This window comes from Protopterus annectens, chromosome 4.part1, assembly GCF_019279795.1.
Source record: "Protopterus annectens isolate FY-2018-M chromosome 4.part1, PAN1.0, whole genome shotgun sequence".
In the NCBI taxonomy this organism is placed as follows: domain Eukaryota; kingdom Metazoa; phylum Chordata; order Ceratodontiformes; family Protopteridae; genus Protopterus; species Protopterus annectens.
The window spans coordinates 938,727,400-938,799,488 of record NC_056734.1 but is presented as its reverse complement, the minus strand read 5'-3'; positions in this window follow the sequence as shown (position 1 = coordinate 938,799,488).

Here is a 72,089-nt window from a genome sequence, read left to right as displayed (position 1 = left end):
ATGTAATTCACAAATGAGAAAACTAGATGTTCTGTGGTATTGTCAGTTTACTGAGGGTGTTTTGCTTTGAGCAGTATGCAGTGTTTTCAGAAATTATTTCCTTCAGTCCAGCACCATGGCATGATGGATTGAATCCTTGACTCTATCCCATTCTGCCTATGTTTGATTAGCAGCATTGGGAGTGGATGGACCACACACACACACACACACACACACACACACACACACACACACACACACACACACACACACACACACACACATGCACACACACGCACACGCACATGCAAACACACACACACACACACACACACACACACACACGCACGCACACACACACACACACACACACACACACACACACAAAGGGAGGGAGTGGCTGATGCGAGTCCACCCATCCTGGGAGGGGGGTGAAGGTGTAGCTCATTGCTCTGGCTGTATATAATGGAGTTCAAGAGTATCACTCACAAAGATGAGCCTAGCAAGTATATGTTGCAACAGTATGCTGTTTACAAGTGGATTGGCATGTGTGGTATAAAGTGGAATGGTGTCATGCATGGTATCATAAAGTGGAATGGTGGCATGTGTGGTATCATAAAGTGGAATGGTGGCATGTGTGGTAGCATACATTGGAATGCCATGTGTGGTAGCATGCATGTATCCTCTGGCAGAATCAGTTGTAGAGCTTGCAAACCACCATCAGAAAAATCGGGTAATGTTTAGTAGGAGGGATCTGATTCCTGAAGGATGGATGGCAGCTCATGCTCTTTGCCTGTTTGGCTTTCAACCAAAACAAATTAAAGTGCCATAGGTCTCTTACCACTGGGTATTATATGGGTCAAATGATTATCTGGAAGGGTAGGATTAAATTATCAGTGGAAAATCAGGAGCAAAAAATTAGAATCATCATGAATTAACATTACTACAAATATGGACATTTTATTGGTTCATGTAGGGTTTATCACAACAGCTAAATTAGTTCAACAGCTAAATTAGATGATCTCAGAAAGACTGTTTAGTGTAACTGAAAATTGAATTTTTCTTTATCTTCTTCTTTTTTTTGTCTATTCTTGCATCAGTTGAGCCAATCCATCTGTTTTCTGGACTGGCTGATTCAATACCTGACAGGTGAGAGCCCTACTTATTCTTTATTCCTCTCATTCCTTATTTCCACTGTGAATCTACAGTAAAATACCCATTGTTTGCTCTGCAACAAGCATCAACAAGGGAATGTCACTTACTTCTGCAAGTAATATAATGCCTCAACAATGCCCTTTCCCCATCAAGCCAGTGCTCACTTGTTGTCTATGGTCTCCATTGGGGATCTTATGCCTGGACTGAGAGGTCTGAACCTGTATCCCACACCATCACCCTGAAGAGATACAAGTTAGATAAACCATATCACTTCTCCTTTCCCCCTGCCAGCTCTAACTGGCACCAGAAGTGTTTACCAAACTTGTATCTCAGGTTGTCTTTTTCATAGTCACAGTGTTATCCATCTATAGAGCTGGAAATGCATAGGATTTTATTACAGGTTTGAAGTTTTGTTTCTGTCCTATATACTTCAACTTGTAGAAAGGTTTATTCCAGAATTTGCAAACATCGAGAAACTAATGAGCTTCAAAATTTGTTCCTAGTTTTAGGAAAACTAGCTAGCCTGCAACACAAGACTTGAGTGAATGATGTCATTCCTAGCAGGTGATAATAACTGATGAGGCTGAACAATCAGTCAAGGACAGAAGTTTGTTTACCAATTTCAGCTTGAGAAGAGACAACTGATTAGAATGCTCTAACCTTTGTAGAATGTACAAAGGTGAACAATGGTGTGTTCTGCCATGATAACTGGCAAGCAAACCTATGTTTTTTTTCCTATAAGCCTGGCCTAGTTTGTGAAAAAGAATAGGTTATAGCCAAGAGAATATGTGGGCAGAGTGAAGGAGTGTTGGTAGTAGCCATGTGACAGTTGTAGTTTGTCTGATACTGAAAATAAGGAATGAACTAGCTCTGCAAAACCTGAGATTTTTTTTTCAAATAAAACTTGATTTTCACATGTTGGAACAACAATAGAGATCATCTAGGCATGGAGGAACATTGGATATCCATAGACACAAATGTAAATAAATGACAAAGTAACGTTGTGATGCCCATGTGGTACTTCGATACCTATATACAAAACTTAACAGTGCTAATAGACTAGATCTTTGTTTTTTATACAAAGCAGACATTGACATATGCCTTACTGGACTATCAATAGCTATTACACAGTTTATACCTATAAATTTACTCAACCTAACTATATACACTATTTACACACTGGTATCATCTTAGTTTAAAATTTAACTTCATACACGAAACCTTACCAGGTGGTGCAGTGATTGTGAGTCTAGTATGTAGGGTCTATATTAAATTAGCGAATGCTTAAAAAATTGAACGCTGATTTATCAACCCCAAGTAAGCAAAAGCTTACAATCCCAAACACTTGGAACAACGATTTTGTTTCCCAGGGAAAAAAAAATCACTTTTCCACAAAAAAAAAAAAAAAAACTTCAAAACATTACATAAAGTAGGGGGCTGTGCCCCCCCACTTAAATATACCAACTCCGAGATCGCACTACAATGATGAAAATGGCAAAGTAATGGAGGCGGCCAAGCAATTTCTTTCCCAGGGCAAGAAATCGCTTATATGCTGTTTCACTATTTTGCTGTTTCGTAGTTTCAAGTTTGATCAAGATGCATTTAAAGGATTGTGCCTTCGATTATATAATAGGAACCTTAGTATGTAGAGGTGAAAGCAATCCAAGGTAGTTATACCTCAGGCCTTCTTGATGGATTAAATGCGTTTATTTATTGTGACAAAGTATTCAGTAGTAAATTCCAATAATTCTGATAGGAAGAGAGTTTCTTTTGACTTTTTGAAATAAATTTGCTTGTTAGTATGTATTTTATAGCCATACATTTGTAGTCTTCCCATGAGATTTTGGATCTGTCAAGCGGCAAGCCAGTTATTAGCTATGTATGATTTCATAAGGGCACACAGTGTTATGATGCGCTTGTTTATGTAAGCGAGATTATCCAAAATTATATGCAGTACTGCAATTTCCCATGACAAGATGGTGTTTGTGTAAAATTTTTTCTCCAGTTTGGTTTTTAGTGAACACCACAATTTATATACATTTTTGCAGTTCCAAAAGACATGGAGCATGTCAGCAATGGTATTTGGACAAAAAGGGTGGAAAGGGAAAGGAGTAGGGTCAAATTTATTTAAAAGGACAGGAGAATAGTAAGCATTATTATTGATCATGATTTGCATGTATATTAACTTTTTAAATAGGGTTAATTTCAAGGTGAGATCTACTGCAGATGATTTTTGTTTTGAGGTAATCGTGTTATTCTTTTTGTCCCAGTATTTAGAGTATAGGAGTGAATCCTGGTACTTAATTTTTGTTATCAATCTATAGGTATTTGATAACATTTTTGACTTGAGAAGTAACGCTTTCTGAAATAGTTAATGTAATGAGATATCCTGTTCATTAATTGTAGTATTAGAGGTTAGTAAGTTAACTAAAAACATTATTTGTCTAATTATTATAATGTAACTTTTACTAACTCCTAGGGTATTCCTAATATTGACCATCAAAAGGTTTTTAAATTGATAAACATTACAAACTGTACATTTTTTATTTATAGGGTATTGCTCTAGATTGAGTATAATGTTATTTATCTGATATTTGGATTAAAGTGGATTGGTTGTAGGAGGATCAGTGTGTCTTTGAGCTGTAGACATGTTATTAATTTCTGAAAATTTTAACTTTTATTTATAATTATTGGATGAATTTTAAGTGCCTTAAGGTCCTAGTGATTCAAAAAAGGTATAGCTCTAGGATTTATTTTGTTGAGGTTAAATGTTGATGGTATAATTTTATCCACAATGGATACCATTCTTTGATAGCCAGGTCATAGTTTGTTATTTGAATAATGCAACTAGTATTTATGATTTCATAATATAATTGAAACTCTGGTCATCTGAGTCCTCCTTTCTCTTTAGGTAAGATTAATTTACAATAACTTCTTCTTGTACTTTTAGGGTGCCAAATGAATTTTGCTAGGAACGTTTTCATTTTAACAAACAAGTTTTTAGGTATGGTAGTGCTAATAGCATTCAAATGATATAGGATTTTTGGGAGTATATTCATTTTATTAATTTCTGCTTTAGATAAAGGAGACAGCTTTAAGTTTTTCCATCTATTGATATCTTCAGTGATGTTTGCCCATGTTTTGTAAAGATTGTTTTTAGTTATGTCCAAATTTGAGTGACTGAAGTTAATACCCAGGTATTTAAGGGAGTAGTTTACTTGGATTTTTGTCTCAAGAAAGTAAAATTCTTTGTGACCAAGGGGATTCAGAGGAAAAATAACTGATTTATTAGGATTGATTGCATAGTTTGATATCATAGAGAACTTATGAATAGAGTTTAGAATCTTCTTTAAGTCAGTATTTGGTAGTTCAAAATATATATTAAGGTTGTCCGCGAATGCTACGTACTTTATTTGGGCTTTGGATATTTGCATGGAGTGGTGATATGTTCTTTGACTTATTTGAAGTAGAAGTGTTTCAGTGTAAATGTTGAACAGGTAGGTGGAGAGTGGGCAACCTTGTCTTGTTCTGTTGATAATTTTAATTGGTTTTGAATATTTTTGTTTATAAAGAGAATCGTAGTAGCATTACTATAGAAGGCCTTAACCATATTAATGTACTCCTGTGGAATACTAAACTGCTACAATATTTTAAAAAGGAAGTTTAGGTTAACTCTATCAAAAGCTTTGGATGCATCTACTGATAGAGCATATCTGGGGCATTGGTCCTTGGCTAAAAGGTGGTTTAAAGATTCATTGGCAAGCGTGTTATCCCAAACCTGTCTGTGGCTCATAAAGCCCAATTGCTCCGATGATATTACATAGGGTAATATTTTTTTGATTCTGTATGCTAATACTGTTGATAATATTTTAATATCAATATTTATGAGAGCTATTGGTCTATAATTGTTAGGATTTGAACTGTCTAAGTTAGATTTTGCAATAAAGATGGTCTTTGAGTTATTTATATACAAGTCTGAGACACCAAACTCTATTATATGATTCTATACTTTTAATAAAACAGCATGATTTGTTGCTTACATTTCTTATAAAACTCTGCCACAAACCCATCAGGACCTGGTGCCTTACCTGGTTTCAGCTTATCAATAGCTAAATTCATTTCTTCTGCTGTTAATGGGGATTTAAGATTATTGATTTGTACGGCATTTAAGAGTGGGAATTTTAACTCTTCAGTAAATTGGTGGAAAAGGAAGTCTTTGTTTTATCCTGGGGTCCATAAAGTTTTTGATATATTTCTTCAAATCCCCTGGATAATATCATTATCTGAGCATAATGTTTTATTATTATAATTAATTTGCTTTATTTTGGAGGGGGGGGGGGTTTAGGTTAATGATTCTTGCCAACATTTTTGAAGGGGTCTGGGCCCATTCTGCATATTTGTGTAATAGATTTAGTTCCATTATAGAGTATTGCTGTGTTTGTAATTCATACAACTGTTTCTGAAAATTTAACATTTGGTTCTTTAGATCTAAGGAGTGCTTCATTTGTAGTTCTAGCACTATTGCTCTTAGCTTATTTTCTATATTGGTCACTTTTTCCTTGTTTAATTTTTTATATATTTTAAATTAAAATTCCTCTGATAAAAGCTTTAAATGCTTCCCACTGAATGTCATAAGGAATTTCAGTTATTGTAAAGGTGTTACCAAGCTGAGTAAGAATATTGGTGATTTCTTGAATAATTCCTTTTTTATTAATTAAATTAGGATTTATAGTCCAATTAGATGAGGTGTGGGCCTGGTGTTTAGATGTAGCTTCCCTAATTGTAATATTGCTTTTTGAATGATCTGAGATGGTTGTGGTCTCAGAGTTGTAGGTAATTACATTATTTGCTATGACTTCAGAAATAGAAACATCTATTCTGGACCACGATTTATGATACAATGAGTAAAATGTAAAACTACTGACAAATGTGTCTTATCTATGCTTTTTAAAGGAATCTGGCAGGTTAAAGTCATCTATTCATTCTGTTAAAAGAGTGGTGAGTTGTGAAGGCTGTTTGTTATATTTATCTGTTCTATCTTTTTCAGGGTTATTTATCATATTCTAACCCCCCCCCCCCAAAATGTACAGATAGTCAGGAAATTTTATTAGTAAGTCATATATCTCATATATGAAGGCATGCTGATTTATGCATGGACCGTATACATTTAGAAATAGTAGTGGTTTTGTGACCAGAGGATGATTACAAGTAAAATAGCACCATCTACCATTAGGGTCAATACTCCTTTTTAGTATAGTGCCATTAAACGACTTTTTAATTATTATAACCACGCCTCTAGAAGCTGTGCTATCCCCTGCTGCTATTATTTGCTGTATCCATTTTCTCTTTCTATCATTATCCCATTGATCCCTTGTCATATGGGTTTCTTGTAGAAAAGTTATCCCTGCTTTAGTTTTATAAATCAAATGCATAACTAAGTTCCTCTTCTTCTTGTTTTGAAGGTCCCTGATATTTCATGAATCAAAAGCCACACCAAGCCCTTTACTATAATATTGTTTGAGACCACAACGTGGGATTGTTTTTTTTTTTTGGAGTTGCTAGTAAGGTTTCAAAATGTTAAGGTGACACCACACTCTTTTAGTACGCCTTCCCAGTGCCATGTATACAAAAGCATAATATAAGCAAGAAACAGCTGTGATACAAAGCTTCATTGCAATTCCAAGTCCCATCCAACTGACAGCAATATACCTACACCTGACAGCTTACCCTTGTATATCAGGATAACTTGAAAGTGTTTCTAACCCTATGTGCATATTAATTAACTAGATCCCAAAGAGTTGTGGACATGAATATTCCATTTGTCTTGGGTTATAATATTAATTCATACATGGTTAGGGTTTCCTTGCATAAAATTAATATAATATAAGCTTTTAGGAGTTGAAATAGGAGTTACTACTCTTTTAAATTAAGACTGTATTCCTTGCCCCCTTATAGTTTAAAGAATACTAATGAGTGAGAAGTGTTGTTACATAGGATGATTATACTACTGACCTAAAATGGTGTAGACAATTATCTGTTTTACACTTTTCCACCATTGCCTCACATTTTAACTCTCAGTTTAAGTATCACTCTGACATGTTGATTTCAAAGTAACATTTCTTACCATATGAGTTTGAAAATGAAAAAGAAAAGGCAGGATAAAGAATCACATTATGTACCATGCCTATAGAAGGGTTATACAGTTTTCATACAATCAAAAACAGAATAACTGTGCTACCAAATGCGCTTATTACAAGAATTAATGTACAGGTGACTTTTTTTTCACAAATTTAGCAGTTCAAGGTATACTAGACACTTATTACTTCTGAACAGTATAATAACTGCTTACTGAATATTATATCTATCTCACATTCTTCCATTGTATATACATTTTTTTAAATAATAATCCCCCCTTTCCCCCCTCACATCTTGACATGAGATTGACTGAGCAGCATAGCGAAACCCTAATACTTCAGATTGGAACGTGGTGAAATAAGTAATGCAACAAGGTTCCATGCAGAGAACAGATTTCAGCCTGTAGGAAGTCATATAGTTCTGCCGTTCTGCATTTCCCCCTCCCCCCTTTTTTACAAAACAAGGAAGAACAGTTCTACAGAAAGGTCATCCTCCAAATTCACAACAAGGCTGCATGAACCCAGAAGCAGAGTCTGGGTTTAAAAATGCAGCCAAATCTTCTGATTGTCACAATTCACCCAATAGAGACATTCCTTCCTTAATATTTAGAGTGGTGAGAGAGAAGAAGGACAAGCAAATGACTCAAATGCCTTAATTTTTTGTAGAATTGGCTTAAACCTTGAACAAATGGTATAACAAATCAAACAGTACATGACACCTACAGTGGTACCCGTGCCACTAAAATTATAGCATTAAAGTGCTCTGCATCATTACCTACTAAAGCCGTTGCTCTTAAGCAGAATTTAGCTATGTGAAACCTGCCAAGCCCAAGAGAAAAGAGCCATTGCTTAGCAATTCTCTGTTGAAAAGGCTCTTTTTTTTCCCTCTAAAAGTTAGTTATGAAGATTTTTCAAGAATTATACCTGCCATTCTGGTGTCTATATTATATATTCAAACTTTTTAAACTTTGAATCCCATATGTTTTACAACATGTGATCAATGTTTAAAAGTTTGAATATATAATAAAAAAAAAAAAAAAACTTACCTTAACAGAGCAGCTGTGCCCCCCACACCCCCTACTTAAATATACCAACTCCAAGATTGCACTTCAGAGAAGAAAAGGGAAATTCTCCCATTCTGCACTGAACAGCGCTGTTACATTTAACCTTCGAACTCTTGAAATGTCGATCATATGGTGTCGACCATATGACATTCGACATTTCAAGCATTTGGAGATCTAATAGGAACCCCCATTCTGCATATCCTTCATCTATTCTAGATTGTTTCATGACTGTGATGGAGTCACATTGGCATCTAACTTTATCAGGCGATGGATTATGTAGGATTCTGACCTATTTGTGGCCATATAGTTGGGAGTGGTTTAGCAATTTGAGTTGGAGACATCCAGTTTCCGTATTCGGTGCCTCTACCTTTAACCTCTCGTACTTCCTGTTCAATCAACGAACGTGATCCATAGAGGTCATAGCTGAAGTTAGGTTGTGTGACTTCCTATGCAGGCCAGGAAAATAATGTTAAGATGGAAAGGGAGCCTTTACAAAAAGAAAAGGTAATTAATTCCTTTGGTTTGACAGGATTATTCAGAGTATTTACATGACACTGACACTTTATAAATTTAGTTTCATTTATTTACTTGGTAGGTCATTATAGGCTTTAAGAAAGATGCTTTTTGCATCCTCGGCACTACTAATATGGAAGGAATTGACATTTTTTTGAAAAATGAGTGTGGCTGGGTATTTCATTTGGAATTTAATTTTGTGACTCGCCAAGTAGGTGCAAAAAGGAGACAGAGCGTATCTTTGTTGCTTAATGTCGAGTGGCAAGTCCTGAGCAATAGTGATCTTGTGACCTTTCCATGTAATGAATTTTTTGCTTTTAGATGCTTGTATGAGTGAATGGGCATGGGAGGGTTCATAATTCTTAAACATATTTGTCTAGGGACATCCAGGGTTTGTGATTTTCTCAATGCACGGTGTATTCTCTCTATAGAGATTAATTGAGCCGGTTCGTTGTTTTCAAGAAAGAGATAGATTATTTCTTTTGCAATGATTGGTAACTGTATTTGCTCAAACTTCTATGGAATGCCTCTAATTAGGACATTATTTCACCTTGATTGGGCTTCCAGATCAATAAGCTTTTGCTGTATTTCTTTAACTGAACTTTCTGTGATGCAGGCTGCTTTCTGAATATCCTCTATTTTTATTTAATTGCTCAAGATTCTTGCTTCGTTTTTGTTCAGTCTGGTCATAATTTCTTCCAGATTATTTCCAAATGATGTTAATTTTTGATGAAAATGTTTGTATTTCAGCTTGTAGAGGTAGCAAGGCTGCTTTGAGCTCATCCATAGTGAAGTGATGTTCTGGTTTAGATTTCTGTGCCTGCTTTGGTATGTTAGCTTGTTTCTTTGTAGTTTTTTGCCTTTTGGAGCATACCTCTTTTTCTAGTCATGCTATTAACAATAATTTTGTCTTTGAAGAGTGTGCTTCCATTTGTTCCATCTCTTTTTAGTTTAGAATGTTTCTTTTCTCCACTTCCTTTTAGATACCCTTTCTCCAAACTGGTAGGCCTGAGCACATGCACTGGATCCTCTGCATAGCAATCACCACAGTTTCAGAAGCAAGTAAGTAGTTTGTTTCTGGTCTTTAAAGTTGAAATATGCTCCCTTCTAGGTTTAGAGTTTGCTTATTTTAGTAGGATTTATTAATTGGAGGGTTTCTTTAATAGTGATGCCTCTTGATTAGGTTATATTAGTATTTGCTAATAGGAGCTGTCTGGAGTATGTGCTATCTAATTGCTGGCCATCTTAGAATCTGCAAAACCTGAGATTTTGATGATTTCTGATAATATTTTCCACAGTATGCTTAGTAGACTTTAACTACCTGTCCAGCAGGAAACCAAGGAGTTTTGAAGAGATAACATCTTCTCTAAGCAACTGGTTTAAACAACAAATATTAAAGCATTTACTATATTGCACAGAAGACTGAATGTTGTAAGCTTAATTTGGCATAATCTTAGCAACATGAAAAAATGCTTTGGTGAATGCAACTCTGATTTTAGCTTACTTGTACTAAGGTCCAATCTCATAGGCTTTAGCCAGAATTTTAATACATGGAAGTCTAATAACATTTTGTACTTAACAGTAAATGTTCCCGTCAGCTAGGACAATGGTCAAATTGTCAGCATGTTGTACAAATTGGTGCACATTTTGTGTAATTTCCAATGATGGAAGATATTAAAGGATGCAGCACAGATTCATGGAGAAACTTGCATTCATTGTATGGCAGGGGAGATTAGTTAATTCTGTATAATTGACTGGCATCTGCTGTTTTGGTAAAAAGTAGACCACTTTCCAGCACATGTAACACCATATCCAACTAAGATCTTAGGAGGGAGGCTTTGATTACATACAGTGTTAAATGCTTCAAAAAGATCTAAGTAGAGACAACAACTTAAACTGGTGTATATGGTTAATGATGTATATCTCAACTTAGGAAGGCCTGTACTGATTTAAGAATTAGGCCCAAGCCAACATTGTGTTTAAGATACAAGTGATTTTTTTAAGGTTCTGCAATAGCTGAGAATCATTGCATTCTTCTAGATTTAACAGACACTGTAGAGCAAAATGGTAGTACCATTTAGTGCAGCAGGGAGGTCATCTTTATGGAGTGTACTATGAGTGCCTTTTTGAGATTTCAGGAACATATCTTTCTTGACTAAATGATTAGAAGTGAGATTGGGTAAGTGTCAGAGCATGCTGAAATTTTTAGGAACTCTAACGAACTGCAGCTGCTAGCTTCATTTTTAGTAGAGGTTTATATACTGAAATGTTTTGAAACAGGTTGGTTAGGAAAGGCAGGAAGTTGCTATAAGAAGATTTGCAGATAGATGTCTGCTCATGAGATATGATTTCTGAAATGACACTATGAAAATGTATGACAGATAAGAAATGGCACTGATTTATACTCCTTTGAAAATTAAGTCACATGTTTATAAGCTAAAATCTGTGCATTACATACCTGATTTTAAGTTAAATTGTTGGTATTTATTGTGATTCCATTATAATTTTTCATGCATCCAAATATATTCAACATTTAAAAAAATGAGTATAAGTAGAACATGTAATAACTCTAGATGATGGTATTATAAAAGTAACTGTAAGAACAATTACAATTATGATGACTGACTGCTCTAGTGTAACATGTTCTCAAAATCTAATGTCTTTCTAAATTTCAAAATTGTGAACAAATGCTAATCTTACTGACCAAACCATAGATTACATGCGTGTAGAAGCAGATTATATACACCCCACGATATATCTTCCTATGTAGGATTCACATCCTTGCACCTCCCTAATGCATTAGCAATGCATGCCCACTACAACATGACATACCTGTTTTATAAAAGCAAATCATTGTGTCATTATGTATTCCTTTCTCAAAGCACCATTCAGCAGATAATTTTAGGTCCATTTGCAAACTTCTCATTCTGGAAAAAGTATTTGAGAATTTGGACTACTTTCAACTTAGTCAATATATCCAAAATGCAATGCTGTCTCATGAACAACATTGTTTCTGGTCAGCTGTTTAAGCGTAGGGCAGCAGCACACAAACGGGATTGGGCGAAAAATAAAAAAAATAATAACCTGAAATAAGCATTCTAACCAAAATCACTATTTTGCCATTATACTCAATGGCAGGCAGAAGACAACATTCCCTGTGAATAGTGGTTGCTAAGGGGGAGGCTCGTGTGGGACATGTAACTATGCATCAGCAGGCAATCCTATGTAAATGAGGGGAATGATACTGAATCCCAGATTTCCCCACAGTGCTAGTCAGCACCCAACAGTGTAAGTGCAGGAATAGCTTGGTGCAAGCCTAGGAGTTTGCTGACATCATAGGGGTGTGTGTCAGGCATACTATAAGCGGATTGGAGCCCTGTGGCTCGGGTTTGCCCTTAGCTTAGCAGAGCTAAGCAAGGGGGCGTGTCTGAGGCTGCCTAGTACTCTTTACATTGCCTAAGCAGGTGGGTACACTGTGCACCGTGTTTTAAAGGGAAAAAAAAAGTAAACCAGGAAATAGCAGCTCTGTGCACATTTGAGCAGTGTTTGTGTGGCTTAAACAGGAAGGCAATGGGAAGGGAAAACAGTAGTAGGAAAGTAATCTAGGAGAACTAGCATAGCTGGCAGGTAAAATGTATCAGAATCAGCCAATTACACAGGCAGCAGCCCAGCCCAGCCCAGAATACTACTATAAACTATGCAAACACCTTTCCCTCTGTTTTTTCCCACATACTCTACACCACCGGTGTATACAAGGGGGGAAATTTTAACAAACAAAAACAACAATATGATAGGGACTGCAGCAGCTATCATACATCAACATGTGGAAGAGGCTGAGGGTGGTGAGGATGAGAATGTTGTCAACCAACCCACAGTGAGGAGACGGAGAAGAGTGTCCAGACCCAGGATAGCCTACCAGGGGCTACATGAACTGGAGATAGTGGAGCGCTAAAGGGTGGACAGGGACCTTCTACAGCAAATTGTTGAGCTGTGACGGCCACGCCTGACACACAGAACTAACAGAGGTGAACCCATCCCAGTGGATACCAAGGTATGTGTAGGCCTAAAAATACTAGCCACAGGTACCTTCCAAAGGCCATCTGGGGATATCATGGGGATCTCACAGACATCAGCACCCCCCTCCAATCCTATGTAGAAATGTAGAAAACGTCAGGGATGCCCTCCCCAATCCTATGTAGAACTGTAGAAACAGTCAGGTGTGCCCTCCCAATCCTATGTAGAAATGTAGAAACAGTCAGGTGTGCCCCCCAATCCTATGTAGAAATGTAGAAACAGTTAGGTGTGCCCCCTAATCCTATGTAGAACTGTATAAACAGTCAGGTGTGTCCCCCAATCCTATGTAGAAATGTAGAAACAGTCAGGTGTGCCCCCCCAATCCTATGTAGAAATGTAGCAACACTCTGGTGTGCCCCCCAATCTGATGTAGACAAGTTGTAACAGTCAGGTGTGCCCCCAATCCTATGTAGAAATGTAGTAACAGTCAGGTGTGCCCCCCTCCAATCTGATGTAGAAATGTAATAACATGTACATGTAGGTATAATACCAGTGGAACACAGATGATCTGTGGTGGCCAAGGTGGCAAGGTAGATTGTAGAATTTGTACAATATGCAGGTATGAGTGTGTTAGGGTGGTGTGTGTTACATATTGTGTGAGAGTGGTCAGTATGTATGCATGGTGAGGTTTGCCTGGTGGCCATTCCTCAGTACTGCCGATGACAGGGCCAAGTCCTCCCAACTGCAGTGCCAAACACAATGCTCCCCAGTATAACACATTCTAGCAGTAAGCCATTGTAAATGTATGGGGGTAATATGTGTCACTATCTGAAAGATGGACATGACATGACTGTTGGGCCAGATATACAAGAAGTACACAGGGGAAGGTACCCCAGACAGACAGTGTATAATGTGTAACCATGAAATGGACACACCCTTGGAACTGTACATACAAGCTTTCATCACGTTATCTGGCCTTGAAGTAGGGAATACTGATGTCGTCTGGCCAAACACTCTCAGATCACAAAGGTTATAGGAATGATGTATTGAGAAACAGGTGATGTCCCCGCACAAGCCAACATAACTGGAATGCCACATGCATATCTGTGATCAGATGCAAGTAGTGTCCATAGCACACATGCACCCAGCTCACCCAACCACCATCCAAAGGTACCTCTCAGGTCTTATCCCTGCTGTTGGGAATGGGTACAATATGACCCTCACCTGTGTATGGCAATAGCGAAAGAATGCAGCATGCAGTTGTGCCCCTAGCTGTAAGCAGCACCCTGCCAGCATCCACACCACCTAATCAATACTGATAGAAAGTATTGGCATGAACACCTAGCACACCTGCCCTGTCACCCCAGGAGAATATACTGTATGGCAATCTGGTACTGTAGGACTGACAGAATGCAATGGCCTGCTACAGCTGTCCTGCATCAGTACAAAATGGTCTACAGTCCTCTGCCAAAGACCTGCATCTCACTTGTACTGCCAATGCATGTTATGTCATGGACTCCCAAATAACAACATAACACAGTCCACAGAGCCCATATGCAAGGCCATGTGGACAAACCACAGTAACATGTCCACCATGTCCCACTGCATGAACTGTGGACCAACACCAGTACACTGCTGTGATGAGGTGATAACTATAGGGAAAATATCAGAGAAATGTTTGCATAATGTATGGAAGAGGATAGAATAATGGGGGGGGGTGGGTGTATGGGCAGCATCGTATGTGTGATGTCTGAAACACAGCTGGGTGCACATACCATCCCTGGCTGCAAACACAAGAATGGGTGGCTACAAACCTGATTGTACTTCACAATAGGGGTAACGTCCTGACTTATGACCCCTGCCTCTGGGTAGCCTGTGTGAATCTGTACAGCTGTGAGGTATTGCCACATCAAGATAAGGCCATACCTTCACTTCAATGGAATGGCATTAGTTTGCAGGAACATATAGGTGTTTTTCCACAATACTGGACACAGCTACATTCACCCTGTGTTTCCCAGGACATAAATGCGAGCAAAAATGTCTACCTGACAGTACTTGAGGACATAAAACTTCAAAGTGTATAACACTACACATGTCTGAATATCTCTGCTAACACCAGTACCATGTACCAGAAGTAGCACAGACAAAATTACCTACAGTACCCACTATCCCTTGCCCGATTTGACCCCATATTGCCAACTGATCTACAGATATCCTGCAGAAACAGTTTGTTAGCTGTAGAACACAAAAGTCTGCACTGGAGTACAATCTACCTGGAATGGATCCACACATGTAATACAGGAGGGCATACTGGCCATGGTCCCACACTTAGATAAATAAAGGCAATGTCAGGCAGCAAAATACTGAAAGGTCATACTGGGCATGCTCACACACTTGAACAAATGAAGCCCATGTTTGGCAACAACAGTGAAGCATACATGTCTGACAGTTGCAGATGTTAGTGCATATACTCCTCAGTATGCACCAATCATGCTTTGCACACACATTGGACAGGAGTACGCACATATATCCAAGGACAACACACTATAATATGCCAAAAGTACACATACATAGATGTGTGGAAGAGAGTAACCATGACAAAGAGCCTTCCATCATGATGCCTGTCCCACCCAGCACACAGCCAAATGGCTGCAACCACATGATGTGTAAATGTCACTCATAAATTAGCCACTGGTATCCCCCAGCATTATAGACTCTGTGGTGCTAGTGCTGACTGTGCAACATGACTGTATAAGGCAGTAGTCATCTAGCAGTTATATACACGTACCTGCAGAATATAAACCTGTGTGTGCCTGAGTGTGGTGTGTCTACCTCTAGATGAATGGGTTATGGCCCATGCACACACAATGCCCTCCCCATAGCCCTACTATGGCAAGCCTGCTGATGTCATTCACTTTGAAATACACCTTTGGGGAAGAGGTAGCTCAGTCATCTCTGTGGCACATCCTGTAATTATGTAATGCTATAGTGTGATAAGCTAGTTAGGTAGGAGTTCTAATCCCAGACATGGGAAATGTGTGTGTGTGTGTGTGTGTGTGTGTGTGTGTGTGTGTGTGTGTGTGTGTGTGTGTGTGTGTGTGTGTGTGTGTATTTGTCTGTGTAGGAAGCAATGCCTTTTTAGGCTACTCACACCCTGTACAATTCAAATGCCCTACCTTGGCAAGCCTGCTGATGTCATTCACTTTGAAATACACCTTTGGGGAAAAAGTATCCCAATGATCTATGTGGCTCATCCTATAATTGTGTAATGCTGTAGTGTGATAAACTAGTTAGGTAGGAGTTGTAATCCAAGACATGGAAACTGTGTGTGTGTGTGTGTGTGTGTGTGTGTGTGTGTGTGTGTGTGTGTGTGTGTGTGTGTGTGTGTGTGTGTGTGTGTGTGTGTGTCTGTGTGTGTGTGTGTGTGTGTGTGTGTGTGTGTGTGTGTGTGTGTGTGTGTGTGTGTGTGTGTGTGTGTGTGTGTGTAAGGACCAATGATTTTTAGGCTAGTCACACCAACTATAATTCAAATGCCCTGCTGCGGCAAGCCTGCTGATGTCATTCACTTTGAAATACACCTTTGGGCAAGAAGTACTCCAGTAATCTCCATGGTGCATCCTATAACAGCATAATGCTGTAGTGTGATATTGTAGCTCAGTAGGGGTTCTATTCCCAGACATGGCAACTGTGTGTGTGTGTGTGTGTGTGTGTGTGTGTGTGTGTGTGTGTGTGTGTGTGTGTGTGTGTGTGTGTGTGTGTGTCTGTGTCTGTGTAGGGAGCAATGCTTTTCAGGCTAGTCACACCCACTACAATTCAAATGCCCTACTAGGGCAAACCTGCTGATATTCACTTTGAAATACACCTTTGGGGAAGAAGTACTCCAGTAATCTCCATGGTGCATCCTATAACAGCGTAATGCTGTAGTGTGATATAATAGCTCAAAAGGGGTTCTATTCCCAAACATGGCAAGTGCGGATGTTTGTTTGTTTGTGCATGTGTTTGTCTGTGTAGGGAACAATGCTTTTAAGGCAATTCACAGTCACTGCAACCTCCATTGCCTTTCTTTGGCAAGCATGCTGATGTCTTTCTCAGTGTAATACACCTTTGGGGAAAAAATAGTCCAGTAATCTCCTTGGCATGTCCTATAACTGCGTAATGTTGTAGTGTGATGGAACTAGTTAGGTAGGAGTTCTAATCCCAGACATGGCAACTGTGAAAGTCTGTGTGTGTGTCTGTGTTTGTCATTCGCATCTTGTGTGGACGTGGCTGTGAGTGTGAAACAACTGGACTCATCGTGGAGCAGGTTTTGCAAATTTCTTATATGGTGGGCCTATTATATGTCATAATGCCCACCTTACAAAGATAATAGATGTCAAATAGCTGAGAGGCTGGGGTGCTAATCCATACCAATACATGTGACATCAAGGCCTGGCGAACAAAGTAAGCAACCCTTGTATTACCCAGAGAACACTCACAACTCATGTGTCATACACAAACACACTTGCGTAGGCAACAACTGCTATGTTGGTAGAACCCTGCATATTGGCCACATATAGTAACCATGGTGTGATTGCAGTGGACTACAGAGGCCATGGCATCCTGTCCCATCACTATAATAGGCACATAAGTGCAGACAGTTCACCTTCACTATGTTCCCCACTGGACACCTGCAACAACTGTGGTGCCATCAAATGTGACCCGCAAAGGACATATCATGCCTTAAACACATGCATTGTATGGACAAATGTCACTGACACCAGGGAATACATGTATAATGCTATCAATGTAGGTGCAAGGTCAACTTGGTGTCCATTACCAGCTCCCGCCACATGAGGCCAGGACTGGCACATCTGATGATAACAATCTGTGTACATAACATGGGCTAGACACCCCAGTTACAGTTCCACATGTCACTGAACATGCATGTGTGATGTGTGCACATCCCAGACACTGTCCATGTCATGGACTATAGAACACATACATGGCAAGCATTGCACAGCACTGGCCACACACAACAGTAACCCAGGTGACTGGATGGTGAATACAATACCCACCTGTGTGGGCCAATCCAGACACTACACCCCTGAGCCACACTGCAGACCATTGTCATGTGGCCTGATGACAAGGTATATGCTTCACCTAGCCTTGTATAGCCTTCTGGCACATTCAACCACTACACACCTGTGAATCAATGCACCCATGCATATGTTAGTACTGGCACCCTGTGCCTGTGTGTGTGTGTGGTGTATGATGCTTTTGACCACATTCACACTCACTACAACTCCCATTGGCATACTGATGCATGCTGTCTGATGTCAGACACCTTCACATACCCTTTGCCCATGTAATATTTTGATACCCCTTTGGTGCATGAGATACCTGCACATTATTGTATTGTGGCAACCTAGCTAGTTATAAAGTCTATTCTTGACTCTGCCAAGTGTGTCAATGTGTGTGAGGCCCTGAGAGAGTGTGGCTGTGTTGACATCGACACCTGTTCATGTGGACAGACACGTCCACTACACTTACCTTATCACTACTATATCACTGTTGCAGATGTCACTCACCATCAGATATACTGTTGGACACGTCCTGAACATGTAAGCTATGTGGTGTATGCAATAACTGCATAAACATACGATAGCAATACATAATCAGTCAGGGGGTTGAAACCCTGTCCTGGTAAGTGTGTGACACAAGCATGCTTAGGTTTTACTCCCCAACCCCCTCCCTGACTTACTTTGACTCTCTCTCTCTCTCTCTCTCTCTCTTTCACTCCCTCTCTTGTGGATGTGGAGAAGTACACCTGCTTTGCTTAGGCAGCAGCTTGTGGTTTTTAAATGATGCTCATGATCAGCTGATGGCCTCTGCACAAATTGCAGTCCCCCTCTAGATGATTGCATGTGGAACAGCTGTGGTAACATTCCCTTAGCCAATTGCATGGGAACACACTCCAATATCTAGGAACATCATGCTGGTGTTGGGCCTTTTTATTCACTGTGTGCAGGACCTACATTTGGTGTTTGGCAAACAGCATCACAGATGGTACTGGAATTTACCATTGACAACATACACTGTGGAAACAGGCCAACAGACAGGAGGGGGGATGTGCCAGACATGACTAAAGAATGCTAAGTGTTGCTCTGCCACATTTAGAGTAATGCCAGTTCAACAGGGTGTGTGTGGATATGGCTGGTCTGCATGATTTAATATTTAATTTATGTGTAGCACAATGGAGCTTTTTTTGAAGAGGTTAACTTGCTAAAGCAACTTTTTGATGAAAGGGGTTACCCAGCATACTTAGTAAGTAATTTGGCTGAGGAGGTTACTGCTGGTAGGGAGGCTACTTACTGCCCTCTGTTAGGTAAGGGGGCATCTGGTGGCATTCTTTCAAAACCATTGGAACAGATTGAATACCAAAACAATTTTGTGTATACCTTTTCTGGTGATTCCTTAAAAATTGAACAATCAATTAAAAAATATTGTCCAATTTTGGTACAACATGATGATTTCAAACAGATTGTTAAGGAGCATCCCCATTTTATTAGGAAAAGGGACACGAACCTCAAGGGTCTCTTTGAGATCAGACCTGGTGTGGACAACAAAAGTGTTTATTCGAAACTTGGAACGTATAAGTGTGGTTCATGTAAACAATGCCCTTATGTGTATAATGACAGTTCATTTTTCATTCCCTCTAGGAGGTTTAAATTTAGGGCTGAACACCATTACAACTGTGGTACGAAAGGTGTTATCTATTTAGGTTTTTGCACTCAATGCTCCAGTTTTTATGTAGGTAAAACTGAGAGAACCCTTAGGAGAAGGATATATGAGCATCTTCATGATGTTTCCAAGAAAAAAGAAAACAATGCTTTTTTTTAAGCATCTTAGCACATGCCCTAATATGCAGCTTAAATTTTTAATCCTAGAGCAAGTCCTACATGACAGTAGAGGGGGTGATTGGGAAACCCGGCTTGAATACAAGGAACTGTTGTGGCAGCTCAAGTTGAACGCAACTAAGCCTCCTGGTTTAAATGACAGTATTAGTATTATGAGTGTTTTGAAACTGAGGAGGGCCAAGTTATGATTTTGTTCATTACAAAAAAAATTTTTAGATGGGTTGTTCATTTCCAGTTATTTTGGACAACATTTTGTTTTGAGTGGATGTTTTAAACTTTGTTTAACTTTTCATATGATTAACAGAGGTCTTAGAAACCAATAGTTCTTAATAGATTTTTTAGACACAAAATGAATTTTTTAAGACTGTTTTTAAGTTTTTTAAGCTTGTTTGTAGCTTTATAAAACAGTCATACATGCTTTATTACGAGTTGTAATTTAAACACGTTTTTACATTATTTAGTACAATTTTGTGGGTTATTAGACATTGTATAATTTCATTGAATGAATGAATTGCTGTTGGCACTTTAACATCTGATTTGCATATTTTATTAGTTGCTATTCTAGTCACATGATTTGGGTTAGAAAGTACTTAAGCCTTGAAGTTTTAATCATGGTTCATCTTGAAAAAGCCTGGTATGCCTCCAGGCGAAAGCGCTTGATGTGGAATTTTTTATCTTTTCATTAAAACAGAGTTTTATTTAAGTCATTTTGAATTTTTTTGTTCCTGTTGAGCCTTTGGATACATCATTTTGTTCTTGGTCTGGTTTGGATCTAATTTGGTTATGATTTAATACCCGTCATGACAGTGTTATGTGTTTGAAGAAACTCCCATCTGTAGGATTATCTGCAGACTGGGCAGTGTGTGGAGCATTTTGTTGCTTCTGTTACTCACAGAACACCTATCTGAAAACTGCAGAAGCATAGTGTGAGGATTGCAGTCAACACATGGTGACAGCCATGAGAGTTACTGACTTCATATCCCTCATAGGAGATATGTTACAACAAGCCCTGGTAGGACAGTAAATGTATGAGATTATCACAGCAACATGCCAATATTGGGTCAGTGTTTGTAGCGCCAGCCACAAGTCTGTCAACCTTTGTACATATGTCATGCAGTAAGAGGTGCATATGTACTCTACACCATTATTTATTGACATCATACCTGATAACAAGCCAGTCAGATATCAGACTGCTAGACATGTTATGTATAGTAGAGGTTGTTTCTGAGGACATAACTTGGGCGTTCTGCAGTTGTGTACAGTACTGGGGTCTGTGTACTTATGGTGATTGTCAACAGTATGTGTATTGTGCATACGTACCTTTGGCTCTGCACAGATTGTGGTAGATGCCATTGTTCTTGGTCCAGTTCTGTCTGATGTTACATGCTGCTCCAGTGCATGGTACCCTATTGGTTTACATGGCTGCAGGACCAGACACACAGATGTCCCATACCACAGATAGGCACCCGGCCACAATGTGTCATGACCCAGTGTATGTAGGGTTAGTGTGTCAGTGGCACATATGAGGATGGTGTTTATTAGACAGTCCATATAGTGTCATATTAAGCTTGCTTACCATATGTGGTTGTGGCTGTGTTCACATTGGTTGTGGGTATGCATTTTCTCACAGGTGTCTGTTACTCTGTGCTGTGACATGCATGTACAGCCTGCTATAGTTGCAGGTACATGTGTATTCCCCCATACAAAATATAGGCCAGTGCTGTGGCAGTCTGCCTGTAGTTTGCACAGTACTTTGTGACATGCCTAGCAGCCTAGTGTAATTACCCATTGTGCTATGTCCAGTTATTTGCAAGACATACTGCTGCCTGGCCACCATAACTGTTGTTTATTTCTGACAAAGCAGTGGGATTATGTACAAATGTATGTCACTAACTACTGGGTAGTATATGGCCATGTGACCTCTGCATCACCAGTTATTATGTGTCAGGACAGACTGGTGTGTGTGAATGCATGAACTGTGTGGGCATATGTAGTCCAGTATTTACCTGATATACCCATGTACATGGCTAATAACATCCACATGTCTCGCATGAAGGGGATTTGTGTACACATCTGGACTGACGACAAAGTGCCAGACTGCCCACATATATTGGTCATATCTCTGCTGTAGTCCACAGGATCATTACTGTGCAAGCAGTGGTACTGTGCTATGATGTCCTTAGGATGTCTGTCAGTAGCCAATGGTGCACATGTCAAAAGCATATGTGACCTCCCATACACAACATGTCTGTTAAGATAACCCCTGTTACAGTAGCAACAGTCTACATACATACATGCAATACATACATGACATCCCCTCACACTAAAAGGTTGGGACTATTGGTGCTGAGGTAGGACTCCACTCCATGTTCTGGACATATGCTAAACATATATGTAGATATAAATATATGTATATATAGATATATACACATACACATATCTACATAAATACATGGATATATATGTGTGTATATATATATATATATATATATATATATATATACATATATATATATATATATATATATATATATACACACTCAAATATATACATATACACAGCGATATATGTCTTCACATATACAGAGATATAGATAAATATGCACATATAGTTATGGACATCTACATATATATTGACATAAATAGGTATATCTGATTAGATATGTATGCACATATAGTTATAGATATCTACATATATATCAACATAAATAGGTATGTCTCTACAGATAGGATGTGCATACATATATATATATATATATATATATATATACATATACACACACACATACACAAAGAGATCTACAAATGACCATATATAGGATGCACTTTGCAGATGTGTAGACATACATATGTTTGTATGTATGTATATGTGTATGTACATGCAGACATATATCAACATATGTATATGTATATATCCATTTTCCTGTCATGTGTAAACATCACGGTTGTGTATACCTTCTCAAATGTTTCTCACCGTATGTATCTGATATGTGTATATTTAGATATAACAACATATGTGATGCAACAGTAGTATCAATAAAAAGTACTACACAATTGTGGAAGTCATAGCAATTGGCCAACGCTATTCAATATGTGTAGTGACAGATATATTGAAAAACAACTGTCTTCACAGTTGTCATGGCATAGTGGTTAACTGCTGTGACTATGGTGTACAGGGTGCTGGGTTCAAGGACTGTGTATTTTGTTGCTGGGCAGATAAAGGCTGTCAGATATAGAGTGGTTAAGGCAGTTTTGAGCAGCTTTAAGCATGTTTGCATGGGTTTGCGTGAAGCTAAGTGATGCTAAGCTACGGTTAAACGTACAGGCGCTTACACTGTGTAGGCTTCGCTTACCACAAATCTGTTTAGCTGCTAAATTGCAGCAATGCTGGCACTTGCTAAGCATGGCTCTGCCCTGGTAACTAGTGCTTACATCCCAGTCTAATAGCATAGCAGGGTAATGACATCTGTAATAAGTGCATATAATGCCATGTACAATACATATGTTTATGTGCTGTCATTACAGTAGCAAGGGCTGTGAGTGTCATGTGTGGGACACACAAGTATATAAGACCTATACAGCACTGTTATCCATGTGAATGTGTTACATACAAGGGTAATAACCCAGGTTATGTGCTGTCACACTGGCATGTAGTGTATCATGGCTGTACTACTTTTGACAGTGCTTTCCCAGGCAAGAGTAGAGTACTAAATGTAGTACTGACAACAAGAACACCAGCAGGCATATCTGGACTCTGAGGCCTCACTGTCATGTTCCTGGTATGTGAGCTGTGTCACAATATATATATATATATATATATATATATATATATATATATATGTATATATATCCTCTACTGGATAATGATCTGACATGTGGAATGTAACTGTAGACTGCCATTTGTACAGCACATGTCAGTGAGGGCTTCCAACATGTAGTAATGGCATGCATATTGTTGTCCAACATCTATCTGTTGATACATTCATCCTACTACATTGCTACTTACCAAGCTGATGTCTATCCGCACCTGTACAGATATGCAGATGGCAGGTATCCAGCTTGGATACATACAGGCAACCTATGCTTGACTGACACTAACATATCTGGCCAGCTGTGTTATAACTGGCACATATAGGAGACAACACCGTGTACGCATCACATGCCCTGGGTACCTCCACTACACTACCAAAGTCAACAGAACATGCTTGGGTACAGGTCTCCATCACAGACACTAACCATGTGTTGTAAGATACGTTGCATACATGTCAACTGGATCACCTCAGTGGCCATTCCCAGGAGGATCCCAGAGGATTGGCTGATGCATGTCACTCTCACTCTGAGGGTAACCACAGTGGTGTTTGTCAATATATTGCCTTCTGGCACATGGCAGGTGGCATGATACCACTGTACACATATCCTCTACACAACTCATCTCTCCATGGACAATAGCCAGGTACACACCTATGACCACTTTCAGTGATGCACTCCAGTACTGACACATGTATACGTGTGCATTACTGAGGATAGCAGTGTCTGTATGTTAGTACACCTGTAGTTGGGAATACCATGAGGGCGTTCACAACCACCGCAACACCCATTGCTCTAGTAAGATGTGGCTGCTGCTGTATCGGACATGTACCCTGTTATGCTCCTCTCTTTAGTGGCTACATGAGCCTTGCAGTACCAGCACAACAGTGTTGTACAAATGGGTCGATAGGCATGGGATACCCATTGAGTTCTGGCAAGTGTATGGATGTGTGCATGTCTATATATCTGTAGGGTACAGCATTCTGAGGCCACATACTCCTATTACAATACTCATTGCCACACAGTAGTATGGATAGTGTTGTTGCTGCCCATAGGTGAGGCATGACAATGCAGCACCCTGCTATGCCTGTGGCATGTGCATTAGATGCATATCCCTGTAGTACCACTGTTGGAATTTACAATGGGTTGTATCACAGTTGTGAGCAATGTGTGATGGTGGGTATGTCATCATGGATTCCAGTGAGTACAATATCTACTGTGGGATGCGGGTGCTGTGTACACTATCATTACATCATGGTACACCCGGTATATGTCCCTTGTACCACTGTATGGTGACCACTGTCACCCTCAACCATACAGGTAACTGATACCACAATCCAGCCCAGTTATGCATGTACTGTATGCAGCCTACCTGTAACACAGTGGACACACTGACAAGTTAGTTAGCACCAATAGGCCCAGGTCTCTTGGATGTGTGTCTGCCTGTTATGTGTCTGTTAATGTGCATATGATGGTATGTCACACTATGAATTGTCCATATACAACCATTACATCCCCCATTACCATACTGTACATGTCTGGGGATGTTCTGCATGTAACATGTAACCTGGAACACACCTCACGCTACATGCTGTGTGATGTGTGCAATGAAAGCCATACACTTCAGTAGCACTACATATCTAGGTAGGGGGTTAGACCCAGTATTGCCAAGTAAGAGTGTGCATGTATGTGGGTGGGTCTACATCCGGTTGATGATTATACATGTCCCAGTGGGTCACCTGTCCATGAGGTACAGGCAATAACTGTTATACAAACCTGTGACATGTGTTCAACTGTACCCCAGATATATCACAGCCATGGTGTCACAACAGTGCTATACCCCTTGTGGAATATGACTGCAGACCAACCTCCTGCTGACGCATGTACACCTATGACACAAATGGATAACATTATGGAGAACCCAATCACCCAGTGTTACTAGCAGCTATAATGCATCTTTGCTGGATAGCTACAATACCTGACATGTATGCATTAAACATTACTCCTGACATGTTACACTTTAGTACATTGTTACACTGTAGTACAGTCACCGTGTGCATCAGAACCATATTAGCCTGTCCCTGCATCAATGTTATGGATGACAGGGGTGTGGCACAGGTATCATCATATGCACTGGGTGTGTTGTTGGCTTGCCAGAGACCGAGGGTGGGCCATACGTTCGACATCATGTGTGTGGGTGAGGGGTGTAATTAGTTGAAATGGGCATGGTGATGTGGTATGTGTATGTATAGGGTTGCCCTAGGTGTGTTCGTATAGTGTGTGAGTATGCATGCACACAGTTCTGGCATGTGACTGCCCTATACAGGTGTTTTTTGGACAGCTGCAGACCATACCTGGCATGGTGTGCAGTTCACCACCTCCAGCCATGGACACGCGGAGTGTGCGTGACAGGGGTTCTATGGACACATCCGGGTACAGGCCTTGATGTGCTACTCTCCCCTGATGATGACAGATGTCTGCTGGAACCAGTTCCCTCCTGGGGCTGGCCAGATCCACATGCACCTGGCCTGCTGTGGTGTGGTGTATACAGCACTCTCTCCTGCAGTGCTGGGGCTGGTACTGCCACTATGGGAGCACCTTGGTGTCCTAGTATGTAAATGTTGGATGTCAACTGTTGATGTTGCTGGCCTACATCCATGCAGCCATTGCTGCACTCTCACCACATGTTCAAGTATGGACAAACCACGGTTGATGAGGCCCACCATCTCACCCAGCCATCTATCCATGATCTCAGTATAATCACGGAGGACACCAGACAGTTTATGGAAGTTGTTGCTTGCAGATGTGAGATCAGACCTCTGCAGCCTCAGGCCCTGTCTGGTATACAGTTCCATACATGCCTGCACCCCCATAACAGTCTGAAACATGTGCCTGGTGGTACCAGTTGTGGCACTTCTGCCAGGGGCATGATGACCATCGGCCCTGCCACAAGCACCCTGGTACATCTGCCTATGTGGTGCCCTGCTGGACATCTGGCTATGCCTGCTGTGACCAGACACAGTAGGCATAGATACCACACTCTCCTGTGCACTGCCACCAGCCACCAATTGTCCCTCTGCTATGGACATTGGTGATGGGGTATGTATAGGCACTGTATCTGTGTGCAGGGTTGGGGTGGCTAAGAGGGGGGTGTCAAACAATGGCGCAGTTTTGGCCTGACAACCCCACCTATGCCTCAACAGTACTATCATCATCTGCGGTGTCCGTATGGACACCGACATCAGATTGCATGCAGGAGGGACCCTGACCCACCTCGCCACCTGTAGAGGAAAACAAGAAATGCACTTTAAGACCTGTACAGCAGTGCATAACAGTACACACACACACACACACACACACACACACACACACACACACACACACACACACACACACACACACACAAACACACATATACAAACATTCCACCTTAATACCTACTTGTCCGGGATTTTATAGACTGTCTCATGTTTATTCACATAGGTTCCCCATCCTGCACCACACTTGGTAACATACACTCATTAATACCACTCATTAATGTATCATTCCTCTAAATGCTAGACAAGTGATTACAACACAAGAACTGTTACTCCATTACCTCCTTGACCTGAGTGGAGTAGGTTTTACATGGTCTCACTGTTGTCATTTAGTGTTCACCCTGTGTATGCCCGGACATCATGAAAATGGCCCCTATATGTGAGTGGCTACTACGTTCACTCCATAATGTCACGCACTGGTGTGTCATGTGTAAGTATTGCTCAGTACATGCCAGATCTGCTGCTCAATCAACCTATCATGTGACAACTTAATATATGGATACACTCCCTGGTGTTGTCTAGTTAGTAATTCTCCAATGAATCTGTAGTGCTGCATATATGCGTTGTCATACACCTCTCTGCTGATTGCAATATTAAGGGTATACCTGGTGTCTACTTTCCCTCCTAATGCATGTTCCATGCTACAGACCTTATTATACTATCATCTGTCCTGTGATTACATATCAGACAAGTATTCCTGGTGTCTCATGTGTCAGTCCATGTTCATGTATTGCACGATCACAAATTGAAGTACTGCCATATGAACAATCCCACAATCCCACATGTGCATACATGGACACCCACACAAACACACACACACATGGACACACACATCCTACATGCATCAACCCCCTCCACTCCACCAGATTGCACTTACAGACAAGATACCCCCACACACACACACACACACACACACACACACACACACACAGGTGAGGTTGCACGAAGATAGTACACACAGTCCTCCCATTACCCATCTGTCAACATGCATAACATATGGTACTCAACAGCCTGCAGTGCAGCTATAGTCAAGCCATGCTAGCAACAGTACACATGTGTGTGATGCATGGGCTGTGTTAATAGGTGATGCCCCTTCCCCTGGAAAACACTGCACCCATGTACACAATATTGCTGTCCACCTGTTCTACACCCTGCCATGTACTGTGCAATAAACTTCACAGGTGTATAACCCATTGCTGAATGTGTAGTACTGTGTCAGTTATGTCTGCTCTAATGCTCACAGCCCCTATGTTGTTCAGTGACACATACCTGGGATGATATGTGGACTGATGTCATTTGTGAATGCCTGATGTCTGGTTTACAGATCTCAACTTCAGCGGAGCATGTATGATCCATCCAATACTATTACACTGACAACCATCAGACCATACCGTGGCTATGGGGAGTACACCCTTATTGATATGACGCACTATTTCTTGATCTGCCATGGGACCATATCACTGCATATATTAACAGTACATGAGCGTGATATGTGACATATGTCCTGTACATTCACATGCAGTGTCTAAGAAATGAGTTAGGTGCGCGTATGCTGACCACGATGCATACACTCCGTGTGTGCCTATGTGTGCATGCCCTTCTCATGATGGTTTGTTGCACCTATTGTTATGTGTACTACAGCAGTCACTATTCCTGGCAGAGGTAGACTAGCATGGGCAATCTGCATTTGCCAGTGTATGGTCAGTCTGCCCTACACACGTTCCCCAACTCTGCATGATTGCAAGGTCTACTCATGTGCACATCCCTTGGTGTTCACACACTGCCGTCACTATTGCTGTGGGGGTAGGGTTACATCTGCCACAGTTCATGAACCTGACTATGTGCAGATGCAGCCATTCATAGCATCCTTAGTTCCCTGCTGCAGTGCACTGGTGTGTCATGCTGACACATCTTCCCCACCTTCAGCCTTTATGCAGATGCTTGACAAGTATGGCCTACACATCTGTGCCAGTTTGCAGTATACCATACACTGAACACCACGTATTACAGCCTAGTCTCAGCTAATAATGTGGACCACAGTAATATGTTATGCCATAGTATAGATCTGTAACAGTTGCCATTATAATACTGGTATATACACTGTTGTTGTTGCACTGTATAAGGGTGATGTTTCACACATGTCTCTACTGTAGGCCATGTGTCCCACCATTATGTTCATCCCTGTGTACACATTTCACAATGACAGGATGTCAGTTATATTGCAGGTGTCTGACATAGCCTTTTGATACCCCATCATGGTCACCACTGTGATGCAGTGCATTTAACAGCAACAATACGTGAACATGTACAGTATGCATTATGTGTAGATGTGTTAGATGTGTGCATGGAATATACCATAGCCATTACACGCCCAGTGTATTGGCAAGCATCAACATGAACCATAATCACCAGCTACAGCCTGCTGCCTTGGTGGTATACCAGAGGGACCTACATAACAGCTTGAGAGATGTGATGCCAGTGGCCACAGCTGTGGCATGGCTAAAGGGTGGGTGCAGCATTACAGTACATCAACAGTACAAGTCCACAATACTACCACTTATGCACATCTGTTTACTACTTTGCAGCAACAAACTATATATATGACAAGTCAGATATGCATGATCTACATGTACAAATGCAAGATGCATATGCATCTGTGGTCTACTAATTTGCCCTGTGGCCTTACCTGCATGCTCCTCGGCCAATGTGTGGGTAGCATGCACCTCTACAATGATCTCTGCCAGTTGTTAGGTTGGCAGGTGCTACAAGGCTGGCGAGGAGCTCCTCAACACGTGTCAGGGGGGATGGATGGCATGACTCCCCCTGTTGTGAGGTGATGCCCCAGGACTGCAGCAGCATGCTGACAGGCATTGTGAACAGGTCAGAACAATGATGCTGGACCTGCTCATAACTGTGGTTATGTAGGCCAACATCATAGACCCTATGGACTACATCATTCCACAGGGCGGTCCGCTCCTGCTGCTCATGGGCAGCCCTGCTGTATTAGGTAGGTCAACACAACCTCATTTTCTGCCGCTGAATACGTGGGAAGGCAGCCATGGGACATTTTGCCTGAAAGACATAAAGATGGAAATAGGTCTGAGCAATTCATACAGCAAGGTTATCATAGTTCTTAATACACATCTCTGTCACCCCTCCACCATATCAGCGACAACAAACTGTTCACACAACTCAATAGGTATGGCTACAGCTTACCTATCAGAGGGACATATATTGTATTGAACCACACTTTGTGCTATGTGTTTGTAGCCATGCTCCCTGTGTGGACACTGTCATTGCTGGCCTGTCACAGACTATTTCACCTGCATGCCATTGTCAGGGCCACTATGGTTCCATATATGCATGTGGTTTGCTTGCTATGTGATTGCTGCACATCTGTTATTCTGTGGTATTGGGGATATCTATGCATGCTGTTGCACATGTTCCAGGATTGTGTAGACTATTACTACCCACATGTGTTCTATAACAGTGACACAATAGCATGTTTAGGGAATAGTTGCCAGCAGAAACACCTCTCCAACCTCATCTGGCCATGTTACCAAGCCACTTCACATGTGGATCCCACCCTGGGGCCTCCTCATCTACTGGTGCAGCAATACCTTCAGGTGGAACCACCTCAGGGAAAGTTGCCCCCACCGAGGGGCACACACAGACATGATCCTGTCACTCGAGGTCAGGTCCAACGTCTGTTCCATAGGGGAGCTCCAAAGACACTTGTGAGATGTGCTACAGCACCTGGAGGCACCCAGTACACATTCACAGGGTCCACATGCTCCTCCTGCTCAGCCTCCAGGCCAGGCAACTTCAGGGCCATGGACTGCTGTTTTGAGTAGCAATGAGTGGGAACCTTGTTCCCATTGTTTCCATACAGGGACCCATGGGCCTTCCACATCGCAGATCACACACACCATCCAGGGTGTTTACCCACAACATGTGACATATACCACCCATGTAGGCTGTCCTCTATATCTACCAACCCGAGCCACCTCCACAAATATACCTGCCATTCTTCTCCATATTCCCATTCCCTACTTCACAGGCAAGGGCAATGTGGTCCCAACAAGGGGTTCACATGTGACATACCCATCCATGTTGCACACACTTACAGCTATATATCTCTGTGTGTATTGCTATGTGTGCTGTTCCATCACATATAGCATGCAGCACTGTGGTGGTAATACAAGGGGCATGTATTTGCATACATATATGTGTGTGTGTGTTTGTATATATGTAGACATATGCATATATATATATATATATATATATATATATATGTGTGTGTGTGTGTGTGTGTGTGTGTGTGTGTGTGTGTGTGTGTGTGTGTGTGTGTGTGAGTGTGTAGATATATATTATGTTGTATATATTTATATGTCTACATATGAGTATCTGTATATCTGTAGACATACATGTATATATATATATATATATATATATATATATATATATATATATATATATATATATATATACATATATACACATGTATACACACATATACATACCTATATATGGGGTACATTCAGACATCAGATCCACAATCTCTAACTCCCCTTCCCACACAGCTGCACTGTTCTGGCTTGCTACAACACAGGCAGGTGCCACAGCCTAACATTAGGGGGGTACATATAGGTCCAGATTGCAGGTAAACCTATTACACACCTATGGCTTTTCAGCATGTTACAATACATATTAACCTGAGTATCCTGCAAGTGGTGGGCTCTGTAACCCATGTGTCCATCATAATGGCATTACTTCCACCACTAGCTATTGGCCACATTAATATACATCCTTCCCATTACACAACACACACTATATTGGCTTACATCATGTCAGTTGGTGCTGCTCTACACAGTTGACAGGTATGACCCACTACCCACAGGGACAGACACTAATAATGTCAATAGCAGCTGTTCAGCTGAAGATCATTACAACAACAACACCTGTTGGCACATGTATATCATTCCACATCATCTACCCCAGTATTATGGACCAAGTACTACAGTCAAATACATGCATATATACTTCTCTTACCTGTTGTGCGGCAGAGGTTTGTTGTGGATATTGTCCTTGTAGGAGGGCTTTTTTTTTCCTCTCCTTAGCTATGGCCTTAGCCTGCTTCCTTTGTTTCTGTTTTTGGTTTGGTTGTGGTTCTGGTTTCTGTTCTGGATCTGTTTTTTTTTTCTGTTTTCTGTTCTCACTCTCTGTCTCTGTCTCTCTCTCTCTCTCTCTCTCTCTCTCTCTCTCTCTCTCTCCAGTAAATGGATTGAGCTTCTTGGATCAGATTGCAGCATGGCTTTTGTGGGCGATGCACATGATCAGGTGATGACCTATGCACCAGTCAGTGTCCTCCCCTTGCTACCTGCATGCAGCATGCTATCTAGTACCTCCAATAGCAACTGTCATGGCAACCCACTACTATAAATCCCTACATCATGTAGGCACGGTCCCTTTACCTTTCCTGTATGATCGACATCCTTCCTGTGTGTGGGCAGCAGTGTTACAGACAGCAGGTAGCAATACCTCTTACAAGAGAACTTGCACACTCAGGCCAGCAACATATTTGTAGGAGGTTCCAGAACTATAAAAAGAGTGTGAGTACTGTTGTTGTATGGATTGTATAGCACCAGAGTTTGTGTGAATATACTAGTTTAACATGGACTGCAGTCTGTCTGCATAGCTCTCAACTGTGTGCCTATCCACTTGATGGCCAGAGGTGTGCATGTTATGTTTTACCTGTCCACCACACAGGTCTTGTGTCAGATATATCACTGGCTGTGTGTGTGTTGAGTGCTATCAGTACATGGCTACATCCATTTGTGTTTCTGACTTCATATTCCTGACTAAGGGTATATTGCAGACTATCCTGTAACACCAGCGACTTGCTTAGTGTATGACAACACTATTTCACATATGGGCCTGTATTCCAGCCTCTGTCCTCCACCTACATACCAAGCTTTGGCCATATGACATGCTGTCAGGGGTTGTTATGTAGTGGCCTGTGTGTATGTCATGCTGTCATTCCTGCCATCATTCCACTGCTGTTGTGGCCCCCACACATATTGTGGGGTTGGGTCCATACATGTGTGGGCTTCATCTACACAATACATGTGTGCCCTTATGCAGTCCAAAGGTCAGTGTATGTAACAGTGGTATATACCCCTGTATGTCAGTCTATGGTGGGGGTGATGCACCATAACTAACCTAGGCTGTTACAACATGTGAGGGGTATCAGGGGCAAGCTGACTTAAGGTATCTGGATGTACATTGCCATACAATTCACCTTGGGTAATTGCAGGCCTAATGCTTTCTGCCATACAGAATGTTCTGTTTATCAGTGTGATTGTGATGGTTTCAGTTATGCCTTGTTATGTAAGAGATACACCACATTGTGTCAACTGAAGTCTTTACCCCCTAGGGATTGTGTACAGAGTGTAGATAGAGGCTGCTGGACTATACATCTGCATTACTTACTGTTGAGTAATTGTTATCCTCTTGCCCAGTCTGTCTTTACTGTTGTACTAATTGAAGGCCTTGGCCTGGACAGCAACATATGTAATGCTTTCCAGAATACTGTATTAATTTATCTGTTTGAGAGTTGCATTAGTCTGTTTATATGTATTTCTGAGTCTAAACAGCTATATGACATGGCATATACAACTGTAATAGTACACAGATAAAGATTTCTCATGTATGCAAACCTGTGTGTGGTGTTATATCCTTTGACCTCTCTGTAGGTATATGTTTCAGGCAACAATTGTCTTTTGTATGGGTGAATCGTACAGTGTCCAGTTGGTAAGGTGGCAACTGTAGGCATACTGGCTGTTCTGTATGGTGTGCATCCTCTAAATATGTATCTTCCTATACATATCTCTGTGTGTGTATGTGTAGTTACACATATATATATATATATATATATATATATATATATATATATGTGTATATATATATATATATATATATATATATATATATATATATGTATGTATATATATATATATATATATATATATATATATATATATATATATGTGTGTGTGTGTGTGTGTGTGTGTGTGTATCTGCATATATATGTGTGTGTGTGTGTGTGTGTGTGTGTGTGTGTGTGTGTGTGTGTGTGTGTGTGTATATGTATCTTAGGAATGTTTATTGCTTCCACATTGTACATTCCCTATGTTAGCCAGACTGTATTGCATGATATGTTATTGATACCAGCCTGACATCATACAAGTGGGATCGATTACTGTTAACATCTTGTGCCCATGTTGTGTCAGGTCCTGGTTATGGGACTTGCAACAGGTGGTACTGTATTGCAGGTCAGACCTGTTTGGCTTTGGGGGGAGGTTAATATCAATAAGTACTAGAGGTATGTAGCTTGGGCCCCCTCACCCCCACTAACGGTGTCTGTGGTCATATATGTATTTATTATGTTCTCTTTTATATCTATAGATATATATCTGTACATATATACATATATATATATATATATATATATATATATATATAGATAGACATATATATCTATAGATGCATGCATATGTGTATATATATATATATATATATATATATATATATATATATATATATATATATATATATATATATATATATATATATATATATATGTAGATATATATATATCGATATATCTATATATATATATATGTGTGTGTGTGTGTGTGTGTGTTTATATCTATTTAAATATAAATATATATACATACACACACACACACACACACACACACACACACACACACACACACACACACACACACACATCTACATGTTTAAATACATTTCCTGTACTGTTGAATGCCTGTGCTGGATATGTTTGTACAAACATCAGGGTTATGTATATCTCACATGGCTTAATGGTAAATCACTTTGACTGTGGTGTGCAGCGTCCTGGGTTTGAGCCTTGCACAGGCTGCTTATTTTGTTGCTTGGCAGAACAAAGGCCATTGGATACAGAGTGATTAAGGCACTTTTAAGCAGTTGTAAGCAGGTTTGCGCAGGTTTGCACAGAGGTAAGCACTGCTAACTTCCGGTTACAGTTTCTTTTACACAGTTAGCTTCCAAATCACTTAACCTGTGTAGGCATTGCTTATCCCCGTGCAAGCAGGCTTAAACCTGCTTAATGCTGCTTAAAAGTGCTTACTCCTGCTTACCCCCACACTAGTTTCTTTAAAAGAAATGAACAAGGGTTGATAGGAAAGTGGTGAAAAAGGGGCACAAAGAGGGAAAGACAGTAGAGAAAATAGCCAGGGATGTGCAGTAAGGGTGTATAGAAGGACCATAGCTACCCATTTCTTAGACAGCAACAGCTGTGCATACACCCTGAATTTGGAGATAGATTTGGACACTCATACCCCTGAGAGAAGGGTAAGGACAACAATAATATATTGTTAAGCCAAGTAGACCAGATTACATGTGTTCAGTGGACACGTGTGCGAAATGGTCTGCTATGTATGGGGCGAGATATTTTTTTTTTTAACAGATTGCCCTTTTTTTTTTCAGGTGAGAGTGGGTTGTTGGGGAGGGATAGTAAGTATATTTGGGGTGGTTAGTTGGGTAGGTTAACAGACAAGATAAACAAGACGCATACAGGGGCAATATATGACACATGTGGGGGATAAACACCTTGATGGGGAGGGGTGTTGGGAAATCGAAAGCCCATTAGCCCCCTAGTTGAACAGTAGGACTGAGGTCCCCACCCATGGGCAGTCACCACTACACCTTCACAGCCCCGAAGATGGCTGTTCTGGGGGCTGAGTAGGACAGCCAGGCCGACTCTCTAGTTGTGACACATGGCCTCAAGTTGGCGTAGCAGATCTCCGACCTCCCTGCAGAGCTCACCACTCACCCCGACCCAGACCTGGTGATGGGTGACAAGTTCCTGTCAGTGCCCACTCCCGGGATGGGGTAAGCCCCATCCCCTGAGATGGTTCCACCCGAAGGTGGTGTAGGACTAATGGATGAGGAGGCCCCAGGTTGGGACCCAGATGTGCTGGTGCCCGGTGCCATGGCCAGCTGAGGTGGGACAGGTGGGTCCACTGGGACCCGCATTCCCATACATGCTATGGTGTTTAAGTTTTATCAACATATGTGGGTTAGTAATAGTCAACACATTCCAGGATTAGGTATCGCAGCATTCATAGATACTCCCATTAACCAAAACACCAGATATGGAACAGTTGCATAGCATACAGAACACATACATACATGGGACCACAGTGGTAATTACAACAGCATGGAGGCACATTGATGGCACCATGTCACCAATGTGGGAGTATTTCCACATAACATTTGCAGAGAAACAGATTTAAATAATTATCAAACAATAGGATATGTGTCCCAACATTAGAGTTAAGTTAGCACATACCAATTGAGTTGTGTATTTAGTTTACTGTTGCAGATATGGTGGGGGGAGATGTTAATTAACTAGTATGTTCCTGTAGTTCACATTACTTTCCTAGTCAATGCTATTATCTGTACCTTACAAGTATTAGTACACTACCCTATTGCCTTAGTTTGGACAGTGGTATGGCTGTTGCCAACTATATACATAAACCGGTTTTACCTATAGTATACACCTCTTACCTAGTATAACTGTGTAGAAATTGTTTGTTAACACTAATTAACTGTTTCTACACATACTCCCAGATTCTAGGTTGATTTTATGCACATACCTGTCCATCTCTTTTTGCACACACTCTGGGCATGTCTTGACCAAGTGCAGGTGAACTGGGACATATTTTGACTATTGCCCTCTTAAACCTTTAGTAAATTGTACAATGACAGATTTGTTTTCACTGACATTTTCCAAATATGTACAGGCCTGACAATCAGTTATATGACATGAAATGCTGCCCACATGTCAGAGATTAGCACACTGATATGCCAGGGGGACAGGTTGACAGCTGTCAGATATGAGCCGATTAACTGGACATTCTGGACATTTCTGTACACTCGGTGGGTATGATTCTGCATACAGCTTACTACCATTCCCGGGATTCGGACCATGACTGTGTCTGCTAAAAATAAAACACTGTCCATCACAGTTGTGTGTGCTATATAGATATTGCTGTGTAACTCTTGTCTGATTTCTGTCTATAAGTCTCCCATGGTTTTACATTCTGACCTTGTATTACAACACTCTTATACAGGATTTCCTAGACAGTTATATTATGTAGCACAGTGTGGGTGACAGTGATGAGTAATACCTTATTATTCAGAGCAACTGCAACACTAAAGATATCATACAATACCAGAGCAAACAGTACCAGTACAGGATATCAATCTTTGATTTCTAGGCACAGTGTTCATATCTGACAGACCTGTGGGAGCAATGTTTGTTAGCACTACCTGACTGTTGCCACACACATTACCAGATTCCACATTAGTATTATGCACATACATTTCACTCTGCTGCTGTACACACTCTGGTCACAGCTTGGACAACATGGAGGTGTAGATGGGACATACTTGGCTTATTACTTTCATAATATTTTGGGGAGTTGCTAGAGGGACAGATTTGTTCTTATAGATGTCTAACAATCAGTTGCATTTCTTGTTTGCTGCCTAAATGTCTGGGATCATCCCACTGATTTTCTAGGAGGACAGGGTGCATGCAGCAGATATGGGCCGATTTACTGGACATTCTGGACATATCTGTACAGTTGTGGGGTATGATTCTGTATGCAGCCTACTACCATTCCCAGGATTTGGACCATGGCTGTGTGTGCTAAAAAGACAACAGTTCACATCTTAGTTGAGTGTGCTATTTGGATTTTGTTGTCTGTCTTTTCACTGTTTTCTGTCTAAGTCTCTCTCTCAGTTGTACTATATAACCTCTTGGGATTATACCAGTCATATGCAGACATTCCTACATATTTTATTTATGTAGCACAATGTGGGTGACAGTCCTTAATACAACAGTACTATTAAGTGATTGCAGATCTACATTACCATATGATACCAGAGTAAACACATGCAGTCCAGCAGTTAGACATTTATTGTTAGGCTATTATGCTTTTATTTACATAAAACCTATATGAGACTCTTCCTGTCATATTCTCTGGTGTATGCAATACATGCCTTAAACAATACAGGTTTTATACAGGCAATTAACTTACTACTACCTTTAGATTTATTTCCTATGACAGTACATGCAAGAGTATTACTAACCTGCCTCGTGTCACAACTGCTCCAATCTACATCCATGGGCCTTCTGGTTTGTAGCCCGCTCACTTGCCACTGTTTAAGACATAAGAGGAATATTTAGCCTTACCTATGCATAATATACAAGAGATGGCAACTATTAAACAGGCAGTGGACTGATACTTACACATGGCTGGGACTTCCCCTGTCCTCCTAGCCTCTTGGATCCACTGATACAAGAGAGCCCACTTTCGCTGTTTCAGGTCGACATAGTGATGCCTGACCTGCTCACCAGTTCGAGGTATGCCAGTGGCACTGGTGAGGTCATGGGCAAGATGGTCCCAGGCTTCCATTTTGTATTGGGAAACCTGGTACTGGCCCTGGAGCAGTCTCATGTCATGGTCTTTCACAAGGAGTCCTGCCATGACTCTGGACTCCTGGATGCCCCAGCGCTGCACCCGAAAGCGCACATCCTCTCCCATTCCAGACATAGTGCCTACAAGGGAAAGCTACAACCAGTTATGAGATGTATTCCTGCCTGTTGGGTTTAAATAAGGCCAGTTTCCCACACTTTGCCATGATTGGATGGCTTTGAAAAGGCTAAGCTATGGGCAAACCTGCTTACCAAAGGTTGGCATTGCTTAAAGGGTATACCAATGGGCAGACTGAGTTAGCTGGCCTACATGTTGCTTACACCTACTAAGCTGGGCTGTGCAATGCTTAGCACTGCTTAATATTTAAGTTGCATTATATTTGCATTTAAATTGCATTATATTTGCATTGTGGCATTGATTTATTATTCATTACATGTTATATATGTGTTTGGTATCCATGATTCATGTGTACGTACACTGTATGGGGTCCTTGTGTATATTAGGGGATTTCAACACTTTATTACAATGACACCTCACATCTTGGCTTAATGCAGTACTCCAGTTCACATATTTATGTTATGTAGTAGGTTATACAACATAAAACTGTATATAGATTCCTTTCACATGTTCAGTTTGAATTTCTTATAGTGAGGATCTGTTTGGTGTTACCTCAATCTTATTTGCTGCTATGATGGCTTAGTGGCTAACTACTGTGATTATAGTGTATAGCGTCCCAGGTTAAAGACCTACGAAGGCTGTTTATTTTGTTTCTGGCCAGAACAGCGGCTGATGCATACAGAATGCTTAAGGCACTTTTAAGCAATTGTAAGTGGGTTTGCACAGGTTTGAGTGAAAGAAAGCAATGCTAACCTCCAGTTAAATATGCTTACAGAGAGTTAGCTTCAATATTGCTTAACCTGTGTGCGCATTGCTTACCCCTGCACAAACGGGCTTAAACTTGCTTACTACTGCTTGATATGCTTACTCCTGCTTACTACTGCTTAATTATGCTTGCACTTGCTTACTAGTGCTTACCCCCACTTACCACTGTACTAATTTAGACAGCAATGTCTAATGGTTCTTGGGAAGGTGGTGGATTTGGAAACTGTATGGAGTTATCATTCATTACACATTTTACTTTCCATTTGTATCCCTGATTCCTGTGAATATATACTGTATGGGGCACTTGTGATTATCTGTGGACTTTGCAACATTATGATAATGGCACCTCACATCTACATTTAATGCAGTACTCCAGTACACAAATATATGTTATAAATATATAAATGTTATAAATGTATGTTATTGTATGTTATGCAACAAAATAAATTGATCATAAAGTGATTTGACATGGAAAATGGATTGTAGTGGAGTGGGACTCGAACCGGAAATGACTGCTCATAAGGCGAATGCTCTGCCCACTACACTATTGCTGTACTGCTTCATTTGCATATATCTTGCTTTTTATTCTCTTGTACCATTTAAGTTGCATTAACCGGAGCTAAGCGATGGGCAAACCCGCACAACTATGGTTAAATTTAATCTGTTTTATAAAAACAAACTTCTGTATCTTTACTATTTTATATATTGCACTTGTAAACTTGGGGGATGTTGCTGGGGGTATGCAAACACCTATGAGCAGTCTTGCTCATTCTTATTCATACTCTCCTGTTCTTCATTGCAGGGGCATATATATTCTGAGAGGTCTGCTCTCAGACACGCCCCCTATACTTGTACATGCTCCGTGTCCATTTAGGAGCTCAGGCAGTCTGCCTTCATTAATATTCATGGCACGCTGCTGTCATGCTCCTAAATGGCCACTTCTGTGCAGGAAGGATAATGAATCTGGGGATAGGACTTTATGTTTCACATGTAAAGTAAAAAAAGGAGGATAACACTAAAGTTTGAACTTCTGTGATGTAATGGTAACCTAGTACAAAATTTGAAAAAAAATCTGATATAGCCTAATCTGGGGGGCAGAGAATGTTATAAGAAAAAAAAAAGGAAAAAAAAATTGAAGGATTATGATTGAATATCTGAGCTTAACAGTGTTGCTATGTCTTCAAGACATGGATGCCAAGAAATTTACCTTGAAAGCAGAGTTTGAGAGGTGAACCTTGGCATCTATGTTGAGAACACACAAACGATAAGAGATCCGATCATAATTCTTTGCTGTTCATCGAGATTTATCTGCTCCATGTACTACTGGTTAAAGACAAAAAAATGTGCAAAGTGTTTTGCTGACTTTCAAAGATGTTATAGCACTTAGTGAGCTCTGTCAAATAGACAACTAGACATGTCAGAAAAAGATTTTGATAGAAAGTCAGGGACAGGTTATAGGAATAGACAACAGTTGTTTTGACTTCAACCACTGCTGTTTGCTGGCTAGCACCGTCATTTCTTAGTGTCATACCCAATCTTAACAGCACTTAGAGGGGTGCTTAACAATTGTTAAGATTGGTTCTTACTCTGCTGAAGCACGTAACTGGTTTGCTTTTTCCCAATATTAAAGAGTAATCATGGCATTCCATGCACTACAATTTGGTTGTGTCTGCTGGATTGCTTCACATTGTTTGCAATTGTTACTAGGTATCACTGTATTAAATGGACCATGTCTGGGTGTGAGTGAGAAGGGGGATAGAAGGATGAACTAACCAGTATGATATGGCAAATTCTAAGTCATGCTTAACTCAAACAAGTCTTGAAATCCACCTAAAGGACAGACCCCCATGGTTGGTCCCCTAACTCAGAGATGGGTAAAAATGGGCAGATTAGTCAGTAGGGGGCTGATGATCATTAGCTTCAATAACTTCTGCTGAATTCATCTAGTTTCACTCTGCATATAACTTTTCAAGGCATTCTGTAGTGCAAGCATCTCCTTCTTATAGTACAGTCTTCTTATTTCCAATATTGTTCTGCTGTTTTCAGTCAGCTACTGGTGCCCCTTCCTTTTCGTCCATCACCATCTGTCTGCTTCAAACTTACCCCATTTTAACTTACACGATCCAGTGTTCACATCCCATGATAGATCACCAGTGCCATTTCTCTTCTCATTGTCTGTGGTGTTTTGGTAGCCATTTACTCATTTCATCCAATACCATTTGCATCATGTTAAGAAAGAATCCTTATTGTAACTAAGAGTTTTCAAAGTGGCATCTTTTGCTACAATCACTATGACATTCAATGCAAGCAAATAACTGAATTACCTTTGCAGAGCATCCTAAAGCAGTAATCATCTTTCATAATGCATTGATCAGGCCTGAGACCTAGGGCACACCCACCACATTCAGCAGATGATGTGCATTGGTCAGGCCTCAAACCTAGGGCACCCGCACCACATTCAGCAGATGATGTGCATTGGTCAGTCCTGAGTCATAGGGCACACCCACACATTCAGCAGATAATGTGTATAGATCATACTTGAGTCCTAGGGTACACTCACCACATTCAGCAGGTGATAATGTCTCTGCAGATTACTTCTTTAAAAGACTTGCATTTCTTTGTATAGAACACAGGATGACATATCTGGGCCTTTTTGATCATGCCTTCATTGGTTATTTGGAGATAACTGCTGTTGCTCTGTACTACACTCCTCATCTCTGTATAATCAGAGAAGAAGCTTCTTGCATTTAATGAGATACAACTAAAAAAATACTGAAAAGCATGACTATCTCATACATTTGTTATACTGTTCATGGGATTTACTACCCCATTTTCATCTGCATCCCCCTTGCCTGTTTCTGGATCACTCAGTACTACTAACCACTATGTACCCTCCATTTATACTTACAGCCATTCCACATTTCCTGTCTACTTAGAAGATTACATCATGAAATGCAGAATGCTGCAAAATCAATTTCATATCACTTATTTTATTGTCTAAACAACTGATTTCTCACCACAGTAAACCCACTATTATAGTGTCATTATTATTCACTACTTTTTGTGGGGTTCTCTTTTTGCCATGATTGCACAGAAAAATCAATGGGCAGAAAAATCAGTGCATGATACATATTACAGTGATTTCAGCATATTGAAGGTAACAAAAATAAAAAAAGAAAACTATATAGATCACAAAAGGAAAACAAAATGCTTTCTTTTTGCAATCGGACAAAGAAAAAACAAACTGTAGTGGGATGATGATGGGTAGGTTAGCTGACATGATTATGTTGGGAAGGTGGCCTAATGGTTAAGGTGTTTGCCTTACAAACACATGGTGCAGGGTTTGAGTCTCACAAGGGATAAGTGGCTAGGCTTACAATGGCTCGCAAGGGCATTTAGCTTAGTACTAACCTATGATGGGCAGGAATACTTCACATCCTACACTACTTTACTCATGTTTGCTAATCCTAGTCTTGCCACTGCTAATAACCAAAACCCTGCACATTGCATACCAACAACCCATTCATTAATACTACCACTACAGAAGATACACACACACACACACACCTGGCAAATACCATCACACACATGCAACATTAAATCTACACCCTTATCTAGCCCTTACTCTACAGGCAGGTCCTTTCTTCCTTTAAGTTACAAGGACTTTTGCAGAACCATGCAATACAAACAAGTACACTGCTTAAAAGTAATGGTGGCCACATGACTCCAAATGAAACACAATGTCTTAAAGTACTAGAAGAAAAATCTTACTAATGAACAACTTTGAAAGGAGAGCAGTCTCTTGCAGTTGCCTCATGACTCAGTAACATGTCAGTGTTTCCCTCTACTGTTCACTTCTGGTGCTGCTCAGAAAGGTCTGTCCTCTTACACAACCTCGGTGAAAAGTCACAGCAAAACACCTTTCCTGTAGCTATACATTTTGATTATTTTTAATCTATACTTGTGCTTGTTTGGACTAACACGATTCCTCTATTCATTTGAAGCTACGTGAGCCATTTCCTTGGCTCTTTGTTTCTTGGGCTGCATGGACACATGATCATTTCCAGATTTCCTGTATCTTAAACTTTGGCATTACAATCATCCTCAGTTGTTACAACTGCAAGTGCATCTTACACGACAAAGGAGCAGTCAATGGTCCTACGTTTGAAACATCATACAAATGACAAGTAAAGATTTTGACATAATTAAACAATGGTATACTCTGTCAAAACACATTCAACAGAATTTGCTGCAACCACACATACACGCATCTATTTATATATATATATATATATATATATATATATATATACTTCAAAATATCAAAGAAATACAAATTTGAACATATAAAGTTCAATCCCAAATGATCAAAACTAGCATTCTGAAATCATATGATTATCTGCTTACTTCTGCAGGCATTCCAAATGTTTGACATGGCAAACTTCAGCTAAATGGCATGCCCCAATAGATAGATAGATAGATAGATAGATAGATAGATAGATAGATAGATATAGAAGGACAAATAACACCTGCATTAATGGGGTGTTGGGAGCTTGCATCCTCCCACATGGTGGGTGCAGAATGACCTACCCACTGCAAGAAACGTATGTCAGATTTTCTTTGTAATGTTAAAGTTTTGATTAGTTGTGTTTTTCCAGAGCTTCTGCCAGCAGTTGGGAAAGGTGCAAGAAGATTTATAGTATAGCATCTTAAAATTGATCCGTACAGGTTTTATAAACACAACAGTTGCTTCAGAAATCTTATAACATGCACTAGTATATCTCACAAATAATGCAAGTTTTTCTAAAGGGTAGTTGTACATTTTTATCTAATATAATTTAATTCTTGTTAATAGCAAATGCACTTTTATGATTTATTCTTCTGTTTTATATTCCCACTGACCTAGATCTCTATCCTAGAGGAAGAGTGGAGTGTATAAAAATGCTCAAAACACTGGAAGCAAGATTTATTCAGAAATAACAGAGCTCACATTCACAAAGAGTGAATATGGATTTTTAGGTAAAGACTTTTAAAGATTGATGGAGGTGCTCATGTGTAAAGTGCTGCAGCCTTCAGGTAAGCATGTTCATGTTCTTAAGGTGTTGGTTATTTAACTATGTAAATATTTTTATTTGCAGAAAAGGTGACTGCCAATCACAAGCATTTTTCACCTCGAAGACATTTTTCTGAGGAACTAGGGGTTTTGCACTATGTAGAACAAACTTTATGTCAGATGTGTTTTATATATATGTGTTAATGTGTCAAAATGGCAGCATCTTGTGTGGCAGTAGCTACTCTGGCTTCCGATTTGCGTTTTGTGTTTTGTGTGGGATTTGTCAATTTGTCATCCATTTGGAAGTCCATTTGACTTGTTCAGGTGTGCGGTTGTCTTTAGCCATGATGTTTTTGCTCAGTATTCTGGATTTACTTTATTTTTGAAGATCTCTGGACTTCTCCAGAGATCGTTGGGCTGACTATGGCTGTTTGGGTCTTCAGTAGGTGGTAGTTGCACTGAGTGCAGGTTTGCAGAAACCTGACTTTGTCTACTGGTTTGGATGTGAGTCTGAATTTTAAATTGTGTTGAGTCTGAGGGGACTGGTCTGGGACTTGAGGCACGCTGGTGTTTGGGATGGAGCTGGTGATGGTATGAATGGAGAAGATTGCTGTGGTCAGTGTGGTTGCCTTGGGCACTATGATCGTCCGAGCCTTCAGGTAGTGGCAGTTGGGCCAAATGCAGGTAGTGGAGACCTGACTTTGTCTACTAGTTTTGATGTGAATCCAGATTTAAATTCTGCTGAGCCAGAGAGGACCAGTTTAGGACTTGGGACATTGCTGGTGTTGAGGCTGGAGCTAGTGACAGTGTGGATGGTGTGGATGGTGTGGATTGCTGCAGTCACTGCAATTGCCACTGTGATGCGTTCAAGCATTGTTACTGAGCTTTGGTACTTTTGGATGGCTTGTCCTCTGTTGTTGTTGTTTATGAGTATTGTTTCTGTGTTTATGTTTGCACATGTGCTTGGAGAAACATAATTTCATTCAGCTGTGTACTGTTGCTGTATGCTCTGCATGACAATGAAGTTTACTTGGATACTTTGATTGATTGATTGAAACTTTGCTTTTTACATGTTTGTTTGTTTTATTCTTTAGATATCATAAATGCCCCTTTTTACTAAACTTTATACATTCCAAAAGTTCTGCTTTAGATTATTTGCACTGTTATCATTTTTTTTTTTGCTTAAGATTCTTTGAGTTACAAAGTGAGTACTCTTTTGCAATATAATTTAAAGTGCACATTACCTTTGGAACAGATTGCAGCATGAAAGGTTATAATAATCCTTCCATTGACACTTTTAACAAATACACTTACTATATGAAGGAATTATAGCCAACAGGGCACTGTATGAGTCAGTCTTGGCACCTGCCTTTTCAGTGCTTTAATAATTAAGTTCACAGAAGTCCCTAAAAAATGCTGAGAATGAAAAAAGCTATGTAACAGTATTGACTCACAGCAAGTTGGCAAGAGGAAGAAAACATACCTGAGAAAAATGGCTTAATTCTCTTAATCATGGAAACTGAAGTTCCATACAAAATGTAAACTAATGGAGCTGAGAATCAGGGAATCTGGAAAGCAGTCCACACTTGAAGGGATGTAATAATAGCAATGCAAGGAAAAGGGAAAGTAACACGGAGCAAGAATATAAGAGACAATCCTAGAGAAGGCGATGCTAGGAAGAATAAATGGGAATATCAGATAAAACATCACACACAGATAATGGATTATTGTCCCTTGTTACAGTCTGGCAGTTAGTGCAGAGGACTAAGGCCATGAACTGTTAACAAGCTATTTCCTGGGTTACTGCATCTCATTCACCTTCATTTGTCTAATGTGTAAACTTAAGCAAGTCATTTAGACTGTGTACTGAAGTCATAGGGGAATTGGGCTATGCTCCTTAATAGTCACATAGATCATACCCCTAGTAAATAGCAATGATCCTACTGAAGACTCCCAACTAAACTACTTTGAGCATGTCTGGAGACTCCACCAGTTTGACAACAGAGAACACAGAGACAGTTCAGAGAAGTACAATAACATAGTGCATGATCAGCATCAAAGATCATTTACATGGGATATTAAAGACTCCGAACATGTGCATTCCTGGATGAAAACATAGCAAATTAAAGAAACGTTCACTATATCAGGAAAATTAAGTCCAAACCGATGCCATATTAGAGAGATTTGTGAAAGCATGACGAGTCATTCTAAGAAGGAAAATGGACAGCTCAGAGTAGATAAAAGGAAGTAGAGTTTGTCAGTGGTGACAGTGTGTAATGTTTTGCTCCATTGTAATTCTTACTATTTTCATTAATCAATAGTTGCTTAGTTTTTTACTTAACTAATCCTACAAAAATGTATCAGTGCTCATCTGACTTGGCCATTTAGCAGAACTGCAAATATTTCAGGATATGTTTTACCATTCATTTAAATTTTCATTAGCTTCTTTTCATAATGCCAATCAGCTCTTCTGTTTACACATAAGGATATGTGTTGGAATATCATTACTTACTGGCATTCTGTCTAAGAATTCTACATTAAGTATTACATTTTGTGCATGTAATCTATTTGAAACACTCTGCTAAAGTCTAATGAAAACATACATCATATATTCTTCTTCTGATAGAGTATAATTTTATATAAACAGTAAAAGTCCTGTGTCCTTACTCACTAAATGGCACTTTTTTTTTTTTTTTTTTTTTTTACTTTTCTTCAAAGCTAATCATTTTACATAGCTCTCTGTTCTGGGCTTCCTTTCGATGTCATTATTCAAAGTGTTATTATTTGATAAAGCAATTTCATATGAGCTAAGTAGAAATGACATATAATAAGCTCTGTGTCACTGTTGCATCCTGTGATTGATGTCTTTGGCTTTAATTATATTAATTAGAATACAAAGCTGCTGCTTCCTCATGCAACCATATTCTATGACTGCTGAAGGGTTTTTGACCTGCTATTATCTCACTCTTCAGTCCCTTTTTTTATTGCTAAACACATTCTATTTTTTTTTTCATTTAGGTCCTTTTACTTTATTGTACTTGTTTGCTGCCATGAGAATGCTTTCATCTTTTAGCTCACTATACTATGTTCTCATGACTAATATTCACACCAAATCTATAAGAGAGAGTAAGGAAATAAGGACAACAGAAAGACAATGTTCTAAAAATGACTTTCATCTTGCAGTCACACTTAGCAATATGTTATCAAAACAATCTGGGGTAGCATTTCATTTGGAAGATTCTGAAAAACTGAGATAAACACTGCACAGTTCTCACACTGTGTGGGAAAGTAACATTTTCCTTTTATTAGCAGAGCAGAAGTTTATATTAGATTCCTGTGTATTTTGCTGTTACTAATTCTTCTAGACCTGTTTATAAATATATGCTACGCATATGCTTATGCATTTAAAATATGTATGCAAACCTTGTGGTGGAATCACTCCTCCCACAATAGACACAACCATGTGATCAATTTATTGTACATCATCTAATATACAAGTAGTTTCCCTCGTGTACTGTTTCAGGTATGTGAAGAATTTAATTTCAGTACTAGTAAAGTGAAAATTGTTGTTGAATACCTTAAAGTTAATTTCCTCTAAAAGCACACAAATTCCCTGAAATGATCAGAAAAATGGGGAGTAAAGTATCCTTTTGTGAATAATAACTCTCATACCTGTGACACATGACCTAGGAATCCCCTCGACAGTCCAGTAATTCTCAACACTGCACAGCCTACTTAAATGTATTACTTATTTGTTAAAGTATCTCTTAGTTTGCAAAGTTACTGAAACCAAATCAACCCTCACATTCTAAGGCTGGGCTAATGTCAAACAGGAGGATAACCATCTTTAGTTAACAACTCTGACAGAAAAGTAATGAACCAAATAAGGTGCAAAGTTCAAGATTTTGCAATACTATTAGGTGTGTGAGTGCTGCATGCACAGCTTTTTGTGACAAGATTCTTATAATAATTTTTCACTGTTGAGGCAATGGTTGTACTTTCTGACATTATAGCACAAATGGGCAAGATCTAAATTGTAGAATGCCCTCAGACATTGACAATGTCTGGTAAACTAAGACCCAAATGTCTCTTGATGCCGTACGTAGGTAGGGTAATGCTGATTGGAACTGGGTACAATGTTTTTTACTAGGCTTGTATATTTTGAAAGTTGGCATTTGACTGAATAAGGAAAGTTGAGATGTTGCATATAATGCATGGTTGCATCAGAGAGGTGCATAAATGGGGAAGGGGATTGCTCTATATTACAAACAATATGGTTATCCTTACACTGCTGTTACGTTTTCTGAAAAAAAATGAGGAGGACATTATTGCACTAAAGAGTTTCCATGTTTACTTATGCTTGCAGCATGCAGTTTGCTGTAATATAATGAACCCAATACTCAGTGCATCACAAATATTCCCAGTTTGGCTTACCATGCAGTCTTGCTTAAAATGGTGTTACACTAATTACCCCCCCCTCACTAGCCAGACCATGCAGTCTTGCCTAAAATTGTGCTACACTAATTACCCTCCCACTAGTCAGATCATGCAGTCTTGCCTAAAACCATGTTATACTAATTACCATCCCACTAGTCAGAAGGGTTCTGGATTTTAATAGATCCATAGATTAGTACTAGCTAACTGCCTTTTATGGGCCATTTTAAGCCTAGCCAGTCACCCCAGGTGCAAATCAAAACCTGCACCTTGTCTTTGGAAGATAAACACCTTAACCATTATGCCAACCTCCCAGAAGCTACTGAAAACTCTGGTACAGCAAGAAGATAAGAGCAAATTGATACTAAAGAAATGTGTGAGTCCACAAACAAACCAATGTGAAAAACATCTGTATGAAAACTTCTGCATCACTAGTTCATAACAAATTACGAGCTAGCTAGAATTTAAAAGACAGTGCCATCCCTTCCTCCTTTATGATGGAGATGTCGAAGAAATGAGTGGGACCGCATAATTTGTTTTGTGATGTGTTGAACCTCTACTTGGCATAAATAAAAAGAATAATGCAAGGCAAGTGAGGGACTTCAGTTCCCCTTATAAAACAACTAGTATAATTTAGATATTATATTCCATAAGATATCTCCAGATTATATTACCACATATTGGGATTTGATTCAGAAATGGGCTAGATATACGATATGCATTTATAAAAATCTAGTTCCTGTCCATAAGAAGAACAGTAGAGATGGGGATGGGGAGGTGAGAGATAAACAGACCGCCCTACATCTGGCTAAAGTTTCAGTTCTATTTTTATTCCCCGTTTTGTTACTTCCAACTCACATTTTCAAAATTAAATCATTAATGATGTGTTTTGTATTTATAAACCAGCAATGAATCAGTCTGATTTTGTTTTCTTTCCTTTTCTATTTCCTGTTGTTTGTCTGTGTAGTTAGTTTACATATATAAGGGGGAAGTAAAACCCCCTCACGAGAGGGCTAGTCTCAAAAACATTTTTTTTTTTTTTATAATTTTGTCACCAAGATGTGTACTGATCTGTTTGTGTCATCTGGATGAAGGTTCACCTAGCTGAGCCATGACAAAGTAAAGGAGAAACTAGTGAAGGTGATAAAATCAAAGCAGCATGTTGCTGATGTTAGAGGATCAATGCTAAAGTCCTAAATGTAAAACAGTGGTAGAGTAAATTAATGCTCCTTCTATTATTATGGAGTGATGCTCGATCAGTGTAAAGAACACCAGGCCTGGGAGTTGGCTGTGCTATATTAGTTAATAACGGGTGATGGAGATTCACACAGCCAGTTATGAGTAACAAGTGGATATTTCATAGTGGTGCTGTCCACTACCGTAATTGACACATTAGAGCAGCACAAATGTCTAATATATAATTTGATAAATTATATGGCTGCAGGTATTTCCTATGTATCTTTGCTTTGGGGTACTTTTGTTGTTCTGCCCATCCTCTTCTCCAGCTCCAGCCTATTGTGCATAGTTGTAGGTAATGGATGATTCAATTTATAACTAATGGATTTTTTATAAGATTGGTTGCTCTAACCAATGACTGCATTAAGATAAGATGGTATAGCTATACATACAAGAATGTTTTTGAAAAGGAGACTAATACTACTACAGTAAACTATCAGTTAACCGGCACCCATGGGGATTGGTAGATGCCGGATAACTGTAGTTTCTGGTTGCTTGTGAATTACTATTATAAATAGGCCTGACTAATACTGTACCCTATACTATTTGTTTGGTTTGACTTGTTCTCAGGTTGGCAAGAGAGTTAATTTATTCCTATAATCTTTTTTATAACTCTTAACACTCTAAAACTCTAAAAGTGTAAGGTATGTTTCTGCGGGGTTGGGGGAGGGACAGAAAGTGTAACACATGAAAATTGTACTATATTTCTTCGATTTTGTGCTGGTTGCTTGAGTTCCAGTTAACTGACAGTTAACTGTATTCAAAGTCAAAATCCACTCAAAAAGTAACTTTATTGTCATTCAGACCATACACATGTGTACAGCTGAATGAAATTTCATTTCTCCAACTCAAGTGCAACAAAAACAAACAAAACAAAACAGAGCAATACAGAACAAAAGTACAACAACATTTACAACAGTGACCGACTCCAACAGTAGGCACAGAAGCAAGCTTTCACCATGGATCCCACAGACTACAGCAATCCACAACATCCCTGCTGTCACCATCATTCTCTCCACACCAGCAGCATCCCAAGTCCCAGTCAGGTCATGTCAGGTCATCTCCAACACCACTAACCAAATCCGATCAAGCAAAAACCAGCAGACAAAAACTGGACCCCTGCCATCTGCAACCAATACAATCACTCTGAATGGCCCCACCAGTGCAACCATCCTCTCTCAAATCTGACCATCTCCATCGCCATCATTCTGACAGTCATCAGCAGCCTCTAGATCCCATTAAGTTCCTTCTGACCCAGTAAAACCAACACCGGACTTCCAAAATATAACCCGGCAGCTAAGAGTCAGAATCCAGCTTTCTGCACTCTGCACCTCATTCAACTCACTACTGAAGGCCTAAATTTCCATATTCAGTTATAATCTCAGTCCAACAACCCCAATAACAAAACAAAGCAACATGGACACCATGAACACCATGGAGAACATTCGACCATGCCCAAAGGATCAAAACAGACCACAAAACACAAAATGCACATCGGGACCCGGAGAAGCCACTGCCACGTAGCACTTTAGTAGTATTACTACTACAATCATGATTTCCACTTATTACTTCACAAACTACAACATCTGATTAAAGCCAGTAAATGTCACCCCTTAGTGTACATCTTTAGTCTTAGACAACAAACCAAATCTATGCCAACAAATTTAAACTACATTAATCCTTCTAATCCTCACGGAACAATGTCTGCTACAGTCATTGCCTATAGGGCAATTGCCAGTTCCTACCCTATTGCAAAAATTCTTTCAAACTATCTGTAGTAAAAAATTAGAGTACACTGTATTTTAATATATGACATGCTAACAGACATACAGCATGGATTTCAAAAATTAGAGTATATTCTAAAATAGGACATACTAACAGGCACACAGCATAGATTGCACATTAACTATAGTACCTTAACAACACAATATACGTTGTTCAACCATAATCAAGACTTCAAAAATATGTATAACACTTTACTTACTAGGGCTGCTTTCTTAAATATTAAACGATCCTTTGTGGACCATCAATTACTACTTCAGCAGTTCACAACATTGGCTTTGCCAAGGAGATAATTAAAATGTTCAGAGATCACCTCAAACACAGAAGGTTTGTAGTCTACTTTAACAATATACTATCAGAAATAGGGAGAATAACTAAAGTGGTATCTGAGGATCATGTTGGAACCACTGCTTTTCTCTGTACTCTTTAACTGCCAACTTTATTGTATCCCACATATCATTGAGATGAGATCATGCTCATAAGAGGCCATAAAGATCCCAACATAGTTAGCAGAGATTTTCAAAATCATGTTGCTCAAATATGGAATTGGCTTGTTGCCAAGAAGCTAACTGTCAACACACATACGCACACAGAAAAAAAAAATCCCCTGCAATAGTATTTGAAACATAGAAAAGATTATGTCAGAGTAAACAAATAAACTTCATAGATCCAAATGATGCACTCATTCCTATAACCAAAGTACAAAGATAACTGGGCCCTATTATAGCTACCAGCTTAATCTGTACCCCACATTTAGAAAAGCATACAGACAATCTGCTAAAGCAGCTCAAGATAGCCTATACAGCTGCTGATCTAAGCACAACAGGAGCATGTGCCATTCTAGTAAAAAACATCCTACATCTCTTGTATGCATTACAAGTTATCATTCCAAAGTTCCAACTAAATACTACTATATTATTAACAGCAGAAAATAAACTACTTAGGTATATACACTTGTTATATAATAGGAAGCTCTACTGTACTTCCATATAAAGAGCTAAGTGGCTACCATTGAAAGCTAGAGCTTAGTTTTTATTAAGTACACTTACCTATAAGCTACTAACCTAGCCACTGGGGATGAACACAGCCACTGGGGATGAACACAGCCACTGGGGATGCACAAGCCAGTGCATTTCTTTGTGCCAGTTCCAAGCCTGGATAAATGGGGAGGGTTGCGTCAGGAAGGGCATCCGGCGTAAAATTTTGCCAAATCATACATGCAAACAACAGTACAGAAATACATACTGGATCGGTCAAGGCCCAGGTTAACAATGACTGCCACCAGTACTGTTGGCCAACAGGGTGCTGGCAGAAATTGGGCTACTGTTGGCCGAAGGAGGAGAAGAGGGGGAAGGCATGCATAAAGGCAAGTAAATGCTAGGACTGTGATAGTGAGGGTCGGAACTTTGAATGTTGGCAGTATGACTGGTATAGGGAGAGAGCTAGCTGATATGATGGACCGAAGGAAGGTTGGTATATTGTGTGTGCAAGAGACCAGATGGAAGGGAAGCAAGGCTAGGTGTATCGGAGGTGGTTTCAAATTGTTTTATCATGGTGTGGATGGGAGGAGAAATGGTGTAGGCATTATCCTGAAGGAACAGTATGCTAGGAGTGTTTTGGAGGTGAAAAGAGTGTCGGTTAGAGTGATGTTTATGAAGCTGGAAATTGATGGTGTAATGATGAATGTTGTTAGTGCATATGCTCCACAAGTTGGGTGTGAGATGGATGAGAAAGAAAAATTTTGGAGCGAGTTGGATGAAGTGGTGATGACTGTACCTAATGGTGAGAGACTGGTGATTGGAGCAGATTTCAATGGGCATGTTGGTGAAGGGAACAGAGGGGATGAGGAAGTTATGGGTAGGTATGGTGTTAAGCAAAGGAATGCAGAAGGTCAGATGGTAGTGGATTTTGCTAAAAGGATGGACAAGGCTGTGATGAATACGTATTTTAACAAGAGGGAGGAGCATAGGGTGACACACAGGTGGATTATATCTTATGTAGAAGGGCCAGTCTGAAGGAGATTGGAGACTGTAAAGTAGTGGCAGGGGAGAGTATAGTTAGGCAGCATAGGATGGTGGTTTGTAGGATGACATTGGTGATCAAGAAGAGGAGGATGAGTGTGAGGGCAGCACCAAGAATCAAATGGTGGAAATTGAAAAAGGGTAATTGTGAGGTGATGTTCAGGGAAGAGTTAAGACAGGCACTGGGTGGCAGCGAAGAGTTAAGACAGGCACTGGGTGGCAGTGAAGAATAGTTGGGTAACTACAGCAGAGCTAGTAAGAGAGATGGCTAGAAAGGTGCTTGGTGTGACATCTGGAAAGAGGAAGGAGGACAAGGAAACCTGGTGGTGGAATGAAGAAGTATAGGAGAGTAGACAGAGAAAGAGGTTGGCAAAGAAGAAGTGGGATTGTCAAAGAGATGAAGAAAGTAGACAAGAGTATAAGAAGATGAGGTGCATGGCAAAGAGAGAGGTGGTGAAGGCTAAACATGAGGTGTATGAAGAGTTGTATAAAAGGTTGAACACTAAGGAGGGAGAAAAGGACCTATACCAATTGGCTAGACAGAGGGACCGAGCTAGTAAAGATGTGCAGCAGGTAAGGGTGATAAAGGATAATGAGGGAAACATACTCACAAGCGAGGAGAGTGTGTTGAGCAGATGGAAAGAGTACTTTGAGGGGTTGATGAATGAAGAGAATGAGAGGGAGAGAAGGTTGGATGATGTGCGGATAGTGAATCATGAAGTACAGTGGATTAGCAAGGAGGAAGTAAGGATAGCTATGAAGAGGATGAAGAACGGAAAGGCTGTTGGTCCAGATGGCATACCTGTGGAAGCATGGAGGTGTTTAGCTGAAATGGCAGTGGAGTTTTTAACTAGATTGTTTAATGAAATCTTGGAAAGTGAGAGGATGCCTGATGAATGGAGAAAAAGTGTTTTGGTACCGATTTTTAAGAATAAGGGTGATGTGCAGAGCTGTAGTAACTACAGAGGGATTAAACTGATCAGTCACAGCATGAAGTTATGGGAAAGAGCAGTGGAAGATAGGTTAATAAGGGAGGTGATGATTAGTGATCAGCAGTATGGTTTCATGCCAGGAAAGAGCACTACAGATGCGATGTTTGCTCTGATAGTGTTAATGGAGAAGTACAGAGAAGGTCAGAAGGAGCTGCATTGTGTCTTTGTGGATTTAGAGAAAGCATATGACAGGGTGCCTAGAGAGGAGTTGTGGTATTGTATGAGGAAGTCGGGAGTGTCAGAGAAGTATGTAAGACTGGTACAGGATATGTACGAGGGTAGTGTGACAGCAGTGAGGTCTGCGGTGGGAGTGACGGATGCATTTAAGATGGAGGTGGGATTACATCAAGGATCAGCTCTGCGCCCTTTCTTATTTGCAGTGGTGATGGACAGGTTGACAGAAGGGATCAGACAGGAGGCCCCATGGACTATGATGTTTGCAGGTGACATTGTGATCTGTAGTGAGAGTAATGAACAGATGGAGGAGACCCTGGAGAGGTGGAGATATGCTCTAGAGAGAAGAGGAACGAAGGTCAGCAGGACTAAGACAGAATATATGTGTGTGAATGAGAGAGAGGATAGAGGAATGATGAGGATGCAGGGAGTAGAGGTGGCGAAGGTGAATGAGTTTAAGTACTTGGGATCAACAGATCAGAGTAATGGTGAGTGTGGAAGAGAGGTGAAGGAGAGAGTACAGGCAGGATGGAGTGGGTGGAGAACAGTGTCAGGAGTGATTTGTGACAGACGGGTACCAGTAAGAGTGAAAGGGAAGGTCTACAAGACAGTAGTGAGACCAGCTATGTTATATGGGTTGGAGACGGTGGCATTGACAAAAAGGCAGGAGTCAGAGCTTGACGTGGCAGAGTTGAAGATGTTAAGATTTGCACTGCATGTGACAAGGATGGACAGGATTAGGAATAAGTATATTAGAGGGTCAGCCCAGGTTGGAAGGTTTGGAGACAAAGCCAGAGAGGCAAGATTACGCTGGTTTGGACATGTGCTGAGGAGGGATGCTGGGTATATTGGGAAAAAGATGCTAAGGATGAAGCTGCCAGGTAACAGGAAAAGAGGGAGGCCTAAGATAAGGTTTATGGATGTGATGAGAGAGAACATGCAGGTGGTTGGTGTGACACAGCAAGATGCAGAGGACAGGAAGAAATGGAAACAGTTGATCTGCTGTGGTGACCCCTAACGGGAGCAGCCGAAAGAAGAAGAAGACTTACCTATAAGCTACTAAATAAAAATGATAAAGATGCTTGGTGAGATAGGGGAGAAATGGCTCCTGAGGTTACTCATAGCATAGCAGTGTGGAGAGAAAGGAGTATCCCAGATGACTGGAGAATAAAGATACTAGTGCTAGAGCTTAAGAACAAAGGGGACATCCACAACCATGGGCAGTACAGAAGCATCGAACTCCTGTCACACTGCATAAAAGTTCTGGAAAGGGTGATTGATAAACAGATACAAAGAGTAGTAGAATGTAAGATGAGCAGCCCAGATTCAAATCAGGATGCAGCACAACTGACCCGATATTTGCAGTAAGCCAGTTAACTGAGAAGGAGCTAGAGATGAGGAAAGAGAACAACTGGGCATTCCTAGACTTAGAGAGAGCATATGACAAGGTACCAAGAAAGCTGATTTGAGCACTACTGCAGTGGGTCAAAGTCCCAGAAACAGTGGTAGAATTAGTGCAGACTATGTACAAGAACCCAGTGGCTCAAGTAAAAACAGTGTTCAATCTCACAGAAGGGTTCCCTGTGGGAGCGGGTGGGCATCAGGTTTCAGCTCTAAGCCCACTGCTGTTCATATTGGTGATGGACTACACTAGCAAACAGGTCAGAGGGGACAGATCAACAAATTTGCTGTATGCAGATGATGTGGCATTACAGGCAGACTCTGAGCAAGAGCTTCAGCAAAGGATTGGGGGAAAAAAATGCCAAACTGAAGGCACATGGGATGAAACTAAGCACAGATAAGTCAGTGGTAATGGCAGCAGATTGGGGAAATTAGAAGAAGCTGAGAATTGAGATAGAAGGGAAGATAGTGGAACAGTAAATAGATTCAAGCATCTGGAAGGCGTGGTTGAGGAGAAGAAAATTCTGAATGAAGATGTCAAAGATAGAATCAGAGGAAACTGGCATAGAGTGTCAGGTGTACTATATAACAGAAGAATGCTGAAGAAGCTGAAAAGTAAGGAGAACAAGGTAGTGGTGTGACCGATACTACCATATGGTACAATGACCTGGGCAGTAAAGGCATAGCAGATGAGGAAGCTAGAGGTGATGGAAATGAAGTGTCTGAGGAGGGTGATAGGATGCACACTATGAGAGAAAGAAATGAGGACATAAGAGCAGAAGCCAAAGTAGCTCCAATTGCAGAAAAGATAAACGAGAACAGATTATTGTTGTTCAGAATGTGCAGAGAAGCAGAAGACAAGTTGGTCATGAAGATTTGGGACAGACAGGAAGAAGGTAAGAGGAGGTAAGGATGTCCAGTAAAGAGATGGATGTATTGTATGAAAGAAGATCTGTGACAGTCAGGCATGAGTGTCAAAGAAGTCAGGAGTGTGGCATTGAATCAAGAGAAATGGTGACAGTAAACACGATATCCTGACCCCATGTAGAAAATGGGGAAAAGACGTCTGGTGATGATGATGATGATGATGACTAAATGAAAGCTCTTGTCCACCCTTAAAAATAACACTTTTAATCAGAAGTACAAGTCATGAGGATAAGACAATCCTCAGCTATGCAGGCCAGTATATACTCTATCATCAACAGAAACAACCTTCCAAAACAAAGCACTTATGACATTGAACACATTACTGGCAAATTCCTTAGGGCCAGTAAGCTCAAATATTTTATACAAAGTTACTGAGGGAATAGTTTACAAATAATTGTTTCTAGGGATCTAGAAGTATTCCTATATAACTATCAACCGTCTATATTCACTATGCTGACAATTTCTCAACAATGTTCAGGTAGTAACACATAGCAGTATTCATCTAATCCATGCTTATTTATCTGTGTAAATATGATTCTTATATCTACTACTAGGTATATTTTGTAATTGCAATGAAATGTGGATGTGGTGTAAATGCTGTACCTCTTTTAGGATTTTATAATACATTGTACTACATGAAGACTTGCAATCTGATATTTCAAATATATTGCAGCTGAATGCTAATTTGAATTGAAGGGGACTCCTACTGTTTGCCAGTGGATAGCTGATCAATGCTCAGAACAGTAAACCATAAAGTTCACTGGCATCAAGACATAGAGATTAGACCCAAAGAAGATCAAGAAAGTGTATATAGAGTTTTCCTCACTTTTGCTCTCTTCCCCATGGTTGTGCAATCTCTGTGTTGTTATATACATACATTTGTGGTGTTAGTGCTTGCCTCCATATTAGATTATGCAGAGGGTCTTGACTCCATTGGAGAGTGCAAGGGTTTTACCCTCATGCAAAAAATAACTGTGTTTTGCAAGCTTGGGAGTGTTGCAGTTTTGACTAGAGATCTCCCAAGATTTTAGATGCTTCAGGTTTATATAATCATGTGTTAATTACATGAGAAGTGATTATTCATAGTTCATAGGTTCATAGGTTGGTACTAGGTTATTGGCCCTAGGGCCTATACAAGCCTAGCCATAACAATTCCCTGGCTATTTATTCCCACACTCTTTACTTCCCTGGACCCCTGTCTAGCAGGGTGACTGACGTGATCCCTGGGGTGAATTTCCTTTCTCCCATTCAATCATCAAGGTTCCTTTTGAAGAGGGCCAAAGAGGTGCTCTGCTTGACATGTATGTGCAGTCTGTTCCAGAGTCTGGGGTGTCTAGTGGACATACTAAAGTTTGTATCTGTACTATATCTGAATTATCTCAATGTAACTGCTGCCTCTATGTCTGCCACCTGGCTTAGGTTATGCTTCAAATGTTCTCTGGGCCAGTTCACTTACCCGGATAATAAAAGTAAGTAAGTAAATCAATCAATCAATCTATCAATCAGTCAGTCAGTACTGAACAATCTCTAAGGTCTAGATGATCCTATCAGGGCCAATATTTCTTCAGTGTAATAGATGGGACTCTAATGATAGCACAATTTAAGCAGTTCAGGTGAACTAATTCAATGTTTTTTTCTGTCTGCTTATAAGAGAATTTCTGTTTGCTAGGTCTGTGTTATGTAAACCTGACTAAGACCTTTTAATTCCTTCAGATATCTACATTACCCACCCTAACCCTTCTCTGTTACTTTGTTAAAAATGCATTTAATTAGAAAGAAGAATTAAAAAAAATAAGATGTTCTCAGTTGATACAGTTATTTAGATAAATATATCATGATGTACTCTTGGTGCAAAATGCAGCCCAGCTAGAGAATAGACTAATACAATATGGAACATACAAAAATGATAACAGAAAAAAATGAAAAGGTAAAAACAACATGCCTTACAGCACATCGCTATTATTCTTTTCTAGCACTCCATGCACTGAATGTATGTTCCCTCTCATAAATGCTAGGACACAAAATCCTTATTATCATCTGACATTTTGAGGGAGTCCATTTTGATTTTTTCTCTATGTTTTTTCCTACTCTCCCATGCCTGCCAACAACCAAGCTGCTGTCATGGCCATCCATTTGCTTCCCTCTGAGATAATCTATAAAAACTAGATGACTTTTACCAGTCAGTGTAGGAATTTTTGAGAGAGTCTGTGAACATCTGTATTTTATAAATAAGAAATATAAGAAAATCAAAGGAATTTATACAGGAAGAGTGACAGTGGATCTAAAATAATAGAGACCCAAGGATCTTTCAAGTGCTTTACTTGTATTATGTGTGGTTTCATGAAGGATGCTCTGAATTTTTGTTCGGTGAACCCCAAAACATCTCTAAACCTTTAGGAGCACCTACCCATGGCTCTGAATTTATTATTCATACTGCTGTTTGTCGTTTTGAGACCATACATTCAGAAATCAAATATATGAACATACTTACAATATAAATCATAAAACTGCAATTAGTGCCCTATATAGACACAGTATTAAATGCAGCAATTTTAAAAAGGTACATTTTTTATTAAGAACATTTTAGAATATGGAAGTGGTTGTGATAGTGAGCTGCATTGTAATATACAAAGTATACACGTCATACATAGCTCTGTTTAACTGCAAGTGTTAGCATAACAGCTACTTAAAATCTAAGCCTATCAGAAATAAGCACAAGAAATTATAAAGTGTGTGTGTGTGTGTGTGTGTGTGTGTGTGTGTGTGTGTGTGTGTGTGTGTGTGTGTGTGTGTGTGTGTGTGCGCGTGCGTGTACATTTTATTTCCAGCTGTCAGCTTTAAAATAATGGTTTTAAACATTTGGTTAAATACTGGATATTTCATGTCATGTGTTAATTAATGACATTTAAAATAAAAGTTTGAATGAACATGCCATCAGTCTAAAGAAGTCTTTGTGTATATGTTTCTGCAAATTAAGCACTTAATGATTAAAGTTGGATTCATAATATTCTAGTGTTCATCTTGGGCCCTTCTTTTTTTGCAATTTTTATCATTTTTGGTTTGACATTTTAGCCTTAACAATACTGATTATAGACACCCTTTTTCTTACCTTTGTATCTATGTCTTGTTTCTTCCACAGTTCATAAATGTAGAGGGAGAGCTTAACAAGCATGAGACTGTATATTCAGGTCAGATCCAAAGTCAACGGATGTTTATTTTAGGCAAAAAACAAGGTGAATGATATAAGATGATTGTGAGATATTTTTGGTTTCTTGAGCTGCGTGGAAATACCAGTGAAAGACTAGGCAAGTCTCTGTCTGAAACAGTTTCTGGGAAGAGCACTGCTTTGTAATAGTTTGCTGTTAATCTCAGTGCAGAGTGTAACTTGTCTAATATAACTCCTAATATTCTACAATTTGTAAAAGGGTCCTTGCCTAATCCACACTGTCACCAATGTCCCAGGTATCTTGACATCCCTCCATTTAGGTTGTTTCCTTGGTTAATTATGACAGAGGCTTGGTCTCTAAAAGAGAAGGGAAGAGAAATTCACAGGTGAGGTCATCCTAATGTGGTACTCTTATGCAATATAAAGAGAGGACATAAATCCTTAGAGGTATTTATCCCAGCCTTCACACATTGGTGAGTAACTAAATTATATTATTTTTTAAAACTGACTAAGATGGATACTACATTTATTAACTGATTGACTGATTTATCTAGCTAAACTTCTTTACTTGGGTAGGGTCTTGATATCAATGGAGCAATATCTATTATGACTTAAAAGAATAGAAGAACACGTTCTGGATAGTACAATGAAATCATGATAGTACAAGCAGAACAGATGTCATCAGTATTTTATTACACTTCATTAGCATATTTGAAGGATGTTTATAGCTAGTATATAGTATGTTAAAAACAGAGCTCTACCACATATTTACATACATAAAATATCTGCAGAACTAAACGAAAGCAGTGGATGAGGGGGAAGAAATTAAAACAAGTGTTGTGACTCTGCTGAGAGAAGGAAGGCAGAATGCATTTTAAAAGAGCTTTCGTGGTAACTCATTTTCATGCCCGAGTGCCTGCAGCTGATTCTTGAGGGTTTTTATTTTGTCACAAGTGGACCTTTATTTCAGACCTCAGCATAACAGAGGTCTGCTACAAATGCTTAAAAAACACTGTCTCAAAGAGTGGGATTCAAACATCTTGTAGTTTTCCTAAGCTGCCACTCACGTTTGAACTCAAATATGAGTTTGGCTGAGTATCTGCCGCACAGTAGCTGTACACATTGTCTGAGTTCAAGCAAGGTAAGTGCAGCAGCCATGGAGATGGAGTGCGAGGGGAATTTTATGGTTTGAGTTAAGGAGGAGGAGGGAAGATTTTACAGTTAGGGAGCAGGAAGGGAGTTCTAGGTTTAGGGAAGGCAAAGATAGATTTAGGGGTAAGGAGCAACTGGGGAATTTATGTTTAGAAAAGAGGACTGGAGTTTTAGGTTTAGGAAGTGAAGGGGGAATTTGGGTTTAGAGAGGTGGAATGGAGGTTTAGTTTAAAAGAGCAAGGACTTGGTTGAGAACCGGGTGAGAGTTTTATGGCTAGCACTAGGGCTCTGGTAGGGCAATTCAGTTTTATAGTGTTGGGTGTTGGGATGGCTATATATTTACAGGAGATCAGGGGCTAGTGAGAGTTACAGCACATGCTTTTTTGAGCAAGTGGCAGTGAACACAAGTGTTACAAGTCACTAGAGTGCAAGCACCTGTAGCAGGCCTGCACAATAGTGCTGAGTCAAAGGGGCTTCAGTAATGGCAGTCTTTTCACTAAGAGTTTAGCATACACCTATGTTCTAATTTCACATTTAAGCCCCCTCAATAGTATACTGTCCATTCATGCATCCATCCATCCTTCTATACCACTCATCCTGGTGAGAGTTTTGGTGATAGTAAGGTAGGCAGAATAGACCAGATTCCCTATCCACAGCAACAGTCTGAACATAACCATTGGGGATACTTAGTTGCTTCTTGGACAGCTGAGAGCTACAATATCTCTAGTGTTGCCTGGTTATACCTAGGGTTTCCTGTCAACTGGATGTGCCTAGTACACCTCCTATGAGAGGCAACCATGGGGCACCTTCAATATATGCCCAAACCACCTTTTTTGGCTCCACTTAATCCTGAAAAGGGGTAGCCCTGTTTCAAAATCCTTACAGACTGGTAAAGGTCTTACTCTGTTCCAGAGAATGAACCTAGTAACACTATGGAAAACTCTAATTTCTTCTGCTTGTATCTGTGATGTCATTGGCCCAGTTGCTACACAAAAGCCATGTTCATAGATGAGGATGTGGATATGAACTAGTGGATAAACCATAATCTTCATCATGTTACTAAGCTCTTGCTTTTCATCATGACACTCTGGTACAATGTTTGCAGTGCCTCTTTCCATGCACCCATATGCTGGTAAATCTCCCAGTCCGTTCTAATGCTTACTCATGAACAAGATCCCCAGATACTTAGACTCCTCCTCTTATGGTAGCTGCTTTTCACTCACCTGAAGAAGAGAAGTCCAGTTTTTTTTTTCAGGGCTAAAACTATGACCTCTGATTTAGAAGTCCTGATTTGTTTTCCATCTACTTCACAATCAGCAGTGAACTCTTCCAGTCTATGCTACAGATGACAGTCATTTAAGGTCAGAAGGGCAGCATCAATTACAAACAACAGAAATGCAACCCTCATATCCCCACATTGGATTCTCTCCAAACCCTGGCAATGGCTCAACATCCACTCCATGAAAATCATAAACAGAAGAGAAGACAAGGTATGTCCCCTGCGGATTCTTTCATCAGCCTTGAATATATTCAACTTTACAATGGGAATGCAGGCACCACTATCACTTTGCAAACACATAGACTGAATATCATGCAGCAGTAGCCATAGAACTCTATACTGTTATAGTACCTCCAGCAACCATTTCAGAGTTCTCAGTCATATGCCTTTTTCATTTACACAATCCACATCAAGGCAGGAATGGCAAATTTCCATGATGCCTTCAAGATCCATGCAAGGTGTCAGGACAAAGAGCTGATAAACTGTTCTATGGCTTGGTTGAAAGGCATACTGCTCCTCCTGAATCAGAGCTTCAGAAATTAAATGGAGTATCCTCCAACACCTTGGCAGTGGTTTCACAGGGAGGCTTTGTAGCTTGATACTTCTATAACTGCAGCATACCTTCCTGTCTCCCTTTGTGAAAGTGCATCAATCCAGACAGGCTGTCCTTGCAAAACAGAAAAGGTGCATTAACCTTATGACAACCCATCAACATTCATCACCTTTAACATTTATGAATGATTTTCATCTATTCCTGCAACCTAATCACTGTCTACTTTTAACAAACACGAAATAATGCTTTCTGTTCCAAATGGACTCGCAATAACACCAGCACTCGCAGATCAAATAAAAAGAACTTTAATTTCCAAGCATAAAATGTCCGGTTAAGCGCTTTCATCAAAAGACTTCGTCAGAACTAACTCTCATTCAAACAGTTCCTCATTTATACCAAATTCTGACATCACATGACTTTCATTCATAAATTCTTAAAGTGCTAGTGTCAATACATATTGCTGCATTACACAAACAATGTTTTAAAATCATGTAGTACAGTGGCATAACATACATACCTATGTACATTACCTACCTATTAAGTCACAGTCAATTTCCTTATTGGAAAGTTCCAGCTTGATTAAAGAATATGAAAAGTTGACATGAATCAGTGAAACAGTAGATCTCATATGGGCTGTGCAAACCACTTGATATATATTTATATTATAAATTGGATGTAAGGGTGTCAGGCCTTCAGTGTAAGATGCTTTAGTTAATTATTGAATATTCACACAGGATACTGCATTATATCTCAGTAGATGATATAAGCCTTCTGATAAAATCGTTAATTTACAGAATTACAAAGACAGAAATTGCAAATGCTCCTCCAATGCAGCTAATCAGGTGGCATCATCAGCTGATGTGGATAACTGTGCTGTAAGCTAAAGAGTAATGTAGTTTATAACCCACCTTAAGCTGATATTTTTAAGTGCTGCCATACATTTCATATTTATATTATACATAGCTTCTCTGTTTTCTTCTTGAAATAACAGACAAAAAGAAGCTCAAACTGATTTTAAGTTGGGATATTAAACAGTTGCTTGCTATTTGTTTGTGCTACAGGGAAGAAAATACTTTGAACCTTAGATTTTACACTACCTCAAATGGATGTTTTGGTTATCTACATTTTACTTTTGTTACTGCTGTAAATTTTCCTGAATGGATTCTTGGCCATCTGATAGTTATTGACTAGGTAAGCTTTGATTTTATGTCTTGATTAAAATTTGGCGTTTGGTTATCCACCCCATTTGGAGTCTTAACTTTTAGAAGAAAGAATACAACCTCATATTGTAAGAAGAAGCAATTGTTTTCTTCCTGTCAGATCTTAAGGAGACAAGTAAATGCATAAAATGGGAATTCCATTTCTGGAAATAATCAATCAATCAATTAATTAATTAATTAATTAATTAATTAATTAATTAATTAATGTAAAACTATACATTCTCTAAAAGCTTTGCATTTGCTGGTATCCTACACTGTGTATTCAAGCTTCAGTCTCGTGCTTGATTGGAAGGACTTTGACTTTCTAGTTATTTTTAAAGTTTATAATTTTCCTAATAGCTAGAACAGTAAATGTCAACTGCCATGGATCAGTAATAGATACTCCTACCTTGTATACTATTTAACTTGTCAAGTGTGCTCAAAGCTTAGCTTAAGTGCTTGACTGAGGTATCTTTCCAGATGTCTGCCTTTCACTACTTTAGGGAAGTACTTAGCCTTGAGTTTTTTTTTTTTTTTTTTTTTTTTTTTTTTTTATAAAATTGCTTTTCTAAGTCCTCATACTTAGTTTAAGTATGCATGATTTGTTTTTGTTGCTGTTCCCTTGCAATGACCATTACATCATGAAATGTTACTTCACCATTAAATTGTGATTAGGGCATTACCTTAGTAAATAAATATAAATAAGTAAATAACATAAAATAAATGGGGTTCCATTAGAAATCGGGAACATTCAAAAGTTTGAGCCTCATATGGTCGATACCATATGAGTGAACGTTTGAAAGCTCACAAGTTTCAATATAGTTCACTGTAGGGAATATTTCCCTTTACTTCAATGTAGTGCGATCTTGGAGTTGTTATATTTAAGTAGCAGGGGGTGTGAGGGGTGCAGGGGTACTTGCCCCCCTGCCCGGAGCGTTCAGGTAAGTTTTTTTTTTTTTTTAATTTTTTATTATTTGTTTGAAGTTTTAAAACTTCGCTCATATGGTGTCGACCATATGAGAGTCAAAGTTTTAAACCTTCGAGCATATAACATAGACCCAAATAAATGTGTATGTGTGGGATTAAAGGCCAGGGAAGATTACATAAAAGCTGACTCAATATTCAAGGCATTTACCTCTATTTGTTCAATGCAGAAAATCCTTACATTTGCCCTGTTTCTTTTAAGATCTAAGTCACCATTGTAGGTAGCTTGATGTTTTGAGAATGGTAGTTTCCTCTGCTGTTTTATGGTGTTTTCCTCTGCTATTACTGGTGCCATAATATGTTGACAAGGTTTTGATAAGTGCTAGCTGTCCAAGTCTTTTTACTAGGTAGATCAGTGAGTTCAGTCATTACGTATTTTAGTGATTTATCAGGATAAACTAATTTATCAGCTTGTCATAGTTGTCTGTCTTGCTATCGGGAGGCTGATGATCTGCACCTTGAGATGACCTGCACGACCCCCCTTCTGAAATCATGATCATTGTGGCATAACCCCGGCAACTAATCATACTGACGAACTGATGTAGTAATCATTATGACTTTGTGAAAGCCCTTTTTGAAACATTAATTTAACCAAATCACTATCTGCTGTGAGCTACCTAAATTGCACTGCAGCTGAAGCAGAAGGTGAATGATATCTGATGCATGTTGCATGATGCAGTACAGTATATTGAACTGTTTCTGCCTTTGACCTGTCACAATAATATGCATTCTTCTATGGCATTTGATTTTGTCATCACAACTGTGCATGCTGCCTTGTAATATAGGTCATCATAGCTCATATACTGTGCTTATTCACTGATGAATGTTTAATTGTTTGAAGCTTTTTTACTAAATTATTGCTGCAAAATGATGTTTAAACCAATGTTATGGGAGGGAAAAAAGGGAAAAGGAAGGTGGGAGAAAGAGAAAAAGAAAGAAATGAAGAAAGCTGTATGGGGTGTTACAACAGTATCAACAACAGCAGCAACAACAGATAGACATAAATAATCATATTAGAAGTCTGAAATGTAGGCAAGAATAGAGAATGCACAGCAGGGAAGGTTGGCAGAATATTGGGATTAATAAAAATTGGACCGAATAGTAAAAAATGAAAAGTTAATGTTTATCTAAATACTCTTTTGTAATGCCAGTTTGTAGTACCACATACATTTAAAAATATTTTATCTGTGTAACAACAGTAAAGAGACAGTTTAGATGAAAAAAAAACATATATCGCCTGTAAAACAATCAGCAGCAGAGAAAGCTACTATAAAAACCTGGTGCAAATAAAATATCTTCTAGATAGGATGTGTATTTGAATGTGTATATGCACGGATGTGTGTGTGTGTGTGTGTGTGTGTGTGTGTGTTTGTAAATGAGTGTGTTTGTGAGTATATGTGTTGAGGAATTGTGGTATGCAGTTTTAAGTGCCTGTGTGGAAGGCTGAAGTGGTCAAGGTTGGTACAATTTCTCAGTGAAAAGTAAATAATAACAATAATAATAATAATAATAATAATAATAATAATAATAATAATGATAATAATAATAATAATAATAATAATAATAATAATAATAATGATGATGATAATAATAATAACGAGTAAAAAAAACTAAAAAGATAAAAAGAGCTGTAGATGAAGAAGAGAACACCATCAAAAAACATGAGGTGAACAACTGAGATGCGACAAAATGAATTATTCTTTTTAAAATGTTGCCACTGTATTATTGGAGTAATCTTACTGAAAGATTATTAGGTCAGAAATAGTAAAATAATTCAAGAAGCTATATTACAAATATAAGGCAATTCTTATAAGGGGTGGTTAAAACATAATAAAAGAGAAGCTGGCTATTTCTATGTATCTTAAGGACATATCAGTGTTACTGCTCATTGAAATATTACTTCAGTTCAACATCTTTTCTTAGGTTATTTAGACTACCCTATCAAGTAGAGTATATGATTCTCTAAACAGGAAAAGTCAGGAAGAAATCAGGAATGCTGTTTGGCAGTATTTTAAGTAGAGAGGCAATGTTAGTCAGTTTAGAACTGTGTACAAGTGGGCTGCATTTTAGTTTATGCCTTTCTCCTACACTGTACATGATTAGACTACATTTGTGGACAGAACTAATTCTGGATGCTCCATTTACTGAGACGTTGTGCGAATGTTGTTTGAACTGACATATTAGAGGAAGATGGAAAGTTAAGTATATCTGTAGCTACTGGCAATGATAGATCCAGATAAGATAATGTGACTCTTTTCTGTATGTTCAAGTACATTTAGTTTGCATTTTCTTTATGCAAGTTTATAGCTGCTTTTGCATTCAATTTTACAAAGTAGACTGCTTAGTATTATTATGTAAAGAGATTTAGTATTTCTTGTCTGAAGCTTGCAGGTGATGGTTTGCAGATTAGTTTAAGGCTAATTATATTGAACTGGTATGAACGCAGCTGTTAGCTTCTACTACTGAAGATTTAACTCAATATTTAATAATTGGTGGAACAGAAAGATGAAGTCCTGACTATGATCCAGATGACCAGAGTATGACTAGTGATTCTGGTGCTGGAAGAACTGGACAATAACAGCTGACCCATCCTGGAGTGAGAAATGATGATATTTGCTCGCCAAATTGCTTTCTTGCAAAGCAACTGTGGTCAAATGATAGGGGGACTCTGGCTTGATGCTAATAGCCAGCAGTGATGGCCTTTGTAGGTATGCATATTGAAAAATACAACTGTCATTGGAAGGCATAGAATGACCCCATAGTGATATGGCTCTGCACATCAGTTATAAGGTTGTAAGTTATAACCAGAAATACATTGATGACCACACACATGACAGCTTAAAGGTAAGAGACTATTGATGGCTAGCAGGCAACAAAGTAAAAAATAAGATATAAAAATGTATATCATTAGGCTGGTATCAAAACTAACCTAAAGGTGGGGGATCAAATGAAAAAAAATCTCTCCTCCAAAATGAATTCACAGAAGTGTATAATGTATTAAAGAGGTTATATAACCTAAAACCAGCTCCTGATTTTCTATGTTTACTGTCTTGTGCATTTCTCTATTATCATTTAACTCCTGGATATTTTTCATCTGACTGATCTATTTTTCAGGGAATTTAAGACAGCTAGGCCAAATTAAGGAACAGACGATCATCAATGTTTCTTACATGGTGGACAAAGTATCCCATACCAATAGGTAGAGGATTGTAATGTGTGCCCCTTTGACTAACAAAACCAACTCTAAAGTCAGAAAATTCAGAATGTGTTATAAAAACTTCCAGCAACTATCTTTTTGATGAAATTGGCTTGCTGGATCAACTTTTAAAGGAAGTACCTTGATTAGGCAAGCACAGTGCAAAATTGTGCTACCATCCTTAAGTATAGCCTGCTCCAAATGCTGACCAAAGTGCAAATAGTCATCCCGCAGAAGACACATAAATCCACACAAACACAGACACAGACAGACAAAAATACACTCTCATGCACATACATCCAAAGTTTCGTTTAAGTATTACACTACTCACAATGCCATATCACACACACACACACACACACACACACACACACACACACACACACACACACACACACACACATACACACAGTGAATCCCTATAAGTTTCCATGTAGTAGTCACACACAGATATGGAATTATGCCATTACTGTCCACAGACATCTTAACAAAAATGTTGTCATGATATCTTTGAAATTATTTTCATAAAAACACAGTGGATTGCTGTCACTGTTAGTTGGTGGGATGTAGTGTTACATGTACAACAGGAGTCTTGTAGTGCAGGAATAATATGCAGCAGTCAAGCCAGACAGTTGTGTAATGGGAAAAATTAATTAAATTGTTGGCTAACAATGAGAGAGAGGGAGAACATAGACATATGTGCATTTTTACAATGTGGTTCAGGAAAGACTCGTTTGTTGTACAAATGTATTGAAATTATATCCAAGTCAGAGAGTGATTTTCGGTTATGTACTGAACAAGAAGACATAAACTAATGTATACTCACTGCTTTGCTACAGAAACTGTGGCAAATGGACATCAGATATGTATTAGGGGTAAAGCAAGCAGGTCATATTGTAGAGAATTGTGGCAGACAGCATGAGTAAGGCAGGTAGAGTATAAAAAAGTAATAGCAAGTTTGCTAAAGGTTTGTTTTTTGTAATCTTTCTAACATATCTTTACCATCTCAAAGTGCTTACTCCTCTCTGTACTCCTTTTATCTAGACCTAACACCACTCTTTAAGTATTCAACTGCGGTAACACCTTTATCATTCTTATAAGAAAAGCGCAGCCCGGGTCTGAACTGTCTGCAAACAGCTAAAGTTAACTTTGAGTATGTGTCTACCTGTTTGAGCCAATATTCATTTTCCCCTGGAGAGCACTCTGCTTTGACTTGTAAGCAGCCCCCCCCCGCACACACACACTCACTCATCTTCCACTTTCTCTCTTATTCCCTTCTATTAGCAAATAGTATCCATAACTGATCAATACTGTGTGTTTGTTAATTTACACTGAGACCACAGTAGCCTACTGATACAAGGTTATCCTGTTTTTCCACCTGAGTAATGGTTAAGAAATTACTTACAGTTTCAGAGAAGTCCTTGGTCAGTTGTGATTGTTTCTTAAACACAAACTTGTCTTTGCTTTGGCTCATTAGCAGCAGTACAAAGAACTGCTGCTCACACCCTTGTTCTCCCCTCCCCCTTCCCTGTTTATTACCTTAAGACAATCCCAAAGTTAATAAATATTACCTGTGGCAGGCACCATTTTTACAACTACAACCACCTTTGTCACTATCATATGTTCATTTATCAGTTAACTCTGTTACCTGATTGTTTCCAGCCCCCTCATAAGAGCAACTAACAGGGTCTCTACCCACTTTGCTCCCACCCTACCCCCTATTCCCTCCCACCCCCAGTGGTCCCACCTTTATTATACTCACAAACCCCTCCCATCTTTCCAGTAGCCAACCACAGCACTAACCCAACACTACCTCCTCCATCTTCCCACTACTATCACACCTCCTCAACTAACATGTACAAGCATACCTTACCTATGCTCATGGCATGCACTCTCCTTGCATATCTTACATCCTACCAAAGCTCCATCATTCCCCCATTCAACCACTATCACTGTACTACTACTCACACCACCACTCATGTCTCACCCTCACTCAGCTCCCCTCCCATCAACTCAAGAAGCATCCCTATGCACCCCCCACATATTCTAACAACTATATTACTCAAACATAAAGCATCCCTACAACTTAACACAGTAACCCTCCCACCATTCCTATTACCCAAAGAGCACAATCATAAAGTTTCCATTATAAACAAACACATTCAAAAACTGAGAAAACTAATAACCTCATGCATATCTAAACTAGCCCTAAGTGGAGATATCCACCCCAACCCTGGCCCTACCATCTCCAACCCCAATCTTCATAATCAGACTAGAAACCACAACTTCTCCCATATTACAGCCAATAGAAAGCCAAGTGACTTCCTTCTACTAAGCCTAAATATTAGAAGTATATCCAACAAAGTCAATGAACTCCATGCCATCATAGACTTGTACTCCCCAGATATAGTCATCCTGACAGAAACCTGGCTACAACCTCACATTACCAGTGAGCAAATACTCCCTACAGGATATGGCATACTAAGAGTAGACCGGCTAAACAAGAAAGGAGGCGGTGTAGCTATAATATGTAAACAGCATCTAAACATCCAGATCTTAAAATCATCAGCTCCACAAATAGGCAATGAAGAAATAATATATAACAACCTCAAAATAAAACAAAACAAAACCATCAACATAATTGGATGCTACTTCCCACCTGGACAAAACATCCCTCCACTAGAAAACCTCCTCAGCTGGTCTACCCACCATCTCCCCCAAGAAACTATCATTTTAGGCGATTTCAGTATTGACTGGCAATCCTGTTCTGACAACCATCCAACCCATCATGTAAACCTTCATGGCTTCACCCAACTAGTCCAGTCACCAACCAGGATAAATAAAAACTCCAGCAAGCACACTATCTTGGACTGGATACTAGTCAGTAAGAACCCCCAGTCATATATAACAGGCTGCTTATCAGATAGCCTCAGTGATCACTCCCCAACATTCCTACTCAAAAAATACCTATACCAAGCTAAACCTGTCATCTACCGTCAAATACGTAAAAAACAAAACTTTAACCCACTCACATTCATCTCATCCCTCAAAGAATGTAACTGGCATCCTCTAAAGTACCTCAGTCTTGATGACACAGTTGAATTTTTTAATACTACCTTCCTGAGCATCCTTAATTACCATGCCCCCATAAGACTTTCCAGAATCAAAGCACAACCCTCCCCATGGCTACAGAAAACTACTAAGTCAGAAATGAAAAACAGGGATAA